At 36.2% G+C, this 72,089-nt stretch overlaps 1 protein-coding gene across 1 annotated transcript; it reads right to left on the bottom strand.

Moving 5' to 3' along the window:
- Nucleotides 1-14,332: 14,332 nt before the first annotated feature.
- On the bottom strand, nt 14,333-41,503 carry LOC145249615 (kxDL motif-containing protein 1-like). Its single transcript, XM_080111342.1, has 4 exons — nt 41,085-41,503; nt 33,616-33,768; nt 22,116-22,162; nt 14,333-17,478 (listed from the first exon to the last, which is right to left on the bottom strand). The coding sequence occupies exons 1-4, from the start codon at nt 41,204-41,206 to the stop codon at nt 17,309-17,311; spliced, it is 492 nt and encodes a 163-aa protein (XP_079967468.1). The 5' UTR covers nt 41,207-41,503; the 3' UTR covers nt 14,333-17,308.
- Between the last annotated feature and the right edge of the window lie 30,586 nt (nt 41,504-72,089).

Below are 72,089 nucleotides of genomic sequence, written 5' to 3'. Positions count from 1 at the left end.
TGTGATTATTAGATTAACCAATCAGAAATCGTCTGTGGCACACACATCTCTGTTTTTATAGATATATAGATAGATAGATAAATATTATCAAAGGCAAGATAAGTTACTTTTCTACCAAACTGGATACATTTTTTTTTTTTTTTTATTCAATGTAACATGTTTATTCAGCTCGAAAAACATGCAGTGTTTACCGATGTATTGGAAAATTCAAAATGGCGCCCGACACTCTCTTTAACACGGTAAGTTTGGGAAAAGGTGTTATAAATAATAAGCTAGACAAAAAACTATTAAAAAAACACCGAATATATGTCAACATATGTCACAGTAACATATATTGAGCGAATTTCTAACAGTATTTTGTATAGTTTATTGTTTATAAAATCTTTTCCTGAACTTACCGTGTTAAAGAGAGTGTCGGGCGCCATTTTGAATTTTCCAATACATCGGTAAACACTGTATGCTTTTCGAGCTGAATAAACATGTTACATTGAATAAAAACACGAAAAATATATCCAGTTAGGTAGAAAAGTGTCTTATCTTGCCTTTGATAACATTTATTTGTTATATATTTGTTTTTTGACAACTTTTTCGAATCTATGTGTACAGTAATACAAACCCCATTATGATCAAGATACTTAACTTTAAATTCTCACTTTCTCTTTTTCTTTTTTTCTTTTTTTTTGCCTTCATTATTGTATTACTTTTTCTTTCTTTCGTTTTCTCTTTTTATCAATTACATTGCACCATCTCCAATTGTTTTGACTTTTCTTTTTTTTCTTCTTTCCCTTTTTTCCATCCTACTTTCTTTCCTTTATTTTTTCCCCCATTTCTAATTTTATTTGTTATTTTACTTAATTTTTTCTTGCTTTTCTTTTTATATTTTTCTTTACATTTTCTTTTTTCTTTTCTTTCCTTTCTTTTTGCAATTTTAATCTTTCTTTTACCTTTTTTCCTTTCTGTCTATCTTTAATATTTATTGCTTTCTCTATTTTATATTTCTTTAACTCTTTTCTTTTTTTTTGTCTTTTCTTTCTTTTATTGAATTTTACTTTATTTCTATTTCTTTCATTTCTTTCTTTCTTTTTCTTCTTCCTGTATCTTCTTACGTATTCTATTTTTAATCGGCTACCTTCTATCATCCTTTAAAATCTACGCCCCTGTCTGTCTGTCTGTCTGTCTGTCTGTCTCTGTCTGTCTCTGTCTGTCTGTCTGTCTGTCTGTCTCTCTCTCTCTCTCTCTCTCTCTCTCTCTCTCTCTTCCCCTCCCTTCTGTCATTGTTTTAAATATTTATCTACACCAACCCTTTATTTCATTAAACCTTTCTCGTCCAACCCCAACCGTTCCCCCTCGTTTCTACCTCAATCATCCCTCTTTATTTCCTGCCATATTAACTTTATCACCGTTCTTAGACAGGATCATTTATTAGCTGAGCACCCATTGTACCGTTACTCCCCGCCAGCCTCCTCATCCCCACCAACAGTACCGCGTGACATTTCATCTGCACCTCATGACCCTACCACCACTGTGACTGCGACGGTGGCTTCAATTGGTCTAACCATCGTCATTTACAACGTTTTATTGCGAATGGAATGATCCAGATTTGAAACAGAATAAATTACTAATTCTCCGCAATCCCCAACCCATATTTCACAAAATTCATTCCCTTCCGCATCTCTTACTCTGTCTACCCCGTCGAGCCTGTGGAACCTCCCTCGTTGCCATCCTTCCATCCCCGTAAATCGACGCTGATGATTTCGGTTGCGTCGCTTAATAAAAAGATTCCCCCGCAAAGTTTCAAGAATGTTCGTTTTGTCCTTGTTGTCGGTGAAAATACACTACACCAGAAACATATTCATAATTGTTTCATTATTCTCGCAATATCTACGTCCAGTCTATATATATATATATATATATATATATATATATATATATATATATATATATACTAGCAAGGTAACCCGCCGTTGCCCGCAATTGAATGAGAATCAATGAATATTTCATGAATATTTCATACTTCCAATATTTTATTGTCATCGAAATCGATAATATACAGGGTGGGCCAAAATAAGGGTCCTATCTTTAAATATAATCATATATATATATATATATATATATATATATATATATATAGGACCCTTATTTTGGCCCACCCTATATATATATATATATATATATATATATATATATATATATATATATATATTGAAATAGTGAGGAAATTAAATCATTAGAATAATAAGGAGGAAAATGAGAGGAAAGGGAAAATAACCTCTTTATGTTATTTCGAATTTAATTCATGAATTGCTCCTCTTAACCGGGTAGAACTTTTAGTATCTTGATCAGTTTTCTTTATTAAAGACTAGCAGTTCAGCCTGGCTTTGCTCGGACCCTATGAACTGTTTATAACTTTATATATATATATATATATATATATATATATATATATATATATATATATATACATATATATATATATATATATATATATATATTGAAATATTTGACCATATCCAGGTAACCTACATCTAAAATTTCAAGTGTTCCGCCCCAAAATTGGCGGAGGAGTTTGGCAGAGTCTATAAAGGTCAACTCGTTCAACTTTGACCTCTTGGCAAGAGTTTAGATCCAAAATTGGCGGAGGAGTTTCGTAGAGTTTTCAAAGGTCAAATTGTTGAACTTTGACCGCTTGACAGCCAAATTTCTGTTCGAAAACCAATTAAAAAGATTTTTCCAAATCTCAATACCTGTTTTGCCAAATCTTGAGTCTGTAGACTGAAAATTGACGGGGAAATTTGGTAGGGAAATGTACACACACACACACACAGAAAATTTCACTTTTATAGATATATGGATAATATTCTTTCTTTGCTTATTTATTCTTTATATAAGCATATGATTTATGAAAAAAATCATTTATTTGGGCTCTAAGAATTCAACATCAACAAGTAATCTGTATACGACCATTTGGGGAACGATAGAAAATTTATTGAAATAATTTTTTCATCATCAATAGAAAACTTAAACATATGATCAAGATTTCAGTGAGGATATATAACGTTTACGCAACAAATCATGAAGGTTATTACAATTTGCATTTTAAAAAATACGTAATGTTTATATTAATGAAAGTACACGTATTAGATATAAATATAAATTAGTAAAATATATATATATATATATATATATATATATATATATATATAATGGAAAGATAGTTTGCTTGAAGCATTGCTGGTAAATATGGAGAAGTATAAGAAGACTATAGCAATACAGGCAAACGACTCTCCAGTATCGCCCGCGATCTAACGGATGGGCGGAACGCTTCGTCGACACTTTGAAACTTGCATTAAAAAAAAGCATGCGGCCCCCCCCCCACTCACAGAAACGGCGCTGAAACAGTTTCTACATATCCATACAATCACACTTAATCCTAACACACAATTAACAGCATTCTCACCGGAGACTATGTTCCACCGAAAGATAATAGCTGTATTTAAAAAGCTGTTGCCAAAGCAAACAAAATTGACAAGGACCTCTATTGTATCTAAGAAACGCCCAGGATAACATATTCTGCAAAACACACACAAAAAAAAAACGTCTTTTATGAGACCTGGCCACACAATAGACAAAAGAATCGAAAATATGATGTACATTATTCAAGGTGCTAAATGCACGCACAAAAGACATCTTAATCAGATAAGAAAGGGTTTGTTGGGCGATCCAAATGATGCACCTACGAAGAAGACGTCATGGTGACGATATATGACACTATCGACATCGAACAACTCTATTCTATTGCTACTCTATTCCCGCGTTCTGATTTCCTTGTAATCCTTTAAGCAGAGATATAACAATGGCGAAACGTGGATTCGAAGAACTCACGAAGGAAACTCAAGTTTATATACTCCAGTGTTCTTATAACCTTAACGAACGAAGGATTCGAGAATTCACAAAAAAAAAAACTAAGTGTCCAAAAAAATGACGTAAAAAAAAAACGAAACATCTTCATATTGAAAAGAAAACCGAGTGCACGCTCAGCGTGAAACTGAAACACGGCGTTTGCAACTACAACGTTGGCGAAAAGAAAAAACAGCGTTTTTTTAAACACTGAATGAATCTTCACGTCAAAACTAATGCAGTGTCTTCAACGTTGACAAAATCTAAGAAATACAGAGTAACTCTGATATAAGAGACTCGAACCGGATATATAAGAGAGATTTTCTCTGGTCCCAAATTAGAGCCTGTGTTAATGTACATTGTAACCTGGATATAAGAACCCCGGATATAAGAGAGCAGTATGGTCCGAAGTAAAAGTCTCTTATATTCGGGTTACACTGAATTTGCGTAAAAAAGAAATTAGGTAAACAAAAAAATATTTTTTTTATTTGCCTTTTCTCTGTCCGTCCACTACAGTTAACTAACTGTAAGCGAGTTAACAATGGAAAAAAAAGATACAGATTTTTAGTTTTTTGTTTGTTTGTTTGTTTGTTTGTTTGTTTGTTGTTGTTTTTAGTTTTGTTTTTGGTTTTTTTTTTTTGGTTTTTTTTTTTTTTGTCTTTGCCGTTAAATATTTCAGGACATTCTGTGCCGCGTATGTATTATTCTTTCTATGGAAAAAATTGCTTTGAAGAAAATAGTATTATTTCCAAAGGATTAGAAATTCAAACATAACATTGAAACTATAGTTACAGCTAAGTACAACGTTTTTTAGTGCAAAACTAGTGTGAAATGAATTACTGTTGCCGCCTCTCTCAGTTTTTCTAAAAAGATTAAAACTTTGGTAAACCGGACACGGTTTGAATAATAAATATACACTGTATCTGTACACTCTTTATTTTTACCAACAATAAAAGAGGCACACACACTCCAGGCAGCGTTGGAAAAATTAGTGAAACTACAAATGCAACAGCAAAAACAATAATTAGTAAAACTACAAATCCAATAGCAAGGACAATTATTCGAGCACCAGAAACGCGCAGATAAAAAACATCAACTACATAAACAATTGGTAAACTAGCACAGAGGAAAAACTCATTAACATGAAAATCAATAGGAAATACAAAAATAATTGTCTGCCCATCAACAGCATATGGAGGAGTTACTTGCTCAAGTCGTAAAACATAATCGGTCCACTGCGAATAATACCACATTTTCATAAGACCCAATATGGAATGCGATTGACAACTTCTGCTACGCACCAAAAGAAGATAAGTTATTTTCAGTTTACTAAAAATGATACGAGGATTTCTTTAGTATAGAATGTCAGTATTTGTTCAACCAGAAAAAAAAGGTTGTTCGCTATTACACATATTGAAGACTGCTCAACATAATAAATTTGAGGATTCTATTTTAGCCACGTAAAACTTCGGAGATATCTTTCGCCGATTCGGTGAAGCTTACAGAACTTTTTAGCCGAAAACGATCTAAATGCTTGAATCTGATGAAAGACTACGAGAATGACTTCACAGCATATGCGGCCATGGTTAATAAACATTGTGTCGAATTTAAACTATCAGACCTCAGTGTGTACAATTTTAAATGTCTAGTATTTGCACAAACGACTGACATCAGATCGAGATGTTGAAATCAGAAGCCGTGTTTAAATTAGAAAACTAACCAAGTTTTACTCTACAAAATTAGCAGAAGACTGTTAGAAGATAGAAATTATTTAAAAAGAAAACAAAAAAAAGGACTCAAAGGATATCAAATTTGGCGTCGCACATACATAGTAGTAGCCAAACAATCTATAACGCACGTAACAAATAAAACACAGGCTAGGAAAAATTGACACGCATATCCGCACACATGTAAGAAAAAATAATTTTCAGAATATAAAATCTGTCCCTTTGTAATCGATGTGGAAATCCGCATTGCTTTATAGACTGCCCATATCTGTCAAAAATGTTTGGCATGTAAAAAATACAGGACACAAAAGTTCCCATTGCAAGAATAAAATTAAAATAAAACCCGGGCGCATTTAACGGAAACCGAAAAATATGAAGAAGGTTTACGCAAGTATGTGACGCTTAAAATTCTAGATAAAGAAATTAAAATCGAATTAAACTCAGGTTCAGACCCTTCGATATTAAATTTAAATTTAAAAAAATCGAATAGACCCACAATGTTGATATAACACAAAACAGCAACGGCCGTTAACGACACATGAATTAACTTTGAAGGAAAATTTTTGACCAACGTTACACTCTTGGGAAAAACAAAAGGTTAAAAGTTTAAGGAATACCACGAATGTATTCGGTTCGGACTGGATGCATGAATTTAATTCATGGGACCTACTAATATCTGTATTAAATGTAAAATAAGGAAATAACTTAATGAAAAATAAAGAAAAGCATTTACCGAAAAGTAGGTTTTATACTGATTTATTAAAATCGAAGCCCTTAGAAATTAACCAAAAAAGAATTCAAGTCATTGGCAGAAAGGAGTTCGGCCTTTATAAATATTTTAAAAAGCTTCCAACTCATCTTGCTCAAATACAAAAACTCGAAGAACAGGAAAAGGTTCTATTAGTCAACAATATGGAAAACAGTCATTTGGTATTAAAGAAAGCCATTCCGATCCCAGGAAGAACTTTCACGATTGAAACCGTCCACAACACGATTGATTTTAAGCTTCACAAGGACATATCAGAATCCCGACGTTCTGGCAGAGAAAGAAAGATTATGAACTCACTTATGTTCTACCTAAAGAGAAAGAAATCCTGATAATCGGCTTGGGAGGCGGTGTTATGGCTAAACTACCTGCGTTACCTACGAATGAACTGATCCGTACATAATAAAAACTAAAGCATTAACGCGGGGTCGATATCCGGTGAACCAACCGAGGTTGTTTGTCGGCTAAACGAATAACTCACACTTTTGTATATTCCTCTTAATACATTTTGCTAACCTATTTTTTTTTTCCTTTTAACTCTTTAGACAGGATTATGATATATATATATATACTATAATAATTATTAAATACCTACATACACATGTTTTTCATCCTTTCGGGAATCTTCAGTGCAGGGTGTCACGATTAACACCAGTCAATAGATCCGAACCCGGCGACAGCAGCCATCTCTGGATTCATTAGCAAGGACCGTATCCAATCGGCTATCGTAAACCGCGTGAAATAACTTTGAAATTTAAACATGTTATTTTCAAATGATTTTTACGTCAGTCAGAGTGATCTAATCATAATACGATGATCTGCACATAAGAGCTAAATTGACCGATTTAATTCAACTGAAAGTGCTTAACGATAAGAACCGAGTTTCTTAAAGGGACTGGCATAATTATTTACTATAATAATTATTAAATACCTACATACATTAATGTTTCATCCTTTCGGGAATCTACAGTGAAGGATGTCACGATTACGATTAACACCAGTCTATAGATTCGAATCCGACGACAGAAGCCATATCTGGCTTCATTAGCAAGGACCTATCCAATATATATATATATATATATATATATATATATATATATATATATATATATATATACTAGCAAAAGTACACGTCGTTGACTGGGTTCAAAAACAGCCTACAGAAAATGGACTGATTTATTAAAGTATGATAGGTTATGAAAAGGAAGGGTTGTAAAGAGATAGCTTCGAATTCGGGGGTATCAAAACCAAAGCAAAATATCATCAAAGTAAAAATAAAATAGATAAACCCCATAATTTATTATACCATACCTGTTCACACTGAAACACTTATCACAATATTCTGTGGATCTATATTAAAAAACCTTGTTAAACTTTGTGACATATTTCCATTCTATGGAGGTCAGGCACGAACGAACACCCTATAATTTTATTATACCATATTTCTTCAAACTGAAATATAATTATCAAAGTATACTTACGCAGATAGATATGAAAAGTCTTTATTAAAGTTTGTGCCTATTTCATTCTATGGAGACCAGGCGCGTGAGAAAAAGGAAACATACAAAAAATATGGTATGGATGGGGGGGTCCAGGTTCCCAAAGATATTTAACGCTTTTATCGATTCCTTCTGCCGGCACAAAGCAGGTTTTCAAATCGCAATAAATACAGATTCCAAAGTTTTTCATTGATTTTTGGAATCTGCTCTATGTAGTATCTCAAACCACTCTATTTTATACTTCTTGGCATAACAAGGATTCTCAAATCCAATGTAAACAAGTTCTTGTTAAGCCATCTCCATAAATAATCAAATTTTACCCAATTTATACCATTAATGATTACTACACAACTACCTAATATTCATTAACCCTTATCCTCAAGTGGCCTTCTAGCCTTGATAAGTGGTGACTTAAGTAAAAAAACTGCAGCTATTGCACTCTTACAGTGGTTACTTGATGCTATAATTTTTTGTCTAATTTCAGTTGACTTATGGTGGTTTAAACCATAGAATGCTTGTTACACAAAACAACAAGATATTATCAACATTCTAATTAGGAATCTCCTCCTAAAGTTTTTGTCATACTACAGAACATTATACAAATGAGGTAACTGATTGGGTCACAGTAGGTACAATAGCCGTGTCATAGGTTGGGTATTGTACTTAGTATGGAATCTGCACATCAACACAAATGCCCCGATGCCTACTGTGACCCAATCAGTTACCTCATTTGTATAATGTTCTGTAGCATGACAAAAATTTTAGGAGGAGATTCCTAATTAGAATGTTGATAATATCTTGTTGTTTTGTGTAACAGGGATTCAGTTTAGAATCAGTTCAGTTTGGGGTCTGCGATTCTTTCCAGTTCTGTTATGATGGTGGTTAATTAGGTTTTCATCAGGAAGTGGAAGGAGAATCAATTCTTTCCTTTTCATCCAGATTAAAGACGGGTTGTGATACCATGGACTCCCCACAAATTAAAGTGTTAGGAAGTAAAAGACTATGACAAAAAGAGGAAATTGTTAATCAGCAGAATAAAGGTATTGGAAGCAAGATTAGTAGAAATACAATGAGAATTGTTCACAAAGACACACAAAGGCATCTGAAATAGGATAGTTAATCAAAGTGTGGCTATGACTGGAACAAAGCACCACACATAAAGGTCAGTATATTTAGAGTTAGCTTATGGACAGTTTTAGGAGTGGGAGTGAGTTTTGTGACAGTTTATAAACAGTCTTGAGTTTGCAACAGCTGTGGACAGTTTCTAGTTTGGGACAGTTAATGGTAGGTTGTGGCTTGGACCTGATAGAGAGAACTTCAGGAGGCCAAGATGATGACAACAGATTACGAAGAGGCTTTGAGAGAAAGCTAAAATGTGGACGTTAGTATTTAGAGAATCAGTAGAGGCACACACATGCCAAATTTATAGCAGATATATACAGGATGTATCAAAGTTTGTGTTTTCTATATTTTAGATTGTTTTTATATTTTTATACTTGTGAACCACTGTGCATTCCCCGGTAATCATTAGGGCAATGACAACAGCATATTCTTTTCCTTGTTTTGATTCTCAGGTATATATCCATTGATATCTTATATGATTTTATGTAGAATGATGTGGTTCTCGGTTGATTAACTGTGTCGGATATATACTCGAGAGTCAAAACAATGAAAAGAATATGCTGTTGTCATAGCCGTAGTAATCAGTCAGAAGATAAGATAGAAGATGAAAAAGAAGAAGACCATGGCACAGAGCATTTGGGTCAGCAATTATTGTTGAGTGAGAGGAAGCAGACGTTCTCACAGGGTGATATGTGGCATATCCAACTTATTTGGAGGCAACACTTTAGTAAATCTTCCTACGTTGATGATAATCAAGCAAGTCAAAGAATCTAGCAGTTAGTGGTCAGCCGATCTGATGTGTATAATCCAACAAACACATTGTCGAACAAATACGACCAAATCTTAACTACATCGCTTTACTATCACCCCACCCCCACCCCAAGATTCACAACCATAAGAGAAGAGCAATCACATGAATGTTCATATCGCATGTTACATTGCATATGTATGCTCTCATCCATGAGCAATGAAATCGTAAAAGTTTGTTCTCATTGTGAGCAATCAAGCAACCAGATAAAATAACATCATTTTATTCATGTTTGGAGTTTGGAGTTTTTACATCCGTTGGTGTTTCTTTCATTGTCGCTTCTTCTCATCATCTTTTCAATGTGGCCGTGATCATATTTTCAAAGGCAACATAGACTTTTCATGAATGAATGAAACAAGATTTTGCTAAGTTTTCAAGGTTTTATTTGAAGAGAGAATTTACTCATAGAGAAAAAGAGAGAGAGAGAGAGAGAGAGGGAGGGAGGGAAAGAAAGACCATGCAACTAATTATTTACTTCTTAGTCTATACTAGCCTAGGTGCCCGGCGTTGCCCAGATGTTTGGAGGAGTGTGTTGAGCAAAAAAAGTGGTAGTAGGCAGGCAAGCTCAAACGTGCAGCGCGAAGGAGGAAAAAATGTGTGTACAGAACACGTGACATCTTTGCTGTTGCGCCCATTGCCAAACTGGAAGTGACGAATGTTTAAATTAAGGCTAGACAATTGAAAAAAGGGAATGACTTTCGAAAATATAAATGTATAAAAGTGCCCAATTGAGGATGAAGGAATTATTGTTTTTAGCCAATTTTTTGGTATTTGTCATCCGAAGGGTTGAGCTCCAAAACGATACCGATCTCGTGAAAATCCGTCGCAAGTTTTAAACAGACATACAAACATACATATATTTAAACAGACAGGTAAGATTTATATTATAGACTAGCAGGGGTGCCCTGCGGTGCCAGGGTGTAAAAGGAAAAAATGCTATGAAGGCAATGGAATGAGAGTGGATGAAATTAAATGATTAAAAAGTTATGTGACAGGTGCGTATAGGAGAAATGAAATCCCGCACTTAACTTTTGCTGCAAGGCAGTGTTTTTGGTTTTGTTTCCCCAAGATGTTGGGGGAAAAACCAGCTTCCCTTAAAAAAAGGAAGGGAAGTGTCCAAATGAATAGCAATTGTCTGGTATGACAGTTTTCACCGCATTGATCAAAGCTGATTTGCTTTCTGGGCGCCCACAGCTCCATTAGTTTCACTTTATTTATACTAAAAAGCCAAGCAAACACGTGAGACAGCGAAATAGCGCACAAATTTGATAAAAGTCAATCAAAATAAATCTAGACAAGACATCCCTTCACAAATCAGATATTATTATCTAGTGGGTATATAAACAATTCTAAGACATAGTACCCCCCCCCCCAGAGAACCCCTGCGAAAAAAGCCTTTGCTGGACATGCAAAAATGCGCGTGCCATTTTTGCCTTTTACATATATAGATTAACTTAGTCTTAAGAATGGGCGACACATGGACAGAGTCTTAAGGTAACATTCAGCTTAGATACATTTTTTTCATCATTTGCATGTTCCCGCCACTTTACTTCTAAGAGACTGAACTAGAAATCTTTTCTTTTCTTCAAAAACATAACATATCATGATTCTTCAACTATATCTTTTTTCTACAGAGTCTAACCTTTGACCATTTCAAACTACATCACCTGCCTCCATATACTAATGTGACTCTCATTAAAATTCACACTAGCTAACTTAAGTGTTACTTACTGCTGTAAGGTCCCAAATATATAACAGATGTAACATTTGGTCAATTGACAAAATTCTAAATGGGATCACAGATTGTGCTAAAAGCAGAAAAATGCTGTTTGCAAAAGATTTATCTCACATGTACTATCATAACAGCCTCTGGTCAGAGGTCGTTATGACAAATAGTTAAAGTACTTCAAAGTTATGGTGGCACCTACACCTGTAATAATATGTGGCAGACGACATATAGCTTAGATTAGAAAGATGGATAAAATCATATCAACTTGAAACCATGTAAGGGAAAAAACAAAAAAACTCAAAAGGATTTGAGGGGATCGCTCGAGACAAAGCATGAAACCACTTGATGTAAGGGGCCAAAAATGAAAGATGATTATCGCAAAGACAGGAGATGCTTACTGACTTTAGTCTCAAAAGTAGGAGGAGAAAACTGAGCAGGAAGAGAGTTCCATAACTTTGCAGTTCTTGGAAAGAAGCTGTATTACAATGAGACATGAAAACAGTGAATTGATGGAGATAACTAGATCAACAAGTCAAATGATCTGGAACAAAGGAAGCAGGGAATAGATCAGACAATTATTCAGAACACATGCCATAATAATATATAAAAAATACTGAAACTAGCAACATAACATCTGTGAGAGAGAGGTCGCATTGAAAAATATTGGAGCCAATCAAATTATGTATACATTTCTGCAAGTTATCAAGAATCCTCAAAAGGGACAGATTCACCAGCACAACTATGACAACAGCGTTCCATACATGGTTTGCAAATAGATTTGTAGAGATAGTTACGTGTGTGAGAAAGTGTTTAGAGCTATAGAGAGAAACAGTTTTACGAGAAGCAATTAAGAGAAATTGGAAATCACAACATTCCTTTGACATAACACAAGTGAACAATAGTGATAAATCTGAATTCATTAAATGTCTGAAACTGGATCAAACCATAAATGAAAAATATTGTCTTGGAAATTGAAGACAAAATGATTTAGAATTACATAATCGTCTTATATAAATCCAGAGAAAACAAAAAAAAAAGATGGTAGACAAGATTCGAGATGAAAGGAGGCATATATGAGGGGGGGGAGGTCAGAATTTATGCATAAGACCGCAAACCATTTAGACTACAAACAGTAATTTGTTCACCTATGCAATCCAAAATAAAAAAATAAAAGAAAGGAATTTTTTAGTTATTCTAAATATGAAATAAACAATATAACTTTATTTTTATACAACTTCCCAAACCTATTAGGATTTCTTCAAGAGAAACCCCTTCGCAACTAACAAACAAAAGTACAAATCTGATTCTCTCCCTTGGTTCATATGTCAAAGTAATTTGATCGTCACACCCAAGTCATAACGCTACCTACCAATCGACTTGATCTTCGTTTCTTATTATTCATACTCACTACAAGTTCTCACACAGGTCATCATCACAGATTACTGACAACAACCAGTGGTGTCCCTTGGAGTCTCCCCAGATTTCCAGTACTTTCTATCTCTTTTAATAACCTTTGCAAATGAATTTGCATTATCGTAACATGTGTTTACCATAGAGTTCCCACTGGCAATGACTATTGCTCTTCACTGTAATTTGAGTGGCAACAATCCTCGACAAAGTCATTCCTTTTCACACTTATCCAGTAGAGGTCTGGTTAGTGCTTTCTCTCCGATCCTTCGTAGCTAATAGGTGCAAGCAGATTCCTACAATTTATTATTATTATTATTGTATTATTAAAAGAAAACAAACACTTTTTAATTTAATATTTTAATTATTTTATTTATTGTAGTAATAATTTAATCCAATGAAAACAGATAAAAACAATTAAAGCAGGTGCAGTCCTCCTGTGATCACTTGAACTAGTAAATCATGAGTTGTCTTTCCCTGTGATTGCTACTACTAGAATAATATGAACAACCATTATCACATTTTTTGGAAAAACTAATGAATGTACTCTTAGACATTTATGGAAAACTGAATTTTTTTTTTTTTTTTTTTTCCAATTTGAGGCCAGACCACCTAGGATCACCAGTACTTGTTTTATATACATAATTATTATTTATTTTTTTATTTTGGTGAATTTTGAGTAAGTTGGGAAAAAAAAAATGAATTTGCAGGGTATATTAACCCTGCAGAATTCCTCCCTGTGGAGAAAAAAAACAGAATTTTCTGAAAAACCTGATCCAGCCAGATTTTTGCATTTATGAAAGTTGTTCACGAAAATTTACATCCAAATTTTTGTGAAAACCTAATGAACTAATTAAAGGAAATCAGAAGAATTATAGAATAAGGGAGAGTATAAAAAATATCTGTTCTAATTAACATCACAGACTAATATATATATATATATATATATATAATAAAATTAATTATGCTAAATCTTTTCTTTTACTTCTTTGTTGAAAATACTAATGAAACAATAAAATATTTTGTAATATATTCTAATCCTCCCCCATCCAAAAGAAAAAAAAAAAATGCCACCCATTAAAGGAATTGTTAATAAAATTTCAAAATCCTTTCTGCAATCCACCCAAATTTTGTACAAATAACTTCTTACTAACACATTAAGAACAAAAATAAAATAAAAGTTTAAATAAATCTTTTTTGGCTAAAATTATTACTTAGAGACTTACAAAGAAAATATTACAGTAATTAGTTAAGTTTCAAATAAGTAAAAAAAAGATTTGGTGAATCATAAAAAAACTGCTAGGAATACAAACTTATGTTAAGTAACACACAAACAATTTGTTTCTAGTTAATAAAAAAAGCATACATGACCACGTATATTTTTTATAATTATTATTATTATTATTAATAATAATAATTTTTTTTTTAAATTTAGCTGGAATTTTTTTCCAGACAAAGACTGGTAAATAGAGCCTCTCATTATTTTATGTGATACTTTTTGTAGAGAAGTTTACGTAAGTTTAACTGTAGTTAACAGAACAAGAAGGGGTTACAAACCAAACATGCAACAAATAAATGTTACCAAAGGCAAGATAACTTACTCTTCTACCTACCTGGATGAGTTTATTTGTGTTTTAATATATTTTAAAGAATTTTTGGAGTTAAAAACAAACCGAGTGCTCACTCTGTTCAGTCAGAATTAAAAAGAAAAACATGGCTGCTATAAGCATTACGCAAGGACCCTTCATAATTAATTAAAAATCGAAAATTAAACAAAGTTTTGCTAGAAACACATCCAACACATGCCATCAATCATGCGAAAATGTAATTTGTTTAATCTTCGATTTCTGAACGATTATCAAAGGTCCTCATGTAATGCTTATAGCAGCTATGTTTTTTTTTTTATTCTAACTGAACAGAGTAGACACACGATTTGTTTTGAACCAAAAAACGTTTTAAAATATGCAAAAACACAAAAAAAAATCTTATTCAGGTAAGCAGAAGAGTAACTTATCTTACATTTGGTAAAATTTATTTAATGCATATTTTTTATGCCCCTTTTTTGCTCCGTTAATGACAGTTAAACATACAAATAAATATAAATGAACTTCTGAATAACAAACACAGTGATGAGATTATCTTCCGTGGCATCTCCACCCCCTACAAGCAAAAAATTACCAAGATGGCAGCATCGTGACTGCTCTCAGTAAAATTTGATTTTCCTCTGTAAAAAAAAAAAAAAACTACTTGATCAAATGAAGCAATTTTTTATGAGAACATTCTAAAACGGTTACATACATCATAGAAATTTTCCTTTTTCTTTTCTTTTATATTTTTGTTAAACTGCATAAGTAACCATAAAAGTTTTACTTTCACGATTTCACAATCCATTGAGACACCATTTTTTGCAGTTATCTCCCCTGTTATCACAAGATGTATTCTGTTAATTATTTAAGTATTACTTGCAATTCTTCAAAAATTATTTCGATTAATAATTTTCTACTTTATCATTTTTCGTCATTTTCAGATATTTTACTAATTTGAACATAATTAAGTAGCTACCATTTGTTTTAATTGAAATTCGATTTTGTGGCTCTCGGTTTTTGTTTTTATTGCCAAAATTCTTATACTTTAAACTTTTTGCAAAAGCAAATCATTTTTAACTTCTGATTTTCAACCATTTTTTAAATCCAAGCAAAGAATTATCTCCCTTTAATTCATTGGTAGCCATCTTGTTTGAAGACAGAACTAATACTTAGATTTGTAGTGACTAATAATTAAAATGAAAGAGTTCTTTCCCCTTTAACTTTACAGTTAAATGAATAGTTAAATGTCATATAAAACTAACTGTACGTGTCCGGCATTGTCGGGATGTGATAATGTGATTTTAGTTTTGTTATTTTTTTTGTTTGTATAATTTTTTTTTTTTTTTTAATATAGATACAAAATAAAAATTAAATTTTAGTTGATATATATATTTTTTTTATTATTTCAATGAATATTAGATTAATATTAAATCTAAAGAGTGAAAAGCAAGTCACGTATAAGCAAGAAACATAACAGATAAACGTGCAAAATGGTCACATGTTATTTATATAAAAAAAAGAAATGAAAAAGAAAAGTTCATGTAAGGTAGAGAATATTCAAGTTAAAATATGATTTATGACTTTTACATTATTTGAATTATGCTTGCAAATGTAATGAATATGAATATATCAGAGTTTCTCCATACAAGAATATGATTGGTTGGTGTAAACCATAAATACAGCCGCCTTTAAGAGACGTTGAAAGATATGCCAAAAGTCTAAAGCTTACGCATAGTACCAGCTATGACTACAAACAACGGTTCATTAAGGTGATTTACTTGATTACTGTAACCAAGACCACTTATTTACTTCAAACAAATATATCTCTTTCTGGGACATATTACTTAGAAATAAAGGCATCATTTACAAATGGTGTGTCATATGATGGCTTTTCTGTAAAAAATATTATAAGAGATAATTGTATAATTGAAATCAAATTACATTTTTTTTTTTTTACTTTTTAACAATATGGATTAATGATGAAAAAATAAAAAGGAAACGGTTGTTCAGAAAGAAATATTGATATCTTATGATGAAAGCTCCTTAGATCTAAAGTTGAAAATCTGGCTGGATTTATTTTATATATTAGAAGTTGAAATTATTTCCAACTTTTCTCTAATATACGTTTAATATACTTTTCTCAAATATACATTTACTATTCATGTAAAGGTGAGCAACTCTTTCATTTTATTTATTAGTCATTAGAATTTCAAACAATTTAGACATTTATTCAGCTAAATGATGAAACGATCTGTTCAAAATATGATTCTTGTCTAGAATTCAACCTAATTTAAAAAAACAAAAATATAGAAAAATATTTATTTAGCCATGGAACAAAAATATCATATTCCAAAAATCAAATAAATTGATCAAGCAGTTTTATTTTTTACTAAGAAAATCAAATTTAATGAGGAAGTGAGGATGGTGTGTCACGTTCCATCATCTTTAATAAATAAAGGTAGTTACCTCCTCCTTATTAACCTCTCCAGAAATAGAAATCAAAATAAGCATTGTAATGAATATGATTTACTATTAATTGCTATAAATCGTGAAACAAAAAAAAACAAAAAAAATTTTATACATAAAAAAGAAACTTGATAAATTTACATAATTTTTAGAATATGACATGTTTTGCTCCATGATAAATATTTTTGAGTATTTTTTGTTTTTCTTTTGATTAGGCTGAATTCTGAACAAGTATCCAAAATATTATATTGAGATTAATCATCTCAGAAATCAAGGAACTCTCAGAATTAGAGACTTTCTTTTAATTGTTTGTTTGTGCAGTTTGTTCATTGTCAGAATGAGAGTCTGCCACTGAAGACGAGGATGGACATACTTCGGAATCTCCTGCTTTTGATGAGGTGCTTGTTGAGTCTTGACTAGCACTTCCATCCTCACCATTTTCGAGGACAGTCAGATACACATTACTGCACGCTGCAAAAAAAAAAAAATGGAGAATAACAAATTTGAATACAATTAATAAAAAAACGAAAAATCTATAGGGTGGTCAAAAAAAAATTTTTTTTAAAAAAGACAACTATTTTGGTTTTTATTCCAAAATTGTATTTTACATTTTTTTTTCAATATTTTTCAGGTGGCATAGACAGCAGGCCTGGGAGATTCTTTATGGATTCAACTGGACATTATACTACATGGCAGCAGATAAAAAGCAGCAAAGCATACTTTGCCGTAAAACCAGTTCTTCTGACACAGATTTTGGCAGGAACAATGTACCTGATAGAAAATTCAAAATTTGGCAGCAAAATTTGGGGAGACAGGAAGTGTGGCAAATATCCACAAAGGCCATAGTGGTTGACATTGGCATAAAATTATAACTGAACAATGTTCAGATTTTATTTAAACATTTGGAGGAATCCATGAGAAAATTAACACCCATTTCTCACAAGAAACTGTCATTTTGAGAACATCAGTTTTAAGAATCCTCCATAATGACTTCCTTACAAAATTCTGATCTTATAGAGGCAAACTGATTGCAATAAGGCAGAACGAGAAATATTTTGTGAATATATCAGTCAAAGAACTTAAAATTATCCTAGTTTGTTGGATTTGATTTCCTTTATTGAGGAGGTTCAATCACTTGAGTGAGTATAGCAATAAGTAGAATATGAGCTTCTAGGCTCAGGCTCAACTCCATGAACATACAAAGTGACTGTGTTTTTTTTTTGTTTTTTTACAAAGGAGCAACCACTTATCAAGGCCCGGAGGCCACTCGAGGATAAGGGTTAATTTTGTAAATTGGATTACTTAAGGGAATAGTTCATCAAGAATTTGTTTACATAGGACTTAAAGACAATCAAATTGTAGTCAGCTGGAAAGCAGGCAAATGGAAGACAGTTCCACAGGCATGCAGTTCTAAGAAAGAAGCGTTGTTCATGGAATCTACGTTTAAGTTTAGGCACAGAGTGTGGGAAATTATTGATAGTGGTTTTGGTTAGACGAGTGTTTTTCATGAAAGTTTGACGAGGGGGGGGGCATAGATTGAAGCTCAGACAAGCACTTGCCATGAAAATAACAATAAAGCAGGCACAGGCTCGAAATATCTCTTCTGTGGGAAAAAGGTTGCAAGAAAAAGAAAAGGGCGTCCCCCACTAAGCTATGAAGTTTATTTTGAACCCTGTCAAGGCATGATAAGCTGCTTCTAGCAGCTCCAGTCAAGATGTGGCAACAGTACTCCATCGTTGGACGTACCTGGCTTTTATATAGGTAGAGAATTTCATCAGGAGTGAGATATCTACTGGAGCGGTAGAAGGATCCTACCATTTTGCCAGTGGCCTTGGCAACAGATTTGATGTATGTGTTCCATTTCAGATCAGGAGTAAAGGTCAAGCCCAGAAACTTGTCAAAACGTGCAGCCTCCCTAAGACGAGAGCCATTCATTTCGATTGATGGCAGATGAGAATTAGAGCGGTGATGGTGTAAAGATAGGAGCTTGGTTTTAGATAAATTAAAAGTAACCAGCCACTTTTTTCCCCATTGTACCACGTGATCAAGATCAGAGGAGAGAGAATCAGAGAGAACTTTGTCATTTACGGCCTTTGATGTGTTGCCATAGATGGTAGTGTCATCAGCATAAATGTCAATGAATGAACTTAGGATGTTATTTGGAAAATCATTAATGTAGATCAGGAAGAGAGTTGGGCCCAGGATGGACCCCTGAGGGGCTCCAGCATTAATACTGTGAGCTTCTGATTTCTGCCCATCAACTACTACTCTTATGAATCTATCTGACAGAAATGATTTAATAATTGAGAAAACATTTCCAGCTATACCATAGCTGGATATCTTATGAAGTATACCTTTATGCCATACCCTATTAAAAGCCTTTGATGTGTCAAGAGCAATTGCCCTAGAAAGGAAGCCTCCATCAAGAGATTCACTAATTCTATGAGATATAACTGTCAGCACATCTGCTGTAGATCTAGCAGAATGGAAACCGTATTGTATGTCACTAAGAAGATTATTTTTGCTAAGGTGGTTGACTACTTCTCTATTTAACACAGATTCCAGCAACTTACTCATGACACACAAGAGACTAATTGTTCTGTACTGTGAGGAAGATGACCGATCACCAGAATTCTTAAATACAGGGCATACTGATGAGGTCTTCCAGGGAAGCAAGTATCCTTAAGACAACACTTAAACAGCTTTGTAAGTATGGGAGCTGCTCAGCTACTTTGGATTTAACTGACTGAGCATACAACTCTCTCACGTTTTTCATTACTCTTTTTGTTGGCAGTTCTGAAAGCGGCTTTAGTCTTAGTACATCTATTAGGTTGGAAGCAATGGAAAAAGTGATTTCTGTGTGCAATGGCAGCAGCACATTCTGGAGAGAACCACGGCTGGCTGTTAGGTTTTTGCTGGAATATTTTGGAGGGTATAAAGTGGTCTATACCTACAATTAACCATTCTGTCAGGTCTGATACTATAGAGGACACATTATTCTTAAACATGGAATGTAGAGGTAGATCTGTAATAAATGTACAAAAACTATCCCAGTCAGCTATAGTGTATTGATATATAGTACGATGGAGAGGTATGTCTGACGACCTATTACATTTTGCTTTTATCTTAATTTATACAACCGAGTGGTCGAAAGATCCAAGTGGTGATAGAACGGAAGATGAAGATAGCTCAGGGCAAGTTGTGAGGAAAAGATCTAGGAAACTTGCATATGACTGTTAGTATCAGGTACACGGGTGGGTTCTTGAAAATCTGAATGAGGTCATAAGCAATAGAGAAATCATGACAGAACCTCCCCTCATCATCTGTCTTGTTGCGTACTATCAGATGGAATGGTATAATTGGACCATATCTCTTTTAGAAGGCGGATGAGAATTGGGTGATAGTGGATACAGGCTGTTACATTACACTCATGTGGGTGAAGTTCATTCCTGCATTTATAAGGTTTCAATTTCAACCCTTATCCTAGAGTAGCCTTCAGGCCTAGATAAGTGGTGAGTCTTGTAAAAAAAAAAAAAAAAAATCTTTCATAACAAAAATATTTTAAAAATACATTATTTTAGAAAAAAACAATACAGCTTTATAATATTTTGAATTTCTATAAAGCAAAAAGGTGTGTGTATGTGTGTGTGTCCATACATGTTGTTAATGGTTAATTTGGATGTTATAACTAAATCTTTAATGATTAAAACTTTTTTTTTTATGATTTAAGAAAAAAGCCTGTTTACAATATTAGTTCATTGGGCCAGAGTTGTCTCTCTTAAGAATCTTTAATTTTAAACCAAGGAAGTGTTACTGTGCGAAATTTTGTGCTTTTCTACACCACGTGGTAGAGAATTCAAAATTATTAGTTCATTCTTCAAGCTCATATGCTTTCCAAATCTATTCTTCAATTTTTAAATTGTGTCTCAGAAATGTCTTGGGCGCTTGATGCTAGTATTTCAAGCATTTGAAACAAATTGGTTAAGATGAAAGAGCTTAATAAAGGAGTTCCATATGAACTTAATGAATAAATGCCTGTGTAATGAAGATCTCTTGCAAGGATGTAAAAGAGTGAGGGTCACGCGTGCTATGTGGTCAAGCACAAAGATGAGAAGTGCTATTAACCTTGCTAACACGAGCACAAGAATGAAATGCATGTGTACCACTGAATAAGAAACAAGGCTGATAGCATGGAAGATATGTTAATTTCTTATCAGTGATAGAGGTTCCAACAAACCTAAAAAAATTTGCATTCTTGGTAAGAGGCAGTTTTTCTTTTGTGTTCAAACAATTAAGACCGGCATATGGTGTGACATAAATGGATACATTTTTTGCTGCATTACATACAATTTCTAGTACTTGTTCAGAATAATAACAAAAATCGCAGAATTGAATTTCAACTAAAACTAATGTTATCTACTTAATTGAAATGTCGAAATTAGTAACATATCCAAAAATTCCAAAAAATGATAATGTAAAAAAAAAAAATTAATTATTAATGAAAATTGGTTTTGGAGAAAATTACAAGTTATACTTAAATAATAAACAGATTCTAGGGTAGGAGTTACTTCCCTTGTTTAAATTACATTTCAAAATAATAATGGTGGACTGGATCGCTGCTTCAAGAAAGTAAATGTTTTATATAATAATGTAGTAATATGTTATTTCGACATGACAATTAAGTAAATAACATTGCTTTTAATTGAAATTGACATGTTAATTTTTTTATGGAAATCGCTTCAGATAAGGTGTGAAGCTGCTTGATGTAAGGAGCTAAAAATTTTAATAATACTACTTCAAGGTCAAAAACTTGCCAACAAGTGTTAGATGGAATAGATTATGATCCAGAAAACAGCAGTTCTTCCCTCTTTCTCAGAAACGTCATTCCTGGAATGTGAAGACTAAATGACAAAATAAAAGAAATGAGAAAGTAAACCTAGGATCCACTTTCTACTCTCCATAAAGTAGATTGACTTTCATCTAAAAGCAATTCAATTTCCAGATTTTCGATCTTGTTCCGAGCAAGCATCCAATGTTCATAATTTTACCCTGCTGCCAAAAACTTTCAGTTTATTTCAGAAATCAGTCAATATTACAACTTAACTTACCTGAAAATGCATCAGGATAAATCTTACTTAATCTCTGTTTCAAGTTTCTGCAAAAGATAAATTAAATTTTAAAATGATAAATAGTTTTTAAAAAATTTTGAATAATTAAAATATTCAACAGAAGAAAGTCAAATGTAAAAAAAAAAAAAAAAAAAAAAAAAATCAAAATAATACTGATATTGTCTCCCCTGTGATCACTTCAACAAGTAAAGCAAGAGTTGTCTCCTGTGATTGCTACGATAATATAAACGAAGATTATCAAATGTTTTGATGTATTTTGAATGTAATATTTGATTTGTGAAAATTTGCATTTTTCTCAATTCAGGAGGCATTTTCAGTGCCATATGCAGATCAAAGTATAGTTTTCTTGCCATCAAAAGTAATTAGGAGAGTAAAAAATGGATCCAGATTTACTCTTGCTTCCCTATTTTTTTCTTTAGTTCTCACATTCCATGACCGATGTTCTAGCAGTGTCAGATGTTGCCATTAAAAATGAGTGATGAAAATATGAATTATTAGACTAACTATCTTTCGAAGCTTATAACTACTTGAAAAATGTAATTTAAATTAGTGTTGAGACGATTCCTAATTTTTATACGATTCCGATTCCGATTCCAGGAAAATATTGATTAACGATTCCGATACCAAGTACGATTCCGATTCCGATTCCTAGGGAATTATTGTTTTGAAATATACCAGGTAGTTTTATACTTATGGTCGGTAGTTCCCAAATATGTTCCCTAACTTTGGAAGAGATATTTTATGTCTACACCGTCATGTTTTGGTTTAAATAAAATTATTATATAGTAAACTAAACGGAAAAATTAGCAAAATTTATTTTAGAGAAAATTTATTTTACTTAATTGGAATACAGAAAAGAAACAAAGAAAATAGAATTTATCCTTCAGAGCAAAAACAAATAAAATAGAATTTATATAACAGAACAAAAACAAGAAAATTAGAGAATAATTTAACACGATTCATTATTTTGGTCCTCATAATTTACAGATTTAATGAATTAAATAAAAAAAATATAGTGGAAGAGAAAGAAAATATATACTAATTAAATATAAAAAAAGATAAATATTTAATTTAATAATTTATAAATGAACGTGCGTAATGAAAAAAACAATATACCACGTGACATGGCGCTGTAGATACAAAATAACCCTTCCAAAGTTAACGACCATATTTGAGAAATACCATTAATCGAAAGTTTTTGTGTTTTATACCAAAAGGTAGGTATAGCGAAAAGTTACAAGTAAAGGAATTTCAAAAACGATTTTTTGTTTGGCTATTGATAGTTGTATTTGTGACGGCAGTTCTTCAGACCTCCATAATTCACAAAGAATAGTTAACACCTATTGTTTTTTCTTACTTTTTCATTACTTTTACACGTTGTTTCTAACGTGAAGAATAAGTTTAGCCAAACTAATTTTGAAATAGGGTATATCAAAGGAACACATATAAAAATGATACCACTATAAAAAACAAATGAAATACTAGATAAAATTGAGCAAAAATAGTTACCAAAATTACAGAAAAAGATAAAACAAAACAAAAAATGGTGAAGTTTGTTGAGTGAAATGAATTATTGAAAGAAAATTAATTGAACTAATAGAAATGTTAAATAAAAAAAATGTCACATTTCAATATTTTTTTAATAATTAAATTCTCAGGGTTATCGAAATTAAAAATTAAGTGATTTTTTTTAATTAGACTTATTTCGAAGCTTGTTACCTTGAAAAATACATTTTAAACCCTGTTTTTTCTTTATAAATAAATTGAAAAAAAAAACGCAATTAAAAAAATTTAATTGATAATTGAAACTTTAAAAACATTTAACATTGAAAAATTACTTATCTCACAAATTAACATCCAATAAAGTAGATCCAGTATTCATACAGGAATTCGGTTATAATAAACATATCTTTCCCAAACTTAAAAATTAAATCTTTTTTTTTTTTTTTTTTTTTTGGAGAGAGAGTGCTTTAAAATCGCCGGGGAATGCCGCCTAAAATTTTAAAGAAGTAAATTTTAGGAGTTTAGTGCCTTTCAAAGACGGTTATCATAATTTATTATCATCCTTTAATTTCCTTTTTTCCTCCCCCACACCTTTCCATGTGGTTCAGTAGTTAACCAGTGCTCCTGTTGCTGTCAGTCAGCTATCTTTACCTAAGTTTTAATTTCTAGTTAAAAGAATTTTTCATGAATAGAATCAGCATTTTTAAAAATTATTTTTTTAGTTGTATATATTGTATTTACTCTTTGAAGTTAAGGAAGGTTAAAAAAATTGGTGACTTAGGCAAAAAAAAAAAAAAAAGACACTGCGATTTCGACCCTCACTAATAAAACTGCTCTGAGTGACCAGTTGGTCATTTTTTTGTTCCTTTTCTTTTTTATTTTGCTCCTCCAATTCATTTGGATGCTTCATAGTTAAATGTTTTAACATGTTGGTTGTGGTCATGTTAGATGGTTTTGTTCCTCGTGATATTTTAATTTGACAGACTTTGCAAATGGCTTTCAACTCATAAGTTTCCATGCAAGACTTTTTTTGGACTTTGAGGCCATATTAGAAAATTCAGTTTATCTGTAAACAAATAAATTACTATTAAATTTTGTTTTAAAGCTAGTCACTTATTTGGATAATTAATTGAAAATAATCCGCTAAAAAAGACAAAAAGAAAAAATATAAAGGGATGGAGCGGTAAATTGTACCAACCAGTAGTTAACAAAAAAAAAAAAAAAAAAAAAATTTATAGAATTTAATTTTTGAAACCAATGTATAAAAGTTTACATAATGAAATGTAAATATGCATTTCTTTTGAATTTTTTTTTTTTTGGTTGACTGTGTTCAATTCACACATGGTTGATGCGGTTCAATATTGCTAAACTATAAGTCTTAAGTAAAATTCTATTTATAAATACTTTTTAAAATGAAATTATTTAATTAATCGTAAATATTATTTAGACATAAAAATTAATTGATTACAACACCTTTTAAAAAATATATATTAATTTCTTTTTCGTTCGGCAAAAAACTGCGTCAAACACTTTTTTAATTTTCAATTTAAAATTCTAGAAAAAAGATTATATTATTCTGCTTTTAATATAATCAAATTCAGGGTTTTATCTTTCTGGAGAAAAAAATTTTTAAAAATGGATTTTACTTCAATGAAATTTTTAAAAAAACAACTTGACTGAATTGAATTAATTATCCTTAAATTAACGAAGGGGTTATTTAATAACTTTAGGTTTGGAAGAGATAGGTATGGGGTCGGTTTTTTTGAAACTTCAAAAGAAGCCGACTACTGTCACAATTTTGCGAAATAATACAACGTGATCAATTTCATTTTAGAGATATTTCTTTCAAAAGCCTTCTTTTAAAAAAAGAAAAAAAAGTATATTGTTCTATTAAACCTTTTACTGTTTAAATAATTTGACTTTGCTCGTTTTAAGAAAATATAAGTTGAAAAAGCATTTTCATTCACTATTAGAAGATTTGTCAGTAAAAAAACCAGTCGCCAAAAAGATAAGCGTTTTTTTTTTTTTATTTTTACTCGCAATGTAGAGCCCTGCATACTTCTTTTCAAGTTAACTCTTTTGTAGTTTTGATCACAATAGATCTGAATGAATGAACCTTGTAAGGGAGGGGCACTAAGCATTGCCCTGTTAATAATGAATTTCTTTGGTTTCTTTTTATAACATGCTGCATTTCTCTCTTGCAGTTAGAAATATCAGGAATTTTTTTTATTTTTTTCAACATCAGACTAAAAGAATCGTAATGAAGGAATCGGAAAATTAAGGTATTTTTTAACGATGCGATTCCGATGCCTCCCAAAATACACGATTCTTACGATTAACGATTCCGATTAATTATCCCACCACTAATTTAAACCCTAATTTTTTTTTTCAATAAAAGAAGCAAAGACCAAATTTTAAAATAATAAAAGGTTTAATAGCAAAATATGCAATATTTTTTTAAAATCGGTTTTCTTTAAAAAAGATTTCAACAAATTCAACAAATTTTAACTTACTTTGACTATAATATATATAAATTCCAAAAAATCACTTACCTATATAAAATACTAATCAATTGGTGCTTCCATTCTCCATTTATAAGAATTTGTCCATATTTATATTTTATTCCATGTACTTTTTAAATAAAAGAAATTTTTAAGCAAGGATTCAAAAATACCGCCATTTTAAATTCTCATATCAGATGGTCACAGAGTAGGTTTGTCTCCCCTTCTTAGAGTTGACAAATACGGTGGCTTAAAACCGCCATAATTAATCTCCCTTTTTATTTCTGACATGTGTTTGTGGTCAAAAGTTAGTCAATATAGGTCATCGTACTTGAAAAATGATCACATCCACTCATAAGTAAGTTCACTTATATAAACAAACCCCCTCGACAAATTTTTGATTTTTTTTTATTCTCTTAAAGAAATACATGAGTTTTTGATTTAAAATATTTTATTTCTTCTTTATGGAATGAATTTTTTTTAATATCTTAAATAAAACAGCATTGAATGAAATAGAAAAAATTGATGTAAGAGTCCAATATTTACTGTACAATATTATCAAAATATGAGTTTCCACTTAAAAAAAAAAAAAATCAATATGTTTTTTTTAAATAAAGGTTTGAAACTTTTGACTTTACAGGTAAATTTGCACATAACTATTCATTGTTTTGGTTTGTTTTAAATTATATTATTTTATTTATTGATCTTTTATCTTCAATTTGTGATATAAACCTTAGGTGAGAAAATTAATTATTTTCATTTTAATAGATATTTCAAAATGGGAAAGGGGGAATTTAAAAAAAAAAAGGTTTGTCTAGAATCAGTTTATTGGAAAGAGCATAAAATTTTACATTAAACTTGCAGGTTTGCATAAAATTGTACCAATAGAAATATTTTGATAGATTTATAAAGTGAAAAAATTGAAAAAAATTTAACTCGTAAAATTCAATTCATTTCGTAGAAAAAAATGGCTGCATGAGCGCGTGCATGCACTTTGTAAACACTTTTTTTTTTTTAATAAAAAATCATATTTCTATTATGTTTTAAACAACTTTAATAGTTTATTTTGGAAGCATATTCCATAGAGAAAATAAACAACCCACTTTTAAAAGAGGAATTACGAGCTTTTTATATTTTATTCGCAGTTTTGTGTTAGGTGTGTCAAAATTTCCCCAAAAATTCTGACACACTTACCGATGTTCTGACAAAAGGAGAAGAATTGCTGTTTTTTAGGTTGAAATTTATCCATCTAACATTTATTGCTGGCTAGTTTTTAACTTTGATGTAAGTTTTATTTTAGCTTGTTACATCAAGTGGCTTCATGTCTTGTCTGGAGCGATTCCCATTAAAAAAATTGAATTGAGTAAACAGCCATTGATTATAAATTTTGGTAGATTTTGTAACCAATGTAATCAAGGAGAGTCACACAATTTTCAATGGGAAGGGGGAGCATATTTTTTTCAACAAATTACCAAAATAGAAGACAACTTTTTGTGCTTCTAGATCACACAATACTTGAAACCGCATTCCCCCAGAATGAGTTCAGCCAATTCCATCCATCACTGCCACTGCATCCTTCACAAAGGTTGACCAAGACTGACAATTTGAAGTCAACATTTGGGTAATCTCTTGCAACTCACTGTTCCAACAGTAAACTTTGTAGATTTAGAAAGCAAATTTTGGGTCAGCTTTAATGATCATTAGCTAGGCTCTTCATTGTCCGCGTTGCTTTTTCCAACCCTGCAGGGAAGCTGGGGCAATTGCTTTGTAGATGAATTTTTCTGGTTGACAGTGACTAGCATGACCAAACCATCGTATGCGTCTAGTAACAATAACTTGTTGAACAGAGTTCATTTTACAGCAGAAATATAGTGTTCTGTTTGAGAAGTGACACAGACCGTGATAATTGAAAGTTTCAATCGCCTAACACAGGGCTCTTCATAAATTTTTGAACGTTGGGCCCTATTGCTAAGTTTTTAGAGCTACACAGGCCAAACAAATTTTTTTAAATGATCTGGACATGCTTTATACTTTTTTGTTCATTAGCTTTGCTTTTTATTGAAACTGGTTCATCTAATCATTTTCTCAACAAAAAGATAAATCACCACACTATTCATATATTTCCATTTTTTACATTTCTCTGAATATTTTTACGTTTACAATAAAAGTAACTTAGAGACTCCTGGCCTAACATTTTCCGCTCTCATTTGCCAAAATTCACTGCTGTAAAAGATTGTTGGCATGAGCACTTGATAACTTGATAGATTCATACTTTGGTATTGCACTTTATTCTAGATCTTGATCAAAACCAGGAATCGGGTTGGTAGAAAGCATGCAAGATTGTTGGGGAATTTGACAGCAAAGTCAATTCACCATCAACCCTCAGTAATGACATTATTTTTTAATGCAGATTTGTACAGAAAAATATTGCATATATCAATACTTTTTGGGATATTTAATGCTGACACCAGTAATTTTGGAAAAATGTTTTTTGTTTCAAATTCTTTATATTCTTAAGTTTCTAATATTCAGAGTATTTACTTTGTTTGCTGGTATATCAACTTTTTGTGAGTTATTTAATTCCAAATCTAGTAATTTTTGGAAAAATAATTTTCATGCTTCAAGTTGTTTATATCTTCATATATTTATTCATGGTGTTATGTTTCGTTTGGTTTGGTTGTTTTGTAGAGGAAAATTGTTGTATTTTGTTTTTGGCTTTATAGAAAATGATTGAGTTTTGCAAAGAGAAAGAAAAAAAAAACAACATCAATGTTTGATGCATTTAAATTGAGACACTAATATTCTCAGACAACATGACCTGGTAGCACAAGATGAAATATAGGGAATTAGCTTGTTTTTTCTTTGTTTTTTTTTTGTTTTTTTTTTAAGATTATCAACTTCTGATTCTTTAGGAAAGTGTTTCAAAATGGTTACCATTTTAACTAAAATAAATATGATTTTAATCTTATATTATGTAGACTTTCTATTGTTCAGAAAAGTAATATTTCAGCATTGATATATAAAGTGTAATTAATTTAAATAAATGTTGATCAATTTATAGTCTTTAATCCAAGGAATTAAGACCGCTGTGCACTGTTGATCGAGGGCCTAAACCACTTATTAACATTTCTATTCTTTTATTGTTTTTATTTTTACACTTTTTAAGCTATATGCAAATCTATATATCTATAAAAGTGAAAATGTTTGTCTGTCTGTGTACATTTCCCTACCAAATAACTCTGTCAATTTTCGGTCTACAGACAAGATTTTACATAAGGGGTATTGAGTTTTGGGAAAATCGTTTTAATCCGTTTTCAGACAGAAATTTGGCTGTCAAGGGGTCAAAGTTCGATGATTTGACCTTTGAAAACTACCAAACTCCTCCGTCAATTTAGGGTCTAAACACTTGAAATTTAAAATGTAGGTTACTTAGACATGGATCTAACTTTATAATTGATTTGAGCCCAAAAAATAAATGTAAAGGGTTCAAAATTGGGGTCAAAGTTAAAAACATATTTGACTTTTGCGGTGTCTACCAAATTACTCGGCAAATTTCTGGTCTAAGCATTTGAAATTTTACATAAAGGGTATACAGAGATAGGGCAAGCTTTTCAATTGGTTGGAGTCGAAAATTTGAGCTAGCAAGGGGTCAAAGTTAAAAAGATTTGACCTTTGCAGTGTTCAGCAAACAACTCAGCAAATTTTGGGTATAAATATTTGAAATTGTATATAACGGGTATTCAGACATGTGGCAAGCATTTTAATATGCTTTGGGGCAAGGATTTGGCTGCCAAAAGGTCAAAGTTTAATGAGTTGACCTTTGCAGATTCTACCAAACTCCTCCGCCAATTATGAGTCTAAACACTTGAAATTTTAAATGTAGGTAACTTGGACATGGGTCAAACATTATATTTTGATTTGAAACCAAAACAATAAATGTTACGGGGGTCAAAATTGGGGTCAAAGTTTTAAAAAATTGACCTCTGTTGTCTCTACGAAATTACTCAAACAATTTTTGGTCTAAACATTTGAAATTTTACATAAAAGTATATTCACACATAGAGCAAGTTATGAATCGTACAAAGGACGCGAGCAAAGTCGGGCAGAAATGCAAGTAGTAAATAAGGTTGGTTTAAGATTAATAGTGAATTATAAGTAAATAAGTTTGGAGTTAAGGAAAAAAATAAATAGCAAATAATTTTGGGTTTGAGATTAATAGTGAATTATAAGTAAATAAGTTTGGAGTTAAGGAAAAAAATAAATAGCAAATAATTTTGGGTTTGAGATTAATAGTGAATTATAAGTAAATAAGTTTGGAGTTAAGGAAAAAAATAAATAGCAAATAATTTTGGGTTTGAGATTAATAATGAATTATAAGTAAATAAGTTTGGAGTTAAGGAAAAAAATAAATAGCAAATAATTTTGGGTTTGAGATTAATAGTGAATTATAAGTAAATAAGTTTGGAGTTAAGGAAAAAAATAAATAGCAAATAATTTTGGGTTTGAGATTAATAGTGAATACATTTGGAGTTGGGAAAATAGTAAATAAATAGCAAATAATATTGGATTTGTGATTAATAGTGAATTATTAGTAAACCAGTTTGGATTTGAGAACAATAGTAAATTAATCGTAAATAATTTTGGGTTTGAGATTAATAGTGAAGTAATCTATCTGTCTATAAAAGTGAAAAGGTGTGTGTGTGTCTGTGTACATTTCCCTACCAAATAACTATGTCAATTTTAGGTCTAGACACTCGAAATTTGACGTAAAGAAATATTGAGACTTAAGAAAATCTTTTTAAATCGGTTTTCAGCCAGAAATTTTGCTGTCGAGAAATGCAGTAATCGTTTTTTCATAATTCTCATCAGTTATCTTGTATGTTTTTCCTGTATATGGGTTTCAAAATCTGAATTTCTGGATTAGACATGGAATTACCCGAAATCTGTCTTTAAAACCTGAGGAGAAGTTTGTGAACAGACAAACAGGAACTACAAATTTACACTTTAATGAAACATAATTTTTTTTTTTTTTTTTCCCATACTGCCATTTGATTTTAACACTTTGAGATTTAATAAAGGGAATTTTTTCCTCAACCTTTACCCTGGACTTAGACAGGAAGTTTCATCGTGGCAAGAAGCAACATTGGAAAGATGAGAGACAGATCTTGGCTCTTGGGTATTCTATGGCAAAGCAAATAAACATCTCCAAGACTTTTCCACCATCACTACAGAGAATGGCTGGCACGATGTAATCCTCAAGATGAACTTGCTGTAAAAACTAAATAAATAACCAAGAAAATAATATGTAGCTCAGAGCAAATAATGGGGTTATTTTTCTTTTCAATTGCTTCCATTATTTCAGAAACAAAAAGAAAAAAGAAAATTATCAACACTACAGAGAGGCATTACTCGCTACTAAGCCAATGTGCCAACGAGACATTATATAATGTGCCAATGAGACATTATATAATGTGCCAATGATACTACAACTGTTTCTGTCAACAACACGACAATGAGCAATCTGGTGGGTTTGAAAGAATTGCCTATGTAATGTTAAAAACAGCTGTCACATTATACAGAGTGTTTAAAAAAAACATGCCAAATTTTTATGCAGTTTTTTCAGGTCTACAGCATTGTAATGGACTGAATCAGTGTTTATTTGATAGAGTAGTTAGTTATCAAAGTTTGATTGTCAGTTTTACCACCGTCATTAGTATAACTTCTGATGCAATTAAATTGTGGGAAGATCAATCAAAATGGTGATTCCTCAGCAGAAGACATTTTGTATATTTGCATTCACAAAAACAAATGCCGTTGTCACAGTACAACATGCTTGTAAAATACAATCTGGTATTGATCCACCCTATCATGAAAGAATTCAACAGCGGATTACAGTTTAAAAAAAGATTTAGTTTTTAGTGATAAAACAATTTTCCATTTTAACGCCACAGTCAATCATTACAATGTGTGCATTTGGGGAATAGGTTACTCACATAAAATTGTTGAGCATGTAAGAGATTCCCTTATGCTGTGTGTCAAAACAAAGCTTATGGTCCCTTTTTCTTTGAAGGAAGCACTATTAAAGGGCAAGACTATCTCGAAATGCTCCAAAACTGGATATTCACTCTACTGCAAACAGATTCGAATTACTTCACTTTTCAACAAGGCAGAGCACTAACCCATTAGCATCTTAGGGTCAGAGCTTATCTAAATGAAAACGTGTCTCGGTGATGGATTGGGAGGAGAGGTGCTAAATACTTTACTCTGTGCTTGGCCTGCCAGATCAACAGGCCTCATCATGTGTGACTTTTTCTTGTTTAAAGACCAAGTTTATGTTCCACCACTTCTAACAAGTATCGATGACTTGGAAAGATTGACTTGGAAAGATTGACTAATAAAGATTGAATAATAAAGATTGAATAATGCTGCAATCAACACAGTAGACTGTGGCATGTTGAGGCACATTTGGGAGAATTACTTATACCAGCTTGATACGCTGCCAGTGGTGGCCACATCGAGCATTTCTAAAATATGAAATGAAACTTGAATGTATATACAACACGTGTTCATGATAGAGGTTTGTAATGTTTTTCATTTTTGATATATTGAGTGATGATTTTGGCATATTCTTTTTGAAACACCCTGAATAAGATAGAAACATAATCATTAATGAAACCAGTTTTGGAAGACAATTAGTGAAAATTGAGTTTTGCTAAAAAAAAAAAAAAATTAAAAAGAAAAAAAAAGAAACCGATTGGAACAAGGGAGGTAAATATTCTCAGAAAACTTAGAAAAATATTACCAAAACTCAATTTTCTCTAATTGTTTTTGAAAACTGTTTTTATTAATAACTAATTTTCTATCTGATCGTTTTTCATAATTTTTGGATATGGTCATCACTGTGATATGATAATTAGAAAGATACCACTGGTTTTACTAAAAATTCAATATCTCGATTTTCAAATTTTGCTAATATAATGAAGTGCCGAAAAATTGGTTAGGGGAAATAACTCTTCTTTTAGTAAGAGTTATTATCCTTAACTTGCTTTTTTTTTTTTTCTTACATCTTACTTCAGTCTTATTATTAAATCAAAACTAGTTTCATTCTTAAATTAGACATTGAATATAGCAAGAACTGCATAGACAAGAGATCCTGGGTAATGTTAGTCCAGATATATTTTTCCTGATTATGTATTTTCAGAAATAACTATCAGATCATCTATTCTGCATAATTTTTAACTTGTGATAGCCATGTTGGAATTTGTATTTATAAAGTGAAATTACACACAACAAAAAAACGTTGGACTTCAAAAAACAATATTTCAATTTAAAACTGAAATTAAATTTTTAAATAATATTGCAGTTTTAAAAAGAATGTTTCAATTTCAAAAAGCAATATTTCAATTTTAAAAAAGAAAGAAAAATTAAAAACACAAATAAATGTAATTAAATGAAATTAGTCTTTGAAAACCTACCGAATTCTTTTAAACACAGTATCCAAATCTTTCTTCATCTCGTACAGAAGTAACGTGTCTTTTTTAAATTTGTGACAGGTGGCTTCGTAGCGCGATGAAGACAGCAGGTTAAAGTTTATCAGCATTTCATTAGTTTTTTCATAGCGTGATAGCCTGAAAAGGAAAAAAAATATTAGCAAGTGAATATTTGAAATCTAGAAATAATACTTAGACTTATAGCTAGGGATAGGATTAAGAGAGATGAAAATTTTAGGAAAAATTGCTGTTGCCATCCAGAAGCAGGATTAAATGCTATCCGGTTCGATAATCACCTAAAAATAGTTATATTAAATTCATATACCCAACTGATTCTCCTGTTTGTAAAATAATGCTTCTTTTTTTTTTGGGGGGGGGGGTATTTATTTACTTTATTTTTTTGTTTTTACCCACTAAAGTTTTTCAGGATATTCATGCCTTAATCGCTTAAAAAAGTAAAATCAGTACTTATGCAGATTACGGACTGTGCTGAAATGATAACATTATTTAGAAATCCATTTTAACATGAGGAAAGGAGGGCATTTTGTAGCAATTTAATAAACAAAGCATACTGTAAAAATTGAATTTAACTTGAAAATCTTATTTAAAAAATAGCATAATGCATATTCTGCATAAGTACTGAAAAATCTCTTCTTTTTTTTTCATGGAGAAAGGGGTAACTACTGGTCCTCATCTATAATTTTACTTTTTGGTTTCCCTTATTTTTTATTTCAATAAATATTTGGCAATGAAGAGCAAATCAAGGTAAACCAGAAGAACATCCGATTTAAAGTCTGTCAGATTTTGTTCCTGATATTAAAGACTTCCAGTTTTGAGTTGTTTACTCAAGTGGTTTGCCAAGTTTTGTACTTATTTTTATTTATTAATTTATGTATTAAATCATTAGGTGAAAGTATAGAATTGTTAAGAACCCCCCCACCCACCTACCTTGCTATGTTAAGAATGGCTTTCTAAATAATTTTCTGCAATGTGAGATAAATAAGTTAACCAACTTACATGTCATGATGAAGTTGGTGATCAGTGAAGGATTGGTTTCTCTTTTGACTTTGTGAAACCTAATGACATTTTTGGCTCTAATTTTATATGTCCTGTTGACAGGAAGTGATTTGCTTATGTGTCAGTTGCTGATTGAAGCATTGCTTCCTTCCAGGAATGTCTTTGAGAAAGTTCTGATGACAATTAAACTTCTAGAGAACCTTCTTACTTGTTACCTGTACTAGAGTTCAGCCGGTTTATAGTCTACAGTAGGGTCCATACTATGGCCCACAGGCCAGATCTGGTCTGCCAAAGTCTCTAATCCATCCCATGGAGTTTTTATGAAAAATGTAAAAATATTTAGAAAAAATTTTTAAAAATGAAAATGTGGAAAAATAGTGTGGTGTTTTTTTTTTTTGTTCAGAAAATGATTAAAAGAATGAGGTTTAGGAGAACGAGTTTCACTAAAAAGCAAAGCTAATGAGCAAAACAGTATAAAAACACTGTTGTATTATTGGACTTCGCGGGCATCGTCAAATCACCTAAGTGAGGAGATAATTATTGTTATAGGTGGTACATGTTTTCAACATGAAGAATTCAATAGAGTTGAAAACGAAATATTTTGATATACGTTTGGAATTTGGGAAAATGGAATGTCAGCTAAATATATTTATAAATTTTTACAGGAATCTTAATTTGGTAAATTAGAATTTAGTTAATAACGTAGGAATGGAGTATATGACAAGCATCAGGTGATTGGCTTTGTGCTATGTTGATATAATTACATAGAGAGGGTCGGCTACCAGTCAGAGAGGAACCAAGAGTTGGGTCCTAGCTAGCGGCTAATTAGCATAGAAGATATTGTCTCTGCATTCGGAAGAACGCGACCTTAGCATGATGTAGAACAAGAGAAATTACAATGCTTTGCAGCTCTGATGGAAGTTGAGAATAAAGTTATACATATAAAATTACTAGTGGGGAGGGGAATTGTCCAGTTGTAAAATATGGTTAAATATGATATTTTAAAAATTAGAATCAATTAAAAAAAATAGATAAAAAATTTTAAAAAACGGGACTTAGATGCCATCAGTCAAAAGTGAAACCAAAAGCAAAATTTTGTAAGCATAAAAAAGAAAAAAAAAAATGCAGTGTGGTGGACATGAACTTGCAAAAGTAAAGTTCGTAAGCGAACAGGTTATCGATCAGACCATAATGACACAGGTGTTATGACACTGCAAATTTAGCTTTTTAAAATGAAACAACGAATCGACCGTTTGTGCATGCACGATTAACAAACAGCGTCAAAACTAAGGTTTTACCTCCCCCTCCCACCCCATTCAAGCAAAACAACGTTTCTACATTAAAAAATTGGTGATTTTTTTTCTAATTTTTCGATATTATGTATCTTTCTAACAATACCAGGTTCGTACCTGTTCAGTGCAGATGACAAAAGTTTTTAGCGAACATACAAACACACAGACGGTTGAAATCTATATTATAGATAACTTGGTATTTGGTGTTTCTTCAAAGGGAGACATTTGTTACATGACTTCAAGGAAAAGACCAACCGAGTGATAGAACTATTCGTCACAATGAAGAAAGCTTGTGCTTTGTCTGGTCCAAGCATATAAAGACATTTATTATTTGTTTGTAAAGGACTGTCCCGTGAATGTTTGTCTTGATGTGAACAGTAGTTATACACTAGACACACGTATCCATATGGGTACAAGAAAAAAAGATCATTAAATATACATGCAAATCGAGACATTACATACACTAGACGATACAGCTTGGTAACATGCAGACATATATACTTACAAAATATTAATATTATATACACACAGTTATGCTACATGTAGACATCCGTTATATAGATCAGCTATATAACAATACAATCAGGTCATTCTTTTTTTTTTTTTTGCTCTAAAACTCAGCAATATGGCCCCTCCGTTTGAAAACTTTGAAATTTTTTTTTTTTGACTCCTGATAGAGTTAGGGTCACAATTTAGCGATATTTCGTAATCTTTACACTAGATCCAAATCTGATCAGCCTACTATCTATGGTGCTGGAGAAATTTCGGCAGCAGTTTACTACTTGTGCTGAAATAATAACATTATTATTTAAAAAGACATTTGGTTATGGTTTGTTTGCCTTGTTTACAAAGGCTTTCTGCAGTACTGACACTAGGCAAATTTTAATGTATGGATGACCAATAGTGTATATAATCCACCTAAAAATATAACTTCTATAATAAAAATATATTTATGTTTTTTTTTTTTGCCAATAGTAAAATATAAGTTTTATTATTTTTCATTAAAAAAAAAAGATATTTCATAAATATACTTTTATAATAAACGTTCTACTTTTTAAAGACTTATTTTTAAAATGTTTGAATAAAAACAAGTGAAGCATGCATAGTCCCCCGTGAGTGCACAGTGAACGAGGCAAAAAAAATGACTAAGTTAGCATTTGCCCCCCCCCCTGCCATTTAGCTCCAAATGTCGCCAGGGGACATCAAATCTTGGTGAAAATGAACAAACGGTGCAGTTTTAAGCCTTAACATATGTAAATTTGAGTTCTGCACCATGCAAAAAAAGAAATGACTAAGCCCATCATTTGGCCCCCTCCCCATTTAGCCCCAAAACTCAATAAGGCCTTAGCATATTTAGATCTGAGTTCAGCACCATGCAAAACTGCTAAATAGACATACACAGAAAATTTTGGACAAATATGGTAAAATAGTCCCAAAAATGGAGTGTTTTTATTAGCCCTAAAAGAGCCCCTGGGGCACATCCAAGAGTTATCACAAAGTATAGACAAACAAAATTATATAGAAATCAGTTAGTTACAACTTTTCAGAAAGTTTTATAAAAATACAAGGCATCAATTTTTTTAATAAGCAACAAAAGTGTCAATTTTAGCCATTTTAACCTGAAAGACACCCCGACGGAGGGGGACAAAGTTTTCCCGGAAAATCCGTTCTTTTACTTTTTTACTCATATCATGTTTAATGTTTGCGCAAAATTTCAAAAAATTCCAAGGCGTTGTTATTGAGAAAAGTGAGAATGGACACGGGTGAATTTACAGGTCCACCCTCCTTTTGCCGGAGGACCAAAAACAGTTTGTAATATATTTTTATTATAAAGGTTATATTTTTATGTTATAAAAGTTTGAATAAAGATTTGATGAAAACCTTTTTATATCATTATCAGTGAAAAGAATTATCAAGATTTTAACGATAAATTATGTATGCTGTTGATCATCCATAGATTAAAATTTGCCTAGTGTCATACCGCAGAAAACCTTTGCAAACAAGACAATGTGAACCTTTAGTTTATTGAATCTCAAATCAAATATACATTACAATAATGAAAGCATTAAAGGAATACAATTTAACATAAATTACAACAAATTTAGGCATGAAGCCCTAAGAAATTTGTGGATGGAGGGGGTTGTGAGTCTATCTATTCGTCTACAAAACTTTGAGATTACTCTTAGTTAGCAACTTTCACCACAATACTGCATTCACACTGTGCAGTTAAACCGATTTAAAGAACTCCAAATGTTTTAAATGTGTAAAGATTGTGTGTGTGTAAAAGTTTTTTCTTTGTTTTATATTATTAAATTAAACATGAGATGTAAAAAGTTCATTGGGAAAGGAAAAATCTTAAGTTTGTAATAAGGTTCGATGAATATGAATGTATGTACAATTTGTGAAATGAATGATGAGGAGTGGGGAGATCTAGAAAAACATCCCAAAATAAATGTTGAAATCAAACAAAATGCCTATTGTTAGTAAGTAATGTTATGTTAGGTCCCTCCCAACACTTGTTTAAATGTTAGAATACTCACTGTTTTCCAGGAAATCGAAAACAAACAGGTTAGTCTCTAAATGGGAGTGGTTCTAATAAGGGACGCGAAAAAATAGATAGATTGAGAAGGAAAATGAGACTGTAAGGTGACTTCCAAGAAACAAGACCTGTAGGGAAAAACTGCGGCAATAGAAATATGAAGTTTGGACATCTTTCAGACGCTCCCTAGCACCAAAAAACAAAACAGGACTGGGATCTCATTTGTACCACCAAATAAGAATCTTTTTAAAACAAACTAACCTATTTCTACAGGATGGGTTCCAAAGAACCCAGGACTGCATATGCCATACTCAAGGAGGGAACACATACTCATACCTGACTCCTCAACGGATGCACAAACTAGTGTAATGCACTCACCTCCTAGCAAACTTCACTTGAAGCAACCTTCTCAAATTGCATCTGATCTTCACCTTAAGTAGATGTTTAAAGTAAGCCACCAGATCAAGATCCAAAACAGATATCCTCTCATAGACCTCTTTGAGATGTGTGACCGACGTCATCATTCTCACTACTGCTAGGATAGCTAGAAAAAAACGTTCTTTTCTTCCTAGGCATCGACTGATCAACATTGTCAATGACGTAAGTGGCGTCGAAGCCCAATGAGTGCTTGGCGTTGATGTGAGCCTTTACCTCTTTGACATACTCCCATAGTCGCTGGAGTTTGCTGCAATAGACTAGGCATGCTTAACCGTTTCTACTTTGGATATAAGAGATACCACCTTAGGCCTTCCTTGCAAAGTTTGGCAAAGAGGGGCAATGCGTCTCGGACAAGCCGCCAGGTCAGGGAAAACTCAGAGTTGTTGACATAAGCTCGACCTGGCATCCAATTCCATTGTGAGCTGATAGCCGCTCCCCAAAGAGATCCGAAGGGGTACCCACCACTAGTTTCCAATAAAGTTTCTTTAAGAGGATACTGGTCCCCAGCGCAGTTTTAAACGCTGCTCTGTATTCAGCAAAGAACTTAAGATTCTCCCCTCAGCCTATGACGGCCTTCAGCCAGGGGTCAGATTTGAGGATAGGCGCTCCCAATCACAGGAACTCATGGAACATCTACCAGTGAACAATCCAGGAAAGCCAACCTTTTGGCATGTCTGTGATATTTCCGATTGGGCAGTCCCAGGCCTCCCTCACTTGGACATTGAATACAAATTTCCCTACAAACATAGCGCTTTCCTTTCTTTCAAAGAAGCAAGGAGAGGAGCTCTATGAAAGTTTGAAGATGTTTTGCAGGCAGAGGAAGTACAACAAATCAGTAAAGGATGAGTGGGAGGACACAGCTGGCACATGCCTCCGCTCGACCCTTCACAGACAATCTCTTTCGAATTCAAGTCTCTACCAACGATTTGACCTTGTACTATACTTCTGACCAGTTCTTATCCAGCTGCAGACCCATATGAAAAGCTTTGATGAAAATGGCCTCTTTAACTTTTTCATAATGAGCGAGTGCCTTTGTCACCGCCTAGATGTCTGTGTGGTTCGACACGCACATGGTGATGTCATCGGTGAACACAAAAACCGGCAGTCTCTCCAACACATCCCAGGAAGTGACAGTCGATCCTATCGTAGGCCTTGGATTGATCCCAGTTGATCAGCGCAGCTTCAGGGTCATCTTTTATTCCCTCTATGGTCGTGCGAATCATATGCAGATTGTCTGTAAATGGATCTTCCCTTCACAGCGTAACTCTGGTCAAGTTTGATCTTAACCATAACCAGCCATTTTTGATATACAGAACTATATATGTTAACTACGACTACTGCTTTCATCTAACAATTTAATAAATTAATTAATTTGGGAAATTAAAACTCTAGGCGAAAGTTATTTTAATGAATTAATATTACAGATGAAATTTAATATCAGGAACTGAATTTGATCAGACACCGTTTACTGAGGACTTTGAGTTGAGCATTATTCTGATTTTCCCAAATTAATAATAATAATAATAATAATAATAGTTCAAAGGTGAGAAACACGCACAGTGAAAAAGAGATTATCGAGTTTTTTTTTTTTTTAATTCGTTAGAAATACTTTTTGGCGTAAAAATATCTAACAAGAGAAAAATTATTTTTCGTTAAAAAAAAAAAAAAAAAAAAAAGAACTTATGCAGAATACGGACCGTGCTGAAATAACGTTTATTTAAAACCCCATTCTTAACATGTGGAGAGGGAAGGGGCTTCTTAAACTATTCTGTACTTTCATTTAACAATTTAATAAACAAAATATACCGTAAATAAGGCCCGTAAAAATTGAAATTAACTTGAAAAATCTATATTTTGCATAAGTACGGAAATAATAATAAAAACGATCGCCAGCGATTAAAACATTGAATTAATGTTAGATATTCCAGATTTGAAATTAGAATATTGAATTGGAAATATTAATTTATTAGTTATACCATTTTATTCGCCTTAAGCGCATCTTTTTCTTTTAACATAGAAAAGAAAATGTAATAAAATTATTTAAAAAAAAAAAAAATCAATATTCGCATGTTTTCAAAGCCATTTCTTCCATTTAAAAACATTCACCTCATCGGTATAATTTAATTATGAATCAAAGCTTTGAATCTTGTTTTTAAAATCATACGTACATTTCTTTCTGTGTTTGTACCATGCAACCCACATCTTCTTTGTTAATTTGAGAGGTTAGAGCCTTTGTAAAGGTTGTGGCGTAGTCCTCGCCTGAAAAAGAAACGATCTGACTATCCGACATTTTGTTTTTGCGATCTTCAAATGTAGAGTTATTTCCCCTTGATTTAAAAGTAGGAGACTTTATACCCTCCGACGGGTTCAGGTTGATAGAGATTACTCTGATGACTGGAAAGTTATTGAAAAGGATTTCAGGTTATTTGTCAGTTTTCACGACTGAGACAATTTTTATTCCTTTTCTCCACATTAAAAAACGACCCTGGTGTCTAACTCTGTCCCGTGGGGAGGCATTGTAAATAGGAACTCACGGTACTTTTCTCTCATGAAAACCCGTATGTCGAACAACGCGGTGATTGAGTGAAAATCGTCACCATGCGTAAAAGTTCCGACTTGTTTCTTTTCATCATGTAATAGTTACGTTTATTTATTTATATATTAAAAATAAATACAAGAGACAATTTTTTTCAATATTGCAAATATTTTTTTTTTTTTAATATATTGTCTTTAAATAATTATTTATGAACTTTTTATTTATTTATTTATTTATTTATTTACAAAACTATTGAATGTGAAATCTTTACTGATTTAAAAAGAACTTTTTCGGTAATATCATCTACTGGATTCGTATTTATTATTTAGGTTAAAATTGAATTTTTCATATTTTTTATATTCGAAACTTTAAGTTATCTTGGAACTCAGGAACTGTTTCTGTTAAAATATTCATATTTTTGTAATAACTAAATGTATCAAAAAAAAACTTATATACATAACAATAAATAAACATACTTCATAAAGTAAACAAAAAACAAAATATATTTAAAAGTTGGGGGGGGGGGTACCACATAATATGCCAATAGTGGAAACAAACAAGTCGGAACTTTTACGAATGGTGGCGATTTTCATTCAATCACCGCGTTGTTCGACATTTCGGTCTTCATGACAGAAGAGTACCGTGAGTAAAACCGTGGCTAGTGAGAAAGAAGGCCGATACATATGACAGCGTAACGTCACTTCCTAATTAAGTTGTAGGTATAGGCAGCTTCCGGTATTCAACCACGTGGTCATGCTAACAGGCATTCTTCATTCGGAAAATAATTATTATAATTGCACATTTGGGATAACTTTAATCAAAATATCGTAAGTGAATTCGCGTTTTATTTTTATTGGAGAAAGTCGAATATTTCATTTTATTTTATTTTATTTTTTTACTGCAAAATAAACAATTTTGGGGTTTGTACACATATATTCGAAAAAGTTGTGAAAAAACACATATATTCGAAAAAGTTGTCAAAAAACAAATATATAACAAATAAATGTTATCAAAAGGGCTGCTGCGAAGAAGGTAGGCTCTCTCTACCGTGCTAGAAAACGACTGACACCTGAAAGTATCCTGTACCTCTATAAGACCACCATTCGCTCATGTATGGAGTATTATTGTCACATTTGATCTGGTGCATCTGCTGCTAGTCTCTCACTCCTAGACAAGGTTCAAAAGAGAGTCCCCAATCTGATAGGCCCTGAACTGGCATCTAAGCTTCAGCCTCTGTCCCATCGACGAAACGTTGCATCCCTCTGCCTGTTCTACAAGTATTTTAATGGTGAATGCTCTGACGAACTGCAAGCACTTGTGCCCCCACGACGTGAACACCCTCGACAGACCCGACAGGCTGCAAAATCCCACTCCCATGCAGTAGAGATCCCTAGATGTAAAAGATCTTTCTACTCAAGTAGTTTCTTCCCCAGAACCGCTAGACTCTGGAATTCCATTCCAGGTCCCTGCTTCCCCAACAGTACTGACATGCAGAAGTTTAAATGTAACGTGAACCAACATCTTGCTGCCCAAATCTCTACGTAGTACCCCAGTAGTTGCTGCTCCTGATAGTAGCCCTCTACACCAAAGTGGCAATGTGCCTTGTTTCAGTTGAAAATGTAAAAAAACAAAATAAAAAAAACAGCAAGATAAGTTACTTTTCTACCAAACTGGATATATTTTTCGTGTTTTTATTCAATTTAACATGTTTATTCAGCTCAAAAAACATACATTGTTTACCGATGTATTGGAAAATTCAAAATGGCGCCCGACTCTCACTTTAACATGGTAAGTTCGGGAAAAGGTGTTATAAATAATAAACTAGACAAAATACTATTAAAAAACCACCGAATATATGTCAACCTATGTAACAGTAATATAGATTGAGCGAGTTTCTAACAGTATTTTGTCTAGTTTTATATCTATGGCACCTTTTCCCAAACTTACCATGTTAAAGAGAGAGTCGGGCGCCATTTTGAATTTTCCAATACATTGGTAAACACAGTATGTTTTTCGAGCTGAATAAACATGTTACATTAAATAAAAACACTGAAAATATATCCGGTTAGGTAGAAAAGTAACTTATCTTGCCTTTGATAACATTTATTTGTTATACATTTGTTTTTTACAACCTTTTCGAATCTATGTGTACAGTAATACAAACCCAATTATTTATAGTGAAAAGTAATTTATTTTTTTATATAATATTTTACAGTCCGTTCTTTTAATAATAAATAAAACTTTTCGCTGAGTATTTTCAAATATTTTAAAGTAAACATTTTTCACGGCAGTGTTTTTTGTTTTGTTTTTTTAACGATTGGTGAATTATCAATATTTTATCACGGGGCGTAATTCATTTCTTTGAAATATATTTAAAACTTCAATTTTTTGTTTTTTTTATAACATTTTAACTGTAAATAATTTACATAACGAGTTTGTTTTACTATACACATAGATTCGAAAAAGTTGTCAAAAAGCAAATATATAACAAATAAATGTTATCAAAGGCAAGATAAGTTACAAACGCGCTGACATTTTTCTTTTTAAAATATATTAATAAACATTGTATGATTTTCGAAACGATTACACGTTTTAAAGTGAGTAAAACCACTAAAAACCTTCCCAGATAGGTAGAAGAGTAACTTATCTTGCCCTTGATAACATTTATTTATGATATATTTGTTTTTTGACAATTTTTTGAATCTATGTGTACAGTAATACAAACCTAAAATTTAATTTAACTTGAAAATAATATTTAAAATACACATGTGTACATTGCACAAGCACCCTTATTATTATCATAATAATAATAGTAATAATAATAAAAAAAACTGGTGTCGATGACATCGACTGGCGCCACACCACACCAACTAGTTGTGAAGGGTCAGGGAGGATGGAAAGACCTAGGTGAGAGAGTACTGACCAAATCTCCACTGGAAGTGTGCAGTTCAAATCTGGTACCTTGGGGAGGCATTTTGTCACCCAAACCCCGGGAAACACCAATGGTCGATGCCAACGAGAAATCAATGACAACGGCTGTTGCGATAACAGGCAATCATCTGCACAAGTGGTCAAAAGGTGGAGAACACTGGAAATCTGGGGAGACTTGTCACTTGGTCTCCAGGGAACACCACAGGTTACTGCCAGTGAGCAATCACTGATGATGGCTTGTGAGACAACTAATACGCTACACGTTTTGATGAAAAACATGGGGAAAAAATGGACATAGAAGAACAGAAAACCAAAACTTTAAATATAATTTCTGTATTTAAAGTAATAGTTATTTAAATATTTCAACATATAATCTTGTGGAGAAAATCCAGCTTCCCAATAAGGGGCACTCTGGATAGGAACAAAGATAATCTCAGTCATGAAAGATTTCTCCTCCACCGGCCGAAGACAGGAATGTAACACCAAAGAGAGGCAGCGTGAAATCGTCAGTGACCATTAACTTTTAGTTAAGACGCAGTAGTATAAGTTGGGAGAACCTCTTTGGTTGTTGAGGACATGGGGCGTCGTCCTCATCTTGAGAATCGCCACCCCATGTGGGGGCGAATGTAACACCAAAGAAAGGCAGCATCAGACCATTAGGGTCGATGTGACGCTTTTATTTAACGTTAATATTTTATCCCAGGCAATATCGGGTAATTGAAAGATAGATGTTAAGATCTTATTCCGGGCAACACCGGTTAACTAAAAGATATATGTTAATATTTTTTTGTCCCGGACCGACATCGAAAAAAGAAAGAATTTCAATTCTGCCAAAGTATTTTTTTTTCTCCTTTTCTTCTTCAAAGCATGATTCGATTGTTGATATTTTTTCTCTGATCTAAAGTCGCATAGACACATTGGTTAGGCTCAAAAAACGCGCCGACCGTTTACAAATTCAAGGACACAATTCATGTGTCAGCTGAAAGAAACAACAGATAGATTATGTTTTTGCTTTGAACTAAAAGCTACACACACACACACACACACACACACACACACGTATTTGTTGGCGTCACAAAATATATTTGTGGCAAGATCAAAACAAAGATAAATAATTTCTTTGGAATTAAAATTTCACACACGTATTTGACGGCTTCAGAGAATGTTTGTTGAATCAAATATTAAATGATTTGGTATGACTCTGATAAAACCATTTGAACCCAAAATATTAATTGAACCCAAGTTCAGAATGTTGAATCCGAGGTCGATTCCGGTGCAACGATGGTGACAATTTCCGATACAGTCATATCCAGTGCAAAAAGGGAAATATTTTTTTCCTTTGATAAAACTGAGGATAAGAGAAATGAATCCAAAATATTAATTGAACCCAAAATAATATTCCTAATGTTTTCATTCTCAAGCCGAATCACAGTTTTGAAATTTAGATCAAGAGATTTTTTTTTGCCACCCGACAATTTTCAATAACATATTTTGTCGAGATGTTAATAGAATAATTTGTTTATTTCCTTTGATAATGACAAGTGTCACATCTAAGGGCAGAATTCACAAAGCATTTTTTTTCTTTGGACGCAGTTTTCTTACTTACGCGGTTATCACGTATTACGCAGTTTGGAAATTATCCAATGAGAGAAAACTGGTTATTTTCCATCGGGCGTTTTTGATTGATCGGGGAGGAGTTAGAATTATTCTTGGATTGTGGGAGGTGGCCAATTTTTGTCATCAGGCAAATTATCCAATGAGAGAGAATCAGACGATTTGGTTATTGAGCATTCTGATTGGTTGGGAAGGAATTGGTAAATTGTCGCCCTGCCCAGTGCTCTTCTATATAAAGACCAAGAAAGTCAGAATTAAAACAGATTCAGATTTAGAAGCAGAGGAGAGAGTTAAGCCACCTCACCTCTTCTCTCCCCCCCCCCTCGCCTATTGCCTGATAACTAAAAACGGTTAAGTTAATAGACTTGTGAATTCCAGCAAGTGGAAGCCCCACTTAGAAGTTTAAATGCTTGCTTACAAATTCATACTCCAAACTGTACATATGTTTGTATATATTGCTTTTATGGTTTTCTTTTAATACATTCTATATAACCCAATCTCCGGAGTCTTTGTTGTTCAAAATTCTTTGATGTGCTGATGTTTTCATTATTATTTTTTTTTACTTGTGAAACTGCTTCCGTCAACGAGCACCCGGTATCTCCAAAGACGAAATCTCTAGACGATCACAGAAGATCCGGCCTTGTGGACATTGCAGCAAAGACGATTCCACCAACGCACTGAAGAAGGGCTTACTGGGTGAAGCGACGTACCGGCGCGGTTTCATAATTGGTGCCGTGACCAGGACTTGACCCTGAAAGGTCGCTACGGCACATCAACCAACTACGGCACAACATCGTTGAATGAAAAGAAGGAACCAGCCAACATCAAAGAACTACGGCACATCAACCAACCACGGCTCAACATCATTGAGTGAAAGGAAGGAACCAGTCAACATCAAAGAACTACGGCACATCAACCAACTACGACACAACATCGTTGAATGAAAAGAAGGAACCAGCCAATATCAAAGAGCTACGGCACATAAGACCTCGACCAACGGGAATTCGACCCTGTGGATCTGAAGCGAAGCGGGATATAGGTAAGACCCTCTTAGACGAAATCTCTAGACGATCACAGAAGATCCGGCCTTGTGGACATTGCAGCAAAGACGATTCCACCAACGCACTGAAGAAGGGCTTACTGGGTGACGCGACGTACCGGCGCGGTTTCATAGGAAAGGTAAAGTGTAGCATCAAAACAGATACTACACTGATCTTGTATTGAAGGCCAAAAAATATTTGTTTAATGTTTCTTTAATTGTTTGTGTTCCCTAAATTCATAATTCAGTTTTATCAGTATTAAATTGTATATTGCTTTAAAATTACTTAATTTTACATAGATAATGTTTATATTTTATATTGAATAAAGTTCAGTTTAAGTATTAATCGAACTGTATTCCTTTTTCTTTTTAAAAATGTTTTATTGCTCTTTTTCAAATGGCCCTCATATAGTACTGACAGTCTGACAAATCTTACCTACATTACCTGCAGACATTTTTCAGTTAACAGGCCTTCTTCTTACTCTCAGTGGCCGTGGTAAAACATGGCCTTTGTAATATATGTTTAGGCCTGTGAACTGAAAAATGACATCATCGCTAAGGTCCTAGCAAGCAAGATCTGGTAAACGTTTCCAATAACTGACCCTGATCGGGTTGCCAGATTATAATGAATATTTGTAGCCAAATCTTTCAGAAAAAAGGACAAGTTGATGACTGTAGCCAAATTTTCACAAACTAAAAAGACAGATTGAAACAACAAAAAATATGTGCGTCAATATACAAACATTTATATAGTTTTCACGTCATTATTATTTTTTGTTTGCTTGTGTAGATTGGTGATGTTTTAAACCGACGCGTTTCATATATATTTATATGTTTAAGAGTTTAGCTCCCAAATATTTACGCCTTTTTTATTACGATTTTTTTCTGACAAAAGAAAATATGGATGTTTATTTGAAAAAATATTTTGCATCAATTATTTTATTCAAAATTATTTTTCCAAAAAATAGCAAAATACAGAATTAATCTTATTACTAACTCTAACAACCACTTACAAAGCAGCACGCATACATACCTACTTAGAACTGCAATCCTTACCATAATGGCTCTTACAACTTTTGTAAATGATGTATATGACAACCAATTTATGAAGAATGAAGAAATGATGGTGTCAAAGCTTTGCAAGAAGCTGTCTGACAATTTTGAAATGCTTCAATGACTTGCCAAGTGTCAGTTAATAGCCAATTCTAAGACATGCGAGGTCTGTAATTCATCATGCAGATTGCAATGCAATTTGCAGTCCATTGATGGATGGAGATGGTCATGTAAAAAAAGACAAATATCATTAATCAATGCAGATGTACTCTTTTGGGGAGGAAAGCGGAAAGCATGACGTTATTACATAGGAAAAAGATTTTGATAATAGAAGCGACTGCAAATTGACAAAAATATTTTAAATAAAAACAATAAAATTGTTGCCAAAAAATAAATTCATTTTATTTCATTCAATAAACTTCTGTATTTTTTTTTCAGAAATAATAATTAAAAACACAAATATTTGGGAGCTAACCTCTTCAATTTAGTCCAGAGTTACCATTTTGAATATAGCCATTTTTTTCTATATAGCATTATTAAAGAAAATGTTCAATGTTCAAAAAAAGGTCAATTTGTTGTTTCTTTCCACCTTTCACATTCACCTTAATTTGACGACATTTATAGGTTTTTGATTATTCTGAAAATGAATAACACATGTAAAATTGTCACTGACAAATAGTCTTGTAAAGCAACGCGTGCACATGCTATCAGAAAGCATAACGTTATTATATAAAACTATTTGTCGGTGACAAGTTTACAAGCGATATTCATTTTCAGAATACCCGAAAATCTATAAATGTTATCAAATCACATGAGAAAGATAAAATAATTAACAAATAAACTTTCATATTTTTTTATTTTGTTTTTTTTTGGGGGGGAAGAAATCTTAATAAAAAGACGCAATTATTTATATTATATTATTTATTATAAATATATGAAATGCATTGGTTTAAAACATCATCAATCTACGCAAGCACACAAAAAAAATAACAATGATGATGTGAAAAATATAAATGTTTATATATTTTGCACACACATTCTTTATTTTTTTCAATTTGGCTACAGTTATCAATTTGGCCTTTTTGGGCCTTTTTTCTGAAAGATTTGGTTTCAAATATTTATTATAATCTGGCAACCCCGATTAGGGTCAGTCATCAGACACGTTTACCCAAGATTTATCAAACAGTCAGACCGTCGATAATGAATAAAAATACTTTACAAAAAGCATACAAAAAACTTTAAAATTGCATAAAAAAAAGAGAAAAATATGGAACATGATTTGTACTGAAACTCATTCAATATTAAAAACAAAAAAATTAAAAACAGAAAAGTTGTGTGTTTATGCATTAAAAGCAATTAAACATTTTGTTGTTTCATGGATTTTAAAAACTGAAATATTTATTTGTTGTGTATTTGATTTTTTTTACCACTTTTTCGAAGGACTGTGGACAGTAAAACGTACCCCTTATCTTACTTTTGATAACATTCATTTGTTACATATTTTTTACCCTTTTTTGTGAAGGGGGTTGTTGGCTTCTCAACTAAATCCTCAAAAATAGTTATTTATTTATCTTTCGGTTTTGTTATTAGCCGTTATCTACTTCCGATCATTTCTTGGGGCCTGTGACCAGATTCAATAGACCAAATGACATCAGCAAGTTACATGACTTCAGTTGCTCGACCTTCCTAAAAATACGAAAGCCACAGTTAGACTGCTAAATAACTGAATTTCATAAACTAACATATCAATTTTATTAGGATTTCTTTAATTAACACCAACTAAAACGTCTTGAAATAGTGAAATCAGGGTTCAATTTTATTTTTTTTATATAAACTGAAATAAAATAAAATTCATATACATATATGGTATTTTTTTACATGCTTTTCCCCTCAACACTCATTTTTAAAATGACAACTTTTAGAGGATTTTAGGTCTGCTGAAAACGATTATCACATTTAAATCTGGGGAAGACAAGTAGTTTTCCCAGTATTAAAACATTGGTTTTTCCAGGGTATTACTTAATGAATTTCAGTAGCCACTAACATTTTGGTTTGAGCCACTATTTTGCTTCATATCTCGCCACAAGCACTTTATGTTTTGTGTATGTATACTGGAGTCTTCCCAGTTCACAAAATATTTTATGTAGTTTACCATGTGATGTGTAAAGTGGTGGCTGAGATTGTTGTATGTCTTCCAAGAGTCACTATAGACGATGGACTTTGGCAGAATAGATAAATTTTTTTATTAAAAGAAGTAACATCTCCTCGTTTCTCCATTCGTCTGGGCCTGTCAGAGCAAACAAAATGTTTCATCTATCTCGACATTGATCCCTTCACCTCCTATTGGGTCTTGGTTTTGTAACTAATTTTCACAAATTTCAAAGCAGAAAGTTAACCGTGAAATGACTGGAAATATCCAAATTGTCCATCATGGTCTTGGTTCAGAAAATGGTTAGCAGACAGAATTAATTTCCAACATGTCATGTATGTTTGTTTGAGGAATGTTCCTTATGTGTCACTAATATTGAAGGTGCAGTACTTTCTTTTTCTTTTAATTTTTTTTTTTTTTTTTTTTTTTTTGGCTCTACACAACTGCCTGTGCATCACCAGATGTATACATCCTTCTAATATGAACACAGTTTTTCACACTTGGGACTTTTGATAATTCTGAGTAAGACACTATGACATTGTAGGAAAGTCCTGCTTTTGTCTTCTTTTTGCATAAATTCTGCAATTAACAGAAAGTACTTAGTGTGACATATTTCACAAGAATCTGTGGCATTCGCGTTTGAATATTTGGAAATAAATAAAAATTGAAGAAGTAAAAAAATATTGAAAAAGTTCGCTTTTTTGGATGAAATATTTTCTGTTGATGAGATGAGAACACATTGATCTAAATAATTAAGAAAGTTTTTAAAAAATGCTTTTTTATGATAGTTCGATGATAAAAAAAAGTACTTGTTCAGTTGGGAAAAAATTGGTGATATGTCGTTCGATTTGTTTTTTGCGGTTTTGTTTACATGATTTTTGGTCTCATTTCACTTTTCTTCATTACACACATGCGCATTGTATACCTTTGCCTGAAATTTGCAAAAAAAAAATAGCGACAATATATCACTTTGTAAGAAAATCAATTTCTTAATATCTGAAAAACTATTTGTTTGCCCCAGATTTAAATATGATATTTGTTTTCAGCAGATTCGAAAACCTATACAAGTCATCACTTTAAAGGTGAGAAAATTTATCACATTATATATATATATATATATATATATATATATATATATATATATATATATATATATACACTCGTGAGCAAAACAAATGGGCCAAACAAATTTTATACATTTTATCGTACTAAAAGCTATATTGAACAAAGAACTACTGAACAAGGAAACTTAAACGAGACTAATAACACAGAACAAGACATTTACTTTAAATGCTTAGGATGGAATCGCATTCCCTTTTGATTTCTTTAAAAGATCAATCCTTTTAGACATGCTCTCAACCAAAATGGAACACTGTGAAGAGGAGATGCTATTCCATTCACTTTGCACAGCTTCCCACAGTTTGTCATTGTTCGAAAAAGTTCTTCCATCCAATGCACAAGATATTATGGACCAAATATTCTCGATTGGGTTTAAATCGGGGCTTTGACCTGGCCAAAATATCACATTAATTGAATTATCAGAAAACCATTTTTTGTGACTTTAGCAGTGTGTGCAGGGGCATTATGATGTTGGAAAATAATGTTCTGAGATATTCCCAGCTTCTGGATATTTTGGTAACAGTCCTGTTTCTAATATTCGAATGTATTCCTTTGCATTGATTTACTTCTCATATCTAATAAGTTCCCCAACTCCTGCTGCAGTAAAAGTTCCCTATATCATTATCCCTCCATTCCAGTATTTAACTGTTGTTTTTATGCAACTTGGTGAAAATCTTTCTCCAGCTCATCGATTGCACCATTCGGGAGTATTGGGAGCATCAATAACAAGACAAAATCTTGATTCATCTGACCAGAAAACATTCCTGAACCAGTCTGTATCTTTCTTGCCATAATATGAGAAAAATCTCTTTCTATCATTGATGTTCTTCTTAGATAAAAATGGCTTCTTTGCACACCTTTTAGAAGAAAATCCCATTTCTTTCATTCATCTACATATTGTATATCTAGAAAGAGAATTTCCAGCCCTGTTTTGAATTCTTTGCTATGGTCAACATAAGTTTTCTTTCAATCCTTCAAAACAGTTAATTTAAGCCTGCATTTGACCTTCAAAATGAATGCTCTAGGGCGACCAGATCCAGATTTCCCTTTTACCAAGCATTCGACTTCGAACCTTTGACCAATTCGCTTCACTACAGAAAGAGATCTTTTCACTTTTTCTTTTCTTAAAATATCAAAAATCTACTTGTAAGTCATTTTGGACTACCTTAATCCTGCAATTCGGTTTTTTATATCCTCACCAAGATGTGGTCTTACCATTTTTAGGATTAATTTTTCTACTTATTATTATATGCTATAATAATAATCTATATATATAAAAGCGAAAATGTATGTATGTATGTATGTATGTATGTATGTACGCGTTTCCTCGATGTCCACAAAAGGCTTCTTACGCATTTCGTTTCCTCTGTGGACTGTCAGGTGCTGGCCAGAGATTTTGAGGTTTTCTCAGCATATGGCAGCCCGCGGGGGAAGGGAGTTTCCGTGCTGGTTAAACGTACCCTGTCGGCGACGGTCGACGTTGTCCATAGAGATGCGGTGGGCAGGCTGGTTGTGGCCGATGTTGCCGTAAAAGATTCTGTGTTTCGGGTGATCGCGGTTCATGCGCCCAGCACCGCTCGTGAGAGGGTCTCATTCTTCGGTCAGCTTGACGCGTTTGTGGATTGTCGGAAGCGGGTAGTGCTAATAGGAGATTGGAACGCCATCTTAGACCCCGAGATAGATAAGGTAGGAGGCGATGCTAGAGGATCGGAGAGGTGCGAGTCCAGCCTGGCTGATCTGATGGCTAGATGCGGTCTGGTCGACAGGTTTCGGTTCGAGCATCCGGGGCGGGAGATGTGGACGTGGACCAATAGCGTTTCCTCCTATCCAAATACCTATTTGGACAGGATGTTAGTTAGAAGAGGCGAAGTAGACTTCTTATCTTGTCCCACGTTCACTTGGCTAGGCCAGACGGACCATAAATTAGTTATGGCCCGACTGAAGCTAGGAAATAGGCCTAAGTTAGCGGGGTACTGGAAGTTAAACACCTCCCTTCTGGAGAGACAAGACTTCCAAGATCAGTTAAGAGAATTGATTAAAAAGGCACTAAGATCAGAAGCTTCTCCGTCAAGTATGCCCAGCGCCTCGCACTAGATAAGGCCAAGACGAAGAAGCAGCTAGAGCAGAAACTAGCCCAGGCTACGGAGGAGGGTGATAGGGTTAGTCAGGAACTAGCTAAGCAGGACCTTCTACGCGAGACTAGCGAGCGTTATGAAGGCCAAGTAGTTAGAGCTAGGCTTAGAAAGATAGGCAACGAAGCAGTCAATTCTGATGCAGACGTGCGCCGTGAGGTTTCTAGGCGTGGCTCGGACAAATACATTGCGAAAATCAAACATCCGAATGGACGCACCCTGGAATCGACTCGGGAGATCTGCGAGGGGTTTCGAGAACATTTCGAGGAGCGTTTTACGCAGCAGCCCGATCTTCCGGTCCTTGAGTTTAGCGACTATTTGGCCGACTCTCCCCGCCTCGAGGCGGCTAGAGCGGCTAGTTGCGAGGGCCGGGTGACGGAGCGGGAGGTCTTTACTGCGCTGAAGCAGGTCAGCTGTGACAAATCGCCAGGACTTGATGGTCTGCCATACGAACTGTACTTGAGGCTGTCGCCCATGTTTCTGCCTCTTCTGACGGATATGTTCAACCATTGGTTTGCTCAGGGATCCATCCCAGGGCAGGTGACCAAGGGAGTGATCACATTGCTGAAGAAAGGTGACGGGCATGGAGGGGAAGAATTAGACGACTACAGGCCCATAACTCTGCTAAACACAGAGTTGAAGATTTTGGCCAAGGTCCTGTCGAATCGGCTGCAGGTTGTTATCGACGATTTGGTTGAACCGGAACAGAACTACGCTGTGAAGGGGAGATCGATTCAGAACAACTTGCACCTGATCCGCACGATCCTAGAGGGGGGAATAGATGACGACACGGAAGCCGCGCTGATCAACTTAGATCAGTCCAAAGCTTTCGATAGGGTCGACCATCGTTTCCTGGCATCTGTCTTAGAGGCCGCCGGTTTTAAACCGGACTTTTGCAAGTGGATCTCCATAATGTATCGACAGCCCATGGTTGTCGTGCAAGTCAACGGAAAGCGCTCGAAACCCTTTGTTATCTCTCGGTCGGTTCGTCAGGGTTGTCCGCTGTCACCCCTGCTTTATGTCCTGGCTTTGGAGCCTCTTCTCCGCAAGCTGAGACATGGGGAGGCAAATTCGGTCCTGTGCGGAATGGCTCTGCCTGGCGGCTCAGCTGCCAAGGTATCCGCGTTTGCCGATGATGTCACGGTCTTCGTGTCGGGCTTCAGAGACATTGAGGTCGTGTCGGAGGCACTCACACAGTACGAAAGAATCACGGGGGCCAAGATAAACCGCAACAAGTCGGTAGGACTGCGGTTGGGCGCATGGAGTGGCAACGCAAACCTCCCGGCGCCCTTCAGCTGGACAGATGGCCCGGTCCGGATCCTCGGCGTGTGGTTCGGACCGGGTCTCCAGCTTGACAAGAATTGGTTGGAGGTACGGTCAAAGGTGGAGGCTGCAGTCAATTCGTGGCTTCCTAGGAAACTTTCCTTAAAGGGTAGAGCTGAGGCGTGCGCCACTTTCCTCTCATCCTTTACCGACTGGCCGTACTTCCCCTGCCTGCACAACACCTAAAAGCTCTTGTCGAACTCTTGTCCTCGCTCCTTTGGGACAGAGGAAGACACTGGGTGAGCAGACAGGTCTGTATTCAACGTCCGTGTGAGGGAGGCTTGGGAATGACGGACTTGAAGTGTCATCGAGATGCTGAGAGGCTGGCCTTCCTGAGCCACTATATGCAGGAGGACCAACCGTGGCACCCCGTGGTTACTGCCGCCTTCCCCGACCTCGTTCTCGACCCTTCCATCGAGAGCCGTCGCAGGCCACGGGGAGAATCTGCCTACATGAAAGAGTGCCGAGCCGCGCTAAAACGACTACCAAGGTCCAGTGACCTTGTGACTGCTACCCGTAGGGAACTCCACAGGGATCTAGTGAAGGGGGCCGCTGACGACCCGCTATGCGCGCGTTTGGGGTGGCAGCAGAGTGAGATCCGCTCCGCGTGGAGTTGGGCGCCGGGTTCAAGTCATCTGAACAATTCGGAGTTCTCTCTGACCTGGCGATTGGCCCGAAATGCACTTCCACTCAACAACATACAATGCAGTTCTGGGTTTTTGGAGTCGCCTGATTGTCCCCGTTGTGGGACAACGGCCGTGGAAACTACGGATCACGCTTTCTTCGATTGCCGCGAACTCCGCCAGTACTGGTCGTATGTCAGTGGGGTGACGGCTCGCATCGATCCTGAGCATCCTCGCCCAATTACTGTATCCAATGTTGTGGACAACGTGAGGCCGCCGTGGGACCGGGAAAGACAAATGGTCTACGTTACGATCCTGGCCATGGCGAGAATGGTGATTTGGACGTCGCGTCTGCAAGGTTGTCGGGGGGTGTTGTCTTTTTCTGATCAAGATCTGATCGCTTTCTTTAAACACCAACTACGGGTGAAGATCAGATGTGATAGAAGAAGGCTGCATCGCGCGGCATTTGACAGAAGATGGATACATGTGGCAAGTCTGTGTGTACGAAGAGGAGCCAAATTTGAATACGTGTTCCCCGCCTAGGTGTGGAACGCGCAGTTCTGTAAAGTAAAATTAAACAAGTAGTCTCTCAGCTAGCTGAATGTGTGTTCCATCCCTCCCCGATTAGGAAGCCTCCAAGATCCCCATCCCCTCTTACCTGCAATTTTTGTTCTCCCCCCTTCCTCTAAATTTTACCCATCTTGGAGAAAAAGAAATACAAACTAACCTCCATCCCTTACCCACAAAAATTTTCTTTTCTCCATTCACCCCCATCTAGAGGGCATCCCCACCTAGAGACTGACCCGCAGAAGCGAGGTTCCTTTTACAAACCTAGTGGAACGGGCAGTCTATCAACTAGACGGGGTTGGGAGGGTCCTACTAATCACCTTTTGTTTTTTCTTCCCCGCCCTCGACACAAATGAATTATTGTTACCATTTTATTGTTATCTTTTTTGTATTTACACGTCAATAAAAAATGTTTTAAAAATTGGGAGTTACTAGGACGTCCCCCAATATGAAAGGGTGAATGCGGTACTATGGTGAAAGAAGATACTAGCTGGGAGAAACTTTTGACTTTGTTTAGTTCTGGAGTGACAAGGATGACCAACGACCCCCAAAATCCCCCCTTTTGATTTGGCCATGTGCCTAAGTTTTTTGTTCTTCGTTAATTTTGACTATTTTTTAACATGAATAAAAGATTTAATATCTCAAAGTGTAGTATCTGTTCCGGCAGATACTGCAAGCTATGACTAGCTAGGACTAGCTATGACTAGCAAAGACCAGATGTGGGGGCAACTCCACATGCTTGACCTTTAACCAGCTCCCATTTCCCTCCTCTCGGGAGCTGGTCCCCTTTTTCCCTTCCCCCTCCCTTGACTCCTCACATTAAAAATTGGCCTTGTGCCTAATTTGCTCGGTGGGGGAGCAAATAAATATAACAGGCCGACAGGCCGCTTGCCCGCGCGCCCTCCGGGGCCCGGGTGACATGATCAAGGTGTGGTGTCTGTTCCAGCAGATACTGCAAGCTATGACTAGTTAGGACTAGCTATGACTAGTAAAGACCGGATGTGGGGGCGGCCCCACATGCTTGACCTTTGACCAGCTCCCATTTCCCTCCTCTCGGGAGCTGGTCCCCTTTTTTTCCCTTCCCCCTCCCTTGACTCCTCACAGTGAAAGTTGGCCTTGTGCCTGATTTGCTCGGTGGGGGAGCAAATAAATACAACAGGCCGACAGGCCGCTTGCCCGCGCGCCCTCCGGGGCCCGGGTGACAAGATCAAAGTGTAGTATCTGTTCCGGCAGATTCTGCAAGTTATGACTAGCTAGGACTAGCTATGACTAGCAAAGACCAGATGTGGGGGCAACCCCACATGCTTGACCCTTAACCAGCTCCCATTTCCCTCTTCTCGGGAGCTGGTCCCCATTTTCCCTTCCCCCTCCCTTGACTCCTCACATTAAAAATTGGCCTTGTGCCTAATTTGCTCGGTGGGGGAGCAAATAAATACAACAGGCCGTCAGGCCGCTTGCCCGCGCGCCCTCCGGGGCCCGGGTGACAAGATCAAAGTGTAGTATCTGTTCCGGCAGATTCTGCAAGTTATGACTAGCAAGGACTAGCTATGACTAGCAAAGACCAGATGTGGGGGCAACCCCACATGCTTGACCCTTAACCAGCTCCCATTTCCCTCTTCTCGGGAGCTGGTCCCCATTTTCCCTTCCTCCTCCCTTGACTCCTCACATTAAAAATTGGTATCCTGGGATCCTTCTTCACACAGTTCGGCGAGGTGGAAAAAATAACCCCAGTGCGGTCGAAAACCGGCATGCACTTGGGCAGCTACACTGTGGCCATTAGGCTAAAGAAAGAAGGCTTCCAGGCGATACCAGCACAGCTGACATTTAAGGAGGCAACTATGACAGTAGTAGTGGAGGAGCGTCGTCCGCACTGCTGGTTTTGCCAAAAACAGGGTCACATGGCCAAGAGCTGCCCTCAAAGGTCAAATCCTACTCAAGTGACACTAAAGGCGGTCCCAACCTCTGAGACAGCACCAGTGTCCAAACAGGCTGTCACAACTCCTGCAACCAGAGCACCAACCCCAGCACCGAGGAAACCCAAAACTGTGCAGGAGCCCAAAGGGGAGGAATGGATCACGGTAATGAGGCGGAAACGGAAGCCCACAATCCCATCTGCCACCGTCCCACAACCAACCCAACAACCGAGGCAGCAACAACAACAGCAGCCTCCACAACAGCCGCAGCAACAGCCATGGCAGCAGACACAGCAGCAGCAGCCAAACCAGCCGTTGAACCAGCCGCAGCAACAACATCAGCTGCCGCGGCCAATTCCACAACCAATGCCACGAAAACAGCAGCAACAACAAAAACAGCAGCAGCAGCAGCAACAGCCAGAACAGCAGCAACAAAAACGGCTGCAGCAACCAGAAAAGCAACAGCATCAACCGGAGAAACAACAATTAGAGGAGCAGCAACAACCAACGGTCCCCACACCAATTGAGACGGGGATCAAGCGAAGAAAACACTGCTCCTCTGAGGATGAATCTGCTAGTGAGAGGGAGAGGAACTCAACCTCACCACTCCCCGGTTCATTCAAAAGAATAAAAAAGAAAAGGAAAGGGGAAGAAAAGGCAGCCCCCACTCCCTGTGAGCATACACCACCTTTAACAACAACACAACCCACTTCTACCCTCATACCACATACTGCACCAACACTAGACACCGCACTAACACCAACACCAACACCAACATCAGACACCGCACCAACACCAACACCAACATCAGACACCGCACCAACACCAGACACCGCACCAACACCAACACCAGACATCACACCAACACCAGACACCGCACCAACACCAACACCAGACACCACACAGACACTCGTCCCCACACCAATGCAAATTGAGCCGCCATCCCAGAAAGAAAAGAATGAACCCGGGAGGGGGAGAGACCCTTCAGATTCTCCCACTTACGGACTCACTCCAACAGGGACTCTCGCCCTCGAAACGAGAGAGGAACTTTGTTCTGTAGACCCCCTGTCTGTGGCAATGGGCGTACCACACCGGCAGAGAAAAAATTTAAAACCTCTGCTGGACTGCCAACAGATAGGGGGAAAAGACGTTAATGTCCCCTCTAATTTCCCGGACGCCCCAGGGCTAACAACTTTCGTCAGGCTTCCTGAGGCCTGCAAAACCAACGTGTGGACAATGCTGGAAGCCGCTGAAGGGGCTGGTCCGGGAATTGAACTGATTAGGAAAAATGACCCTTCCCTTGAGGAACTCGCAAAACAATGCAAGGGAAGGGTCCCAGTGTTGGTCCATCCGTCACTCTATAGGGCCCTTAAATTGACTTACCCTTTGGATGTCGGCGGCATTGTGAGAGAAGGTCAGGACATGAAAAACCTGACCACCTTGAGCATTGCACACAACGTCGGTGTCCTTTCCCCGGCTGACTTCGGAGCTGAGTGTAACACACCTTAAGGTAGGTACCATGGCTTTGAATTTGGCTAGTCTGAATGCGAGGGGCTTGAGATCATCGGGCCGGGCGGCTCGCCTCCGGCACGACCTCTTGTCCCTGGGAGTGGATGTCGCTGCGATTCAGGAGACGCATTTCGTTTCCTCTGTGGACTGTCAGGTGCTGGCCCGAGACTTTGAGGTTTTCTCAGCATATGGCAGCCCGCGGGGGAAGGGAGTTTCCGTGCTGGTTAAACGTACCCTGTCGGCGACAGTCGACGTTGTCCATAGAGATGCAGTGGGTAGGCTGGTTGTGGCCGATGTTGCCGTAAAAGATTCTGTGTTTCGGGTGATTGCGGTTCATGCGCCCAGCACCGCTCGTGAGAGGGTCTCATTCTTCAGTCAGCTTGACGCGTTTGTAGATTGTCGGAAGCGGGTAGTGCTAATGGGGGATTGGAATTCCATCTTAGACCCCGACATAGATAAGGTAGGAGGCGGAGCTAGAGGATCGGAGAGGTGCGAGTCCAGCCTGGCTGATCTGATGGCTAGATGCGGTCTGGTCGACAGGTTTCGGGTCGAGCATCCAGGGCGGGAGATGTGGACGTGGACCAATAGTGTTTCCTCCTATCCAAATACTTATTTGGACAGGATGTTAGTTAGGAGAGGCGAAGTAGACTTCTTATCTTGTCCCACGTTCACTTGGCTAGGCCAGACGGACCATAAATTAGTTATGGCCCGGCTGAAGCTAGGAAATAGGCCTAAGTTAGCGGGGTACTGGAAGTTAAACACCTCCCTTCTGGAGATATAAGACTTCCAAGATCAGTTAAGAGAATTGATTAAGAAGGCACTAGTGGGGGCGGTTACCGGGAGTAAGTGGTGGTTAGGTCTCAAAGCCAAGATCAGAAGCTTCTCCGTCAAGTATGCCCAGCGCCTCGCACTAGATAAGGCCAAGACGAAGAAGAAGCTAGAGCAGAAACTAGCCCAGGCTACGGGGGAGGGTGATAGGGTTAGTCAGGAACTAGCTAAGCAGGACCTTCTACGCGAGACTAGCGAGCGTTACGAAGGCCAAGTAGTTAGAGCTAGGCTTAGAAAGATAGGCAACGAAGCAGTCAATTCTGATGCAGACGTGCGCCGTGAGGTTTCTAGGCGTGGCTCGGACAAATACATTGCAAAAATCAAACATCCGAATGGACGCACCCTGGAATCGACTCGGGAGATCTGCGAGGGGTTTCGAGAACATTTCGAGGAGCGTTTTACGCAGCAGCCCGATCTTCCGGTCCTTGAGTTTAGCGACTATTTGGCCGACTCTCCCCGCCTCGAGGTGGCTAGAGCGGCTAGTTGCGAGGGCCGGGTGACGGAGCGGGAGGTCTTTACTGCGCTGAAGCAGGTCAGCTGTGACAGATCGCCAGGACTTGATGGTCTGCCATACGAACTGTACTTGAGGCTGTCGCCCATGTTTCTGCCTCTTCTGACGGATATGTTCAACCATTGGTTTGCTCAGGGATCCATCCCAGGGCAGGTGACCAAGGGAGTGATCACATTGCTGAAGAAAGGTGACGGGCATGGAGGGGAAGAATTAGACGACTACAGGCCCATAACTCTGCTAAACACAGAGTTGAAGATTTTGGCCAAGGTCCTGTCGAATCGGCTGCAGGTTGTTATCGACGAGTTGGTTGAACCGGAACAGAACTACGCTGTGAAGGGGAGATCGATTCAGAACAACTTGCACCTGATCCGCATGATCCTAGAGGGGGGAATAGATGACGACACGGAAGCCGCGCTGATAAACTTAGATCAGTCCAAAGCTTTCGATAGGGTCGACCATCGTTTCCTGGCATCTGTCTTAGAGGCCGCCGGTTTTAAACCGGACTTTTGCAAGTGGATCTCCATAATGTATCGACAGCCCATGGCTGTCGTGCAAGTGAACGGAAAGCGCTCGAAACCCTTTGTTATCTCTCGGTCGGTTCGTCAGGGTTGTCCGCTGTCGCCCCTGCTTTATGTCCTGGCTTTGGAGCCTCTTCTCCGCAAGCTGAGACATGGGGAGGCAAATTCGGCCCTGCGCGGAATGGCTCTGCCTGGCGGCACAGCTGCCAAGGTATCCGCGTTCGCCGATGATGTCACGATCTTCGTGTCGGGCTTCAGAGACATTGAGGTCGTGTCGGAGGCACTCACACAGTACGAAAGAATTACAGGGGCCAAGATAAACCGCAACAAGTCGGTAGGACTGCGGTTGGGCGCATGGAGTGGCAACGCAAACCTCCCTGCGCCCTTCAGCTGGACAGATGGCCCGGTCCGGATCCTCGGCGTGTGGTTCGGACCGGGTCTCCAGCTTGACAAGAATTGGTTGGAGGTACGGTCAAAGGTGGAGGCTGCAGTCAATTCGTGGCTTCCTAGGAAACTTTCCTTAAAGGGTAGAGCTGAGGCGTGCGCCACTTACGTCTTTCCTCTCATCCTTTACCGACTGGCCGTACTTCCCCTGCCTGCACAACACCTAAAAGCTCTTGTCGAACTCTTGTCCTCGCTCCTTTGGGACAGAGGAAGACACTGGGTGAGCAGACAGGTCTGTATTCAACGTCCGTGTGAGGGAGGCTTGGGAATGCCGGACTTGAAGTGTCATCGAGATGCTGAGAGGCTGGCCTTCCTGAGCCACTATATGCAGGAGGACCAACCGTGGCACCCCGTGGTTACTGCCGCCTTCCCCGACCTCGTTCTCGACCCTTCCATCGAGAGCCGTCGCAGGCCGCGGGGAGAATCTGCCTACATGAAAGAGTGCCGAGCCGCGCTAAAACGACTACCAAGGTCCAGTGACCTTGTGACTGCTACCCGTAGGGAACTCCACAGGGATCTAGTGAAGGGGGCCGCTGACGACCCGCTATGCGCGCGTTTGGGGTGGCAGCAGAGTGAGATCCGCTCCGCGTGGAGCTGGGCGCCAGGTTCGAGTCATCTGAACAATTCGGAGTTCTCTCTGACCTGGCGATTGGCCCGAAATGCACTTCCACTCAACAGCATACAATGCAGTTCTGGGTTTCTGGAGTCGCCTGATTGTCCCCGTTGTGGGACAACGGCTGTGGAAACTACGGATCACGCTTTCTTCGATTGCCGCGAACTCCGCCAGTACTGGTCGTATGTCAGTGGGGTGACGGCTCGCATCGATCCTGAGCATCCTCGCCCAATTACTGTATCCAATGTTGTGGACAACGTGAGGCCGCCGTGGGACCGGGAAAGACAAATGGTCTACGTTACGATTCTGGCCGTGGCGAGAATGGTGATTTGGACGTCGCGTCTGCAAGGTTGCCGGGGGGTGTTGTCTTTTTCTGATCAAGATCTGATCGCGTTCTTTAAACACCAACTACGGGTGAAGATCAGATGTGATAGAAGAAGGCTGCATCGCGCGGCATTTGACAGAAGATGGATACATGTGGCAAGTCTGTGTGTACGAAGAGGAGCCAAATTTGAATACGTGTTCCCCGCCTAGGTGTGGAACGCGCAGTTCTGTAAAGTTAAATTAAACAAGTAGTCTCTCAGCTAGCTGAGTGTGTGTTCCATCCCTCCCCGATTAGGAAGCCTCCAAGATCCCCATCCCCTCTTACCTGCAATTTTTGTTTTCACCCCTTCCTCTTAATTTTACCCATCTTGGAGAAAAAGAAATACAAACTAACCTCCATCCCTTACCCAAAAAAATTTTCTTTTCTCCATTCACCCCCATCTAGAGGGCATCCCCACCTAGAGACTGACCCGCAGAAGCGAGGTTCCTTTTACAAACCTAGTGGAACGGGCAGTCTATCAACTAGACGGGGTTGGGAGGGTCCTACTAATCACCTTTTGTTTTTTCTTCCCCCTCCCTCGACACAAATGAATTATTGTTACCATTTTATTGTTATCTTTTTTGTTTTTACACGTCAATAAAAAATGTTTTAAAAATTGGGAGTTACTAGGACGTCCCCCAATATGAAAGGGTGAATGCGGTATTATGGTGAAAGAAGATACTAGCTGGGAGAAACTTTTGACTTTGTTTAGTTCTGGAGTGACAAGGATGACCAACGACCCCCAAAATCCCCCCTTTTGAGTTGGCCATGTGCCTAAGTTTTTTGTTCATCGTTGATTTTTTTTCTGTATTTTTTAACATGAATAAAAGATTTAATATCTCAAAGTGTAGTATCTGTTCCGGCAGATGCTGCAAGCTATGACTAGCTAGGACTAGCTATGACTAGCAAAGACCAGATGTGGGGGCAACCCCACATGCTTGACCCTTAACCAGCTCCCATTTCCCTCGTCTTGGGAGCTGGTCCCCCTTTTTCCCTTCCCCCTCCCTTGACTCCTCACAATAAAAATTGGCCTTGTGCCTAATTTGCTCGGTTGGGGAGCAAATAAATACAACAGGCTGTCAGGCCGCTTGCCTGCGCGCCCTCCGGGGCCCGGGTGACAAGATCAAAGTGTAGTATCTGTTCCGGCAGATTCTGCAAGTTATGACTAGCTAGGACTAGCTATGACTAGCAAAGACCAGATGTGGGGGCAACCCCACATGCTTGACCCTTAACCAGCTCCCATTTCCCTCTTCTCGGGAGCTGGTCCCCATTTTCCCTTCCTCCTCCCTTGACTCCTCACATTAAAAATTGGCCTTGTGCCTAATTTGCTCGGTGGGGGAGCAAATAAATACAACAAGCCGTCAGGCCGCTTGCCCGCGCGCCCTCCGGGGCCCGGGTGACAAGATCAAAGTGTAGTATCTGTTCCGGCAGATGCTGCACTTAAGATAATTTGTACCAGTCAATGGAGGGGAAACCCTCTATACTGGGACAATTATTATTTTTGGTAACCAGAGTGCCCCCTTTTTGCCTACTTTTAGGGGAGCTGGTTTTTACCTCACATTAAAAACGACCTTGTGCCTAATTTGCTCAGTGGGGGAGCAAATAAATACCATCTGTTCCGGCAGATTCTGCAAGTTATGACTAGCTAGGACTAGCTATGACTAGCAAAGACCAGATGTGGGGGCAACCCCACATGCTTGACCTTTAACCAGCTCCCATTTCCCTCCTCTCGGGAGCTGGTCCCCATTTTCCCTTCCCCCTCCCTTGACTCCTCACATTAAAAATTGGCCTTGTGCCTAATTTGCTCGGTGGGGGAGCAAATAAATACAACAGGCCGACAGGCCGCTTGCCCGCGCACCCTCCGGGGCCCGGGTGACATGATCAAAGTGTAGTATCTGTTCCGACAGATACTGCAAGCTATGACTAGCTATGACTAGCAAAGACCAGATGTGGGGGCAACCCCACATGCCTGACCTTTAACCAGCTCCCATTTCCCACCTCTCGGGAGCTGGTCCCCTTTTCCCCTTCCCCCTCCCTTGACTCCTCACATTAAAAATCGGCCTTGTGCCTAATTTGCTCGGTGGGGGAGCAAATAAATACCATCTGTTCCGACAGATACTGCAAGCTATGACTAGCTAGGACTAGCTATGACTAGCAAAGACCAGATGTGGGGGCAACCCCACATGCTTGACCCTTAACCAGCTCCTATTTCCCTCCTCTCGGGAGCTGGTCCCCATTTTCCCTTCCCCCTCCCTTGACTCCTCACAATAAAAATTGGCCTTGTGCCTAATTTGCTCGGTGGGGGAGCAAATAAATACAACAGGCCGAAAGCCACCCCCCCCCCCGCTTCTGCGGCACGGGGGACAAGATCAAAGTGTAGTATCTGTTCCGGCAGATGCTGCAAGCAAAGACCAGCTATGACTAGCAAAGACCATATGTGGGGGTAACCCCACATATCTGAACTTGGTCAAGGTAGGGATCACCCTACGACCACAGTTACTATCCAGCTCCCATTTCCCACCTCTCGGGAGCAGGATCCCCCTTTCCCTCCCCCCTCCCTCTCTCTCTCTCTCCACATTAAAAAACGACCTTGTTCCTAATTTGCTCAGTGGGGAAGCAAATAAATACAATAGGCTGAAAGCCAGTTGTCTCAAGAGAGCTAAGTAACGTCTGTTCAATGTCGACTTTGTCATATCAGACTGTAGCTTTCATTTCGCTCCTCCTAATAAACAGGGAGCGGGTTTTTAAAAACAAACAAACCGATTTATTCACCTCATTCAAAACTGTCCCGCACAAAATGCTAACTGCTGAATACCTATCGCCATCACGTCAATCAAAAACGCGCACCTGTTTTTTTTTAAACACTTTATTATTTTCCAACTGCGTGTCGTGAAGGCTTCGTTTTTTTTTCATGGGCACCTGTTTTTTTTCACATTTTCGGGTTTTTTTCACATACCCTGAAAAACACCCGGGCAATGCCGGGTACCCCTCGCTAGTATATATATAAAAGCGAAAATGTATGTATGTATGTTTGTGTGTCTGCTAAAAACTTTTGACCGATGAAACAAAAATTCACAAACTTGGTCTCATATGAAAGCCCCACCCTCCGGACGACAAATATCGAAAAATTGGTCCAAAAGGACGATCAGAAGTGCGTCAACTGATCGATTTTCTGCAGGGGGGGGGCAAAAAAGTGACATTTTAATGTTAAACATTACAACATTACATATTTTTAAATCGATTTATAACTGCCCAAAAAAATACGGGCGCCAACTCTTCTACATAAAGTATACACGGGGCCGTTTATTTTGGGTCAACTTGTATTTAAAACCCGCTGAGTCATGTCACGTGATCTTGACATCAGCAAGCTGTAATGGCAGTCTGAATTTAAAAAACATTGTTGTTATCGGTAAAAAAAAATTTAACCCTCATACAAGCTAAACTATGAACTTCTACACTATGACAACGTTACCAAAGTTATTAGCACGTTAAAAATAGTTAGATACGATAGTTAAACGGAAAATAACAAGCCAAAAATGTGAAGTAAAACAAAAAATACGTTTACAAAAAATATTAACAATCAAAGTTTTTACAAAAATAAAAACAGCCAGACGCCATTTTCTTTTTAGTAACACTCTTTAGAGTAAGGAAGACAAAGTGAGAGAGAGAGAGAGAGAGAGACGCAAACAGAGAAGGAGAGAGAGAAAGAGAGAGAGAGACAGACGCAAACAGAGAGAGAGAGAGAGAGAGAGAGAAAGAAACGTTAACTTTTTCACCCCAAAATAGACAATTTTCGACAGGGAGGGGGGGAGTCAACAATGCATGCGTCATGACGTCATGACGTCGTGACCTGATTTACTTTAAATAGTTGAAAAACCGAACAAATTTCATATATGTCGATTTAGCTCAGGTAGTTAAGGCCTTGGTTCATTAGGTGTATTAGGATCTTGTTTATATGGGGATGTTCAATAGGTGCGCGGACCCCCAGGGCGACTGATTCTGATTGTGAATTAAAATTGTAAGTATTTAATAAACCAAAATTGAGTATTTTACAGAAATCGTTTTTTTTCTGCGTCTTTTTCATTTTGTTGTTATTGCTCGTGGCTGCTGCTATTGTTGTTAAGCATCATTTTGTCATCCATTTTGAATGGATCGGATGATTATTGTTAGCATTCATTTTCTCGATAACTTTCTAGTTAGAATTTTTTCTAGAAAGATATTAGCTACTTATAAGGAGGGACCACACAAAGATTTCCAATATCCTTAAGTGAAAATGCTTCTGTGGAATGAACTAGATTCAAATTTGCACGCCAAGGTCGTCAGTTTGTGTCATTAACTATGTAGCCACCATCACCTCCTTGCTCCTGCTGCATATTGCTTGCTCAGAACAACGTTCTATCATTAAGACATTATCTATTAGTTAAGAAAGTTAATAATTCAAAATGGGATCGTGTCAATTATTGTGTAACACAGAACATCCTCATGAAATTATGTGTATTGCAAAAATAATAATCAATTTAAATATGTATTTGAGAAAAACGTCGACTTGCTGGTCATTCCTGGAAAAGTAAGTCAAAACTTGTATGTGACACCCTCCGATGCAATCCATTGTTATGATAGGGCATTTTACTTATAAAATTTATACTTTATAAAAATGAATAGAATATTAAAATATTCTATTTAGAGCATTTTCTGGAATAATCTAGAAATTTCCATGCAGAAACTATATAAGGACATTGTATTAACAGCCGCATCAGTTATTAATTTGTGAAGTTGCTCACTTGCTGTTAAGAATTCTGGTAACGTTTCTCAGATAAAAATCCAGCTGACAAAAACTCCTTAAAAACCAAGCATCGAATCATTTGAAGAAACTTAAAGTTTGATAAAAAAGATTTTTGTATATTTATTCACTGACCAAAGGCCTATATTTTAATATTCTTATTGTCAGATTTATCCGTACATAAAGCATTTGATTTGTTTTTACATCCCTTAGATCATTAACGCTATAGACCTTATAATTGCTTTCAAAGCTTGTAGCAGTAGTCTTAAGAAAGTGTATTTACTTGTAAATATTATTTGTATGTTTTTGTTTTGTTAAAATAAATATTTCTTTTTTTTTTTAACTCTTGCGTTTTATTTTTATTTTTTTATTTTAATCTGTTGCACATTCATATGCCTAGACAGACAGTGGCAAACGACGGTTTGAAAGACCTCATCACACTTACATGGACCAACGTGTAAAAACATCTGGAAGACTTACCTGTTACAATTTTCCATGTGTGATTCACTGGGATAGCTTGGATTGAAGAAGATAGAAAGCAAAGCTGTGGCAACATATTTATCAGAGTTTAGTCATTACACGAATACACAAAATCCGGTATTAAGGTTATAGAATTAACAGATTAGCTGAAGGATTAAACTAATGCGACACTACCAATAGTGATGTTTGATGGAAATGGTTAGAGGGAACGAGTCAGGAGAATCCAAGAAGAATTCTTAACCTGGTGGACTGATAGAGTTGGTACAAGGTGCTACAAAACATAATCCTTGAAACAAGTTATTTATTTGCTTCCCCACTTAGCAAATTAGGCACAAGGCCGTTTTTTAATGTCGAGAGTGAAGGGGAGGGGGGCCACCTCCCCCGAGAGGGAACTGGATAGTGACAATTGGTATGAAGGGTTTCCCCTACATTGACCAATGGCTGATTGCTACAAGAGCAATGGTCTTATATTTGGGGTTGCCCCCACATATGGTCTTTGAGATTCATGCACTGCCACCTCAGGGACAGACAGATACAGATCAGAAAATGCTTTCAATTCTTTCATAACAAGGTCACAGGAGGATATTATTTATGTAAATGACATTTCAACATTAACTCTTGTGAGGATAAAACAGTATACCAAAAGATCACACTGATGATGCTAAGTGAAACAGATCTGCAGGTAATACAGATATGCCATTATGATTTTCCACATGTTGTCTATCTCATTCCAATACTGATCACAGTATCAACCATGTGATCTTTGCCACTGCTTTTTTTTTTTTTTTTACAAGGTGGTCACCACTTATCAAGGCCTGGAAGCCACTCAGGGATAAGGGTTATTGTAAGTACAGTACGTTAGTGTGGATATTTAATAAAGTGTCTACTTAAGGGGGCGGTTCATCAGGAATTTGTTACATTGGACTTGAAGACGTCCAAGTTGTAGTCAGGAGGGAAGCAGGCAGATGGAACAGAGTTCCAAAGGCGTGCAGTTCTTAGAAAGAAGCTTTGTTCATGGAATGTACATTTTGATTTAGGCATAGATAAAGAGTGGGGAAAGTTTTGACAGTGGATTCAGCTAGACGGGTGTTTTTTGTAAAAGATTGGCGAGGGGAGACCAGAGATTGGAGTTCAGACGAGCACCTGCCATGAAAATAACATAAAACAAAGATAGGCTTGCAACGTCTCTTCTGTGGGAGAGAGGTTGCAGGGAAGAGAAAAGGGCATCCCTCCCCCCCACTAAGCCACGAAGTGCTATAACAAAAAGGATTTTTCTTGCAAACAAAATCAGAACTCTAGTGATAAACAACGTTTTATTTTGTAGAGGTTCTAATAATACATATCTGTTGAACGACAGACTTGCAATCAGAATACCAAACTCGACCAAATCAAAACATGTTCAATCTAACACAAAGAGTCCTTCAGCTTAGAGTTTAAAGGCCCATCTGAAACCCATTGTAATTCCCTGCCCACTCTGCTGATACAGGTATCATTTCGAGTAGTCCACACAGTCAGAGGACTTGAAACGGTTAAGCTATGTATAACGTAGTAACTGTTTACACACATATTAACATGTAAACACTCAGGACCCAACATGTAGACTCAGTCGCAAAGGAGACAAAGACAAGGAATAGGAAAGAACTTCAACTCGCTGTTTCAGGTTTTAAGACCTTTATTCCTCATTCTCCAGCCACACATGATTCTACCCACGTCTCTAACGTGATCATGATCCTCTTCAACATCATTGTCAGTCTGTACACACATTCTTTTTATAGTTTTTTTTTCTTTATCATGATGTCACTTCACACATGGTTCGACATTTGCATACATGTGTCGACGCTCTGTTACATATGGACATAAAAATGCTTACATCCCCGGTGCTCTGTATTTTTCCAAGATTCGAGTAGCTCACAATCCCAACATCGAACTTTGTATACAAGCAGATATTATTATTTCAAAGATGTTAAACCATTTCTTGGATGATCTGTCTTCTCTTAACTATTTCTCTCATTCCAGGCCTGTCGTCCACATGCATTGCAACTATGCAACCCACTAAACATGCAGCATCATGCATGTTTAAATTATCACAAAAAAAAATCTGAAAAGAAAAAGCGCATTATGTATTGTCAGATCCAATTCATTTGGGTAACATAAAACTGGTTTTTAAACGAAAACATCACAGTAATATGTCAACCAACAACAATGACTTTGCAAGAAATATTTTGTACAACTTGATTACATGTTGGTTGGTTGTGATGTTTTATATTTTCGGGTAATCTAATACTGAATCAAATTATCTTATATCATTAGGACTACTGTTCTCATTTACAGTGGTATTCTTCAAAATGTTCCAGCCGATGTAACCTTCGATCTTCTTCAGGCATATCTTGTCAAATTTGGGAATTTACACAAAAATTCAAACAAAACCCTTTATTTAACCCACAGGGGTAGCATGCTATCCTTCTGTTAACCTTGATCAGGTAGAAGTTTTAAATTATTTGCAATTGTATTCTTAGTATCGCCTGCATCAAGGATTGAACCATCAACCTTCAGAAGAGTGTCACTTAGAACTGAATTTTACTTAATCCTTTATCTGTTATGCTCAATTTTTTCTTAAATCGCTGTGCACATGTTAGAACTTAAAACTTTTGTTAAATGCTTAAGTTCATAGAAAAACCTTCCAAGAAGTTACAGAGAAGTAAACAATGCCTGGGAAAAATAATCAAAAAAAGGGACTTGTGAGCAGACAACTTGTGCAGCCCAAAAAACTGTATTGGAAAACTGACTTAAAACTCGATTCATATTGAGGGGCGGTATTGGAAATTTATCAAAGTTAAGCCGAATTTTAATGCTGTGAAGAGTTGCCTCCCCTTATCTGTTTTGTGCTGACGTGTGACAGAGGTTGGGTAACTCAGAGTTGCCTCCTTTTGATTGCTTGTATATAAGTGAGTGTATAACAGGTTTTTCTTCTCTTCATATGTGTCACCATATGAATAAACAGACGTATCTTTCTACATCTCTGTGTATAAAGGCTAAGAAAATGTTAAGTGTTAATTAATTTGTTTTCTGTTGTCAACCGTTGATATAACTTCCCATATGAAGTCATTTAAAGGAAGAAAGGTATGTTTTCTTTTTTACTTCATAATTAACTAACAAACGTTATTAATTAACCTACACCTTGGGCTCTAAGTTAAGGGATATTTTAATTTGTAAGTCTGTTGTTCAGTTAAAGAAGACCATTATTATTGTAACCTCCAAAAGAAATGGATCTTTGTTACTTCTTTGTTTGGAAAGAGAATTCTTCGGTTACAGCACTGACAGAGACAACGCAATTGACACGGTGACCAGTATCAGAATCGAACAATGACTTTGGACTAACACAAGCTGATGATCATGGCTAGTGCAGTGAACATACGCAGGTATACATACATTCATAGAAAGCTTAAATAATTTTCAAAGCATCATAAAATCACAAGTTTATAAAAGAAAGACATTAATGCCAAAGCATTTAATGGTAATTGTGCAGAATTTGAACCAGACATAACTCACCGTTTACACTCAGCTTTGCTTGGAACATGAGATCATGTGCTCGGGTTTTATTGTAATCTAATGTTAAGACACCAGCAAAGGAGCAGACAATCTTTGGGGGGGGGAATGAAAAATCAACGGGACCAGCTGAAAGACAGTTATCTTTTCAAGTTTATGTGGAAATAGAAATTTGGTAATAATCCTTTTGTCTCCATCTTAAATCATACATCGGATTGGGTTGGTGAAGGTTCTTCCACATCCGCTGTCTTTTCTCACCCTACTTTAACAGCGTCTAATACGACTGTAAAAAAGTTTACCTAATCTGGCTGTCTTAATTTAATTAAAAACAAAACAACACAAAAAAAAGTTAAAAACAAAATAAAACAAAAAAAAAAACAGTTGCCCAGCTCCACCCCACAGGAAAAAAAATTAATCAGGAAAAGAAAAAAATAACAACAAAAAAGGTTTACTTTCGATTAGTTACAAAAATAAAAACTGGAAAAAGAATTTACATGAAAAAGACATAAAAAGTGCCTTATTTTTAAACCTTTGTTAAAAAAATATTTGTTTGACAAAAAAAACATGGGTTTCTTTTTAAT

This window comes from Euprymna scolopes, chromosome 28 (assembly GCF_053919585.1).
Source record: "Euprymna scolopes isolate OS-2025 chromosome 28, ASM5391958v1, whole genome shotgun sequence".
Classification (NCBI taxonomy): domain Eukaryota; kingdom Metazoa; phylum Mollusca; class Cephalopoda; order Sepiida; family Sepiolidae; genus Euprymna; species Euprymna scolopes.
Note: the sequence above shows the minus strand (reverse complement) of the source record. Positions and strands in the feature narration are given on the sequence as shown.

What these genes read in the sequence shown, in the direction of transcription:
- LOC145249615 (XM_080111342.1), bottom strand. Translation starts at nt 41,206, where the DNA reads ATGTCGGATAGTCAGATCGTTTCTTTTTCAGGCGAGGACTACGCCACA. An exon ending in GTACAAACACAGAAAGAAAT is followed by an intron (nt 33,769 to 41,084) that starts GTACGTATGATT and finishes TTTCCTTTTCAG; the next exon opens with GCTATCACGCTATGAAAAAA. An exon ending in TTATCCTGATGCATTTTCAG is followed by an intron (nt 17,479 to 22,115) that starts GTAAGTTAAGTT and finishes TTTTTTTTGCAG; the next exon opens with CGTGCAGTAATGTGTATCTG.